The sequence below is a fragment of the Leptodactylus fuscus genome, unplaced genomic scaffold, assembly GCF_031893055.1.
Source record: "Leptodactylus fuscus isolate aLepFus1 unplaced genomic scaffold, aLepFus1.hap2 HAP2_SCAFFOLD_890, whole genome shotgun sequence".
Taxonomy (NCBI): Eukaryota; Metazoa; Chordata; class Amphibia; order Anura; family Leptodactylidae; genus Leptodactylus; species Leptodactylus fuscus.
In genome coordinates, this window is record NW_027440938.1 from 1 (window position 1) to 51,409 (window position 51,409).

The 51,409-nt window shown below is 49.4% G+C and overlaps 1 protein-coding gene across 1 annotated transcript; it reads left to right on the forward strand.

Moving 5' to 3' along the window:
• Nucleotides 1-5,144: 5,144 nt before the first annotated feature.
• On the forward strand, nucleotides 5,145-44,209 carry PRDM15 (PR/SET domain 15; the record flags this gene model as incomplete). The annotated part of the gene is made up of 18 exons (XM_075262085.1): nucleotides 5,145-5,187; nucleotides 5,407-5,500; nucleotides 5,855-6,008; nucleotides 17,811-18,063; nucleotides 18,494-18,619; nucleotides 18,808-18,906; nucleotides 27,025-27,252; nucleotides 27,343-27,520; nucleotides 27,604-27,779; nucleotides 27,879-27,973; nucleotides 34,392-34,479; nucleotides 34,562-34,729; nucleotides 34,850-34,947; nucleotides 39,525-39,656; nucleotides 40,742-40,876; nucleotides 42,600-42,763; nucleotides 43,907-43,986; nucleotides 44,090-44,209. Coding segments are annotated over exons 1-18 (2,425 nt in total), but the record flags the coding sequence as incomplete, so codon positions are not given.
• Between the last annotated feature and the right edge of the window lie 7,200 nt (nucleotides 44,210-51,409).

A 51,409-nucleotide genomic window follows, 5' to 3' on the forward strand; every position in this document is an offset into this window, starting at 1 on the left:
TTACACACTGGTGTATATGGGAGGGGGGCAGTACAGACTGAGTATATGGGAGGGGGCAGTACACACTGGTGTATATGGGAGGGGGCAGTACAGACTGTGTATATGGGAGGGGGCCGTACACACTGGTGTATATGGGAGGGGTCAGTACAGACTGAGTATATGGGAGGGGTCAGTACACACTGGTGTATATGGGAGGGGGCAGTACACACTGGTGTATATGGGAGGGGGGCAGTACAGACTGAGTATATGGGAGGGGGCCGTACACACTGGTGTATATGGGAGGGGGCCGTACACACTGGTGTATATGGGAGGGGGCCGTACACACTGAGTATATGGGAGGGGGCAGTACACACTGGTGTATATGGGAGGGGGCAGTACAGACTGGTGTATATGGGAGGGGGCCGTACACACTGGTGTATATGGGAGGGGTCAGTACAGACTGAGTATATGGGAGGGGTCAGTACACACTGGTGTATATGGGAGGGGGCAGTACACACTGGTGTATATGGGAGGGGGCAGTACAGACTGAGTATATGGGAGGGGGCCGTACACACTGGTGTATATGGGAGGGGGCCGTACACACTGGTGTATATGGGAGGGGGCCGTACACACTGAGTATATGGGAGGGGGCAGTCCACACTGGTGTATATGGGAGGGGGCCGTACACACTGGTGTATATGGGAGGGGGCAGTACAGACTGAGTATATGGGAGGGGGCAGTACACACTGGTGTATATGGGAGGGGGCAGTACAGACTGAGTATATGGGAGGGGGCAGTACACACTGGTGTATATGGGAGGGGGGCAGTACAGACTGGTGTATATGGGAGGGGGCAGTACACACTGGTGTATATGGGAGGGGGCAGTACAGACTGGTGTATATGGGAGGGGGCAGTACAGACTGGTGTATATGGGAGGGGGCAGTACACACTGGTGTATATGGGAGGGGGCAGTACAGACTGAGTATATGGGAGGGGGCAGTACACACTGGTGTATATGGGAGGGGGCAGTACAGACTGGTGTATATGGGAGGGGGCCGTACACACTGGTGTATATGGGAGGGGTCAGTACAGACTGAGTATATGGGAGGGGTCAGTACACACTGAGTATATGGGAGGGGGGCCGTACACACTGGTGTATATGGGAGGCGGCCGTACACACTGGTGTATATGGGAGGGGGCAGTACAGACTGAGTATATGGGAGGGGGCCGTACACACTGGTGTATATGGGAGGGGACAGTGATACGTCCATAATATTACATGTGTCAATATGGCCGCCTGCAGGTCTCAGGGCAATATTTTGGGGTGGGACTCTCTATATGGACTGCAGCAGGTCTCGGGGCAGTATTATAGGTGGGACTCTCTATATGGACTGCAGCAGGTCTCGGGGGCAGTATTATAGGTGGGACTCTCTATATGGACTGCAGCAGCTCTCGGGGCAGTATTATAGGTGGGACTCTCTATATGGACTGCAGCAGGTCTCGGGGCAATATTTTTGGGTGGGACTCTCTATATGGACTGCAGCAGGTCTCGGGGCAGTATTATAGGTGGGACTCTCTATATGGACTGCAGCAGGTCTCGGGGGCAGTATTTAGGTGGGACTCTCTATATGGACTGCAGCAGGTCTCGGGGCAAATATTTAGGTGGGACTCTCTATATGGACTGCAGCAGGTCTCGGGGCAGTATTTTGGGTGGGACTCTCTATATGGACTGCAGCAGGTCTCGGGGCAGTATTTTGGGTGGGACTTGCTGCCTCCTTACTACGACGCTTCGTACACACAGTGATTGCTGCGAGACTTCGAGCTGTCACCTTGGCAGATTTGTGTTTCGATCCCAAGTTCCTGATTCCCAATATCTAAGAGATCCTTCTGGTCGCCCCTTTACAGCTTTGTCTTCCCATTGACTTGTCGCACTTGTCGGGTGAATGAACGCGCTGGCGTTACGTCTGTGTGCACTGCATGGCCTGTACCTGTTACTTAGGGCTTGTTGAAACACCGGAATTTTGGAGATGATTTGGAGGCATGTTGCTGCATTTTTGCTCAATTATTTTTCCTAACGAGTTTTTGGTGATTTTTTTTTTTTTCTTCCTCTATTGAATCTATTGGGGAAAGCGCCTCTTCTGCTGCTGCGGTCTCTTCTGCTGCTGCGGTCTCTTCTGCTGCTGCGCCTCTTCTGCTGCAGCGCCTCTTCTGCTGCTGCGGTCTCTTCTGCTGCTGCGGTCTCTTCTGCTGCAGCGCCTCTTCTGCTGCTGCGGTCTCTTCTGCTGCTGCGGTCTCTTCTGCTGCTGCGCCTCTTCTGCTGCTGCGGTCTCTTCTGCTGCTGCGGTCTCTTCTGCTGCTGCGGTCTCTTCTGCTGCTGCGGTCTCTTCTGCTGCTGCGGTCTCTTCTGCTGCTGCGGTCTCTTCTGCTGCTGCGCCTCTTCTGCTGCAGCGCCTCTTCTGCTGTTGCGGTCTCTTCTGCTGTTGCGGTCTCTTCTGCTGTTGCGGTCTCTTCTGCTGCTGCGCCTCTTCTGCTGCTGCGCCTCTTCTGCTGTTGCGCCTCTTCTGCTACTGCGCCTCTTCTGCTGTTGCACCTCTTCTGCTGCATCGCCTCTTCTGCTGCATCGCCTCTTCTGCTGCTGCGCCTCTTCTGCTGCTGCGTCTCTTCTGCTGCTGCGTCTCTTCTGCTGCTGCGTCTCTTCTGCTGCTGCGTCTCTTCTGCTGCTGCGGTCTCTTCTGCGGCTGCGTCTCTTCTGCTGCAGCGCCTCTTCTGCTGCTGCATCTCTTCTGCTGTTGCGGTCTCTTCTGCTGCAGCGCCTCTTCTGCTGCAGCGCCTCTTCTGCTGCAGCGCCTCTTCTGCTGCAGCGCCTCTTCTGCTGCAGCGCCTCTTCTGCTGCAGCGCCTCTTCTGCTGCTGCGGTCTCTTCTGCTGTTGCGCCTCTTCTGCTGCCCTGCGCCTCTTCTGCTGCTGCGCCTCTTCTGCTGCTGCGGTCTCTTCTGCTGCTGCGGTTCTTCTGCTGCTGCGGTTCTTCTGCTGCTGCGGCCTCTTCTGCTGCTGCGGCCTCTTCTGCTGCTGCGGCCTCTTCTGCTGCTGCGGCCTCTTCTGCTGCTGCGGCCTCTTCTGCTGCTGCGGCCTCTTCTGCTGCTGCGGCCTCTTCTGCTGCTGCGGCCTCTTCTGCTGCTGCGGCCTCTTCTGCTGCTGCGGCCTCTTCTGCTGCTGCGGCCTCTTCTGCTGCTGCGGCCTCTTCTGCTGCTGCGGCCTCTTCTGCTGCTGCGGCCTCTTCTGCTGCTGCGGCCTCTTCTGCTGCTGCGGCCTCTTCTGCTGCTGCGGCCTCTTCTGCTGTTGCGGCCTCTTCTGCTGCTGCGGCCTCTTCTGCTGCTGCGGCCTCTTCTGCTGCTGCGGCCTCTTCTGCTGCTGCGGCCTCTTCTGCTGCTGCGGCCTCTTCTGCTGCTGCGGCCTCTTCTGCTGCTGCGGCCTCTTCTGCTGCTGCGGCCTCTTCTGCTGCTGCGGCCTCTTCTGCTGCTGCGGCCTCTTCTGCTGCTGCGGTCTCTTCTGCAACGTGTGGATGAAATTACCCAGAATCTCTCACTTTGCTGCGTTTCCACAACGTGGGGCCGTCGCCTTATACTCTGTATTTCGTGTGGATTCTGCCGGGATGGGATTGGAGCGGGACGCTGAAATACACATAAGCTGAGGCCACACGTTGCAGAAACGCGGCTTTCTTGTTGCAGATTTTGCTGCAGTCTTTGGAGCCAGGAGAGACTTGAAGAGGAAAATATAAAGGAAGTTCTCAGACGTTTCCCTCGTGTTGAATCCTCTCCTGGAAAAAAAAGGACAGCAACATCGGCAACAGAAATCGCTGCGTTTCGGCAACGTGGGGCCTCCGCCATAGACGTCTGTATCGTGACATTCTTGGCTAATTTTGATGAATCCGCCTGGGCCTCACATGGCAGACTTTGGATAGGAGTTTGAGGCGTTGTCTGCCTGGGGTTACCCTTCCACGTCCCGGTCCCATGTCACCTACGTGGTTTGCTTGTTGAGTCGCCTCAGGTACAATGGGGTTAATCGGCGGTGGCCACGTGGCCTGAGTTGTGTGGTGAATAAGCCACAGACTCCGCAGGCAGATGGAGCGGGGCTTATTACCTCAGCATCCTGATAGCCGAAGCCTCTGTCACTGACCCCATTACAGCAACGAGGCCGAATCCTCTAGAAACTGCTCAGCCCCCAATAAATGCCCCATCATCTCCCTCACGTGTACCCCGGCGCTCTGGCCGTAGAACATGACACACACCAGCGCGGTCCCTGGTGACAATGGAGAAGGAAAGGAGGACGTTCCTCCAGAGCTGTATCTCAGGACGGGCTCCGTGTTCTCTGTAGTGAGCAGAAGCCCTGGTGTGAATAAGGCCATACTGGCATACACTGAACTATGACAATATGGCGGCTGCAGTGAGAGCCAGCCGCTCCTATTACATGTGGCAGCGTGACACAGCAGGATCCAGGGCAGCCATAGTTCAGGCACCAGAATCGGGATCATGGCATCAGCTGTAGCCATTGTGTCCTGTGACCGGGTTATACAGCCAGAAGTTATCCTGATGAAGAAGAAATGGCGGATATGACATGGACGCTCCACGGGAGCCATTGTGGCCCTGGCTTATAGAACGGGGCCCGAAATGGAGGAACCACAAGGGGTTTGTTTGTGAGAGAATGAAGCATTTTATCTCCATCTTTGTGGACGTGATGACCCCCGAGGCCTTATGTGGACCCTCCATTTGTATTAGTGTCGGCCCCCTGCCGGGCTCAGACCATGGGGGTCCAGACATTGATGTGTGAGGTGATTTGGGCGCCTTTCAATGTTTCCATGACTCCAGGGCACCTGATAGGGATTAGCATGGTGTCAGTCTCAGGGTCAGGCTTCGGGCCTGTAACTTCAGGTGATTATATCTCGGCCTAGCAGTAAGATTTCACCTCATGTATATTACGTGTCCTGTATAGGAGGCTCCGCTACGTCAGGTTTTCTAGTATATTCCCCTCATTACTTGTATACGGCCTGTCTATCTGTATATACCGCTAATATGTCCGACAGTGGTTACGGTCAGACTGTGACTTCTTGCCTCCATATTGTTCTCTGTGCCGTTTGCTCACTAACATGTTGTCGTCTTTCTCCAGGTGTGCACAATGGCACAAGAAGGGATGGAGGAGTCGGTCTTTATATGTAAGTGCCACCATCTACTCTTTTACTTCCTCGCATACACCCGCATGGCAGCTTACACCCGTAATAGCACCGCACCGGTCCCCAGGCTGTGTCTGGTATTGCAGCTTTGGCCTATTGAAGTGCAGGCAGATGAGTTGCAATCCCACACACGACCTGTGGACAGGGGTGGCACTGCTCCAGACAGAAATCCCATTAATGGTGCTTGCTCCTTGTTTGCAGGGTGTGAGGACTGTGGCCAGTATCATGACTCCGAGTGTCCGGAGCTGGGTCCTGTGGTGACTGTCCAGGACTCCTTTGTACTGAGCAGAGCGAGGTGAGCGGGACCGTACGAGTGTGTTCACACATACAATGGTGATTTGCTGCAAGTACCTGATGTTACATTATACAGAAGAGTACAGTCTGTGCAGATGTTCTATCGCCCCCTACAGACTGCACCAAAGATGCCCCACTGCCCTACAGAGTCACCCACAGAGATCTCCCCACTCACTTTGATGGTAGATTCACCTGAGGATCAGGCAGGGCGAGGACGATTCTTTCCCCCCATCTAGCACCTGGTATCGCTGAGTGGGAGGCAGATTTTTGGCAATGTAAAAAATTCTAGTGTGAACTTGCCCCTTTTACCCCACTGCAACAATTGTGACCTTTCTTACGGCTCCTTTATCTTCAGGTCGTCGCTTCCCACCAATCTGGAGATCAAACACCTAGGAGATGGCATAGAGGGGGTGTTTGCAGTCACTCCACTTGTCAAGCGCACTCAGTTTGGCCCCTTTGAATGTAAGAGAGCCGACAAACTCGACAAAGATCCCGTCTTTCCACTCAAGGTACCCCTTCTCACTGTGTAGTTATTGTATGTTGTCTGAGAGAAGCTGCAGCTGCATCCCCCTCCTACCCCTTCTCGCTGTCTAGTTACTGTATGTTGTCTGAGAGAAGCTGCAGCTGCATCCCCCTCCTACCCCTTCTCGCTGTCTAGTTACTGTATGTTGTCTCAGAGAGAAGCTGCAGCTGCATCCCCCTCCTACCCCTTCTCGCTGTCTAGTTACTGTATGTTGTCTGAGAGAAGTTGCAGCTGCATCCCCCTCCTACCCCTTCTCGCTGTCTAGTTACTGTATGTTGTCTGAGAGAAGCTGCAGCTGCATCCCCCTCCTACCCCTTCTCGCTGTCTAGTTACTGTATGTTGTCTCAGAGAGAAGCTGCAGCTGCATCCCCCTCCTACCCCTTCTCGCTGTCTAGTTACTGTATGTTGCCTGAGAGAAGCTGCAGCTGCATCTCCCTCCTACCCCTTCTCGCTGTCTAGTTACTGTATGTTGTCTGAGAGAAGCTGCAGCTGCATCCCCCTCCTACCCCTTCTCGCTGTGTAGTTACTGTATGTTGCCTGAGAGAAGCTGCAGCTGCATCCCCCTCCTACCCCTTCTCGCTGTGTAGTTACTGTATGTTGCCTGAGAGAAGCTGCAGCTGCATCCACCTCCTACCCCTTCTCGCTGTCTAGTTACTGTATGTTGTCTCAGAGAGAAGCTGCAGCTGCATCCCCCTCCTACCCCTTCTCGCTGTCTAGTTACTGTATGTTGTCTGAGAGAAGCTGCAGCTGCATCCACCTCCTACCCCTTGTCGCTGTCTAGTTACTGTATGTTGTCTCAGAGAGAAGCTGCAGCTGCATCCCCCTCCTACCCCTTCTCGCTGTCTAGTTACTGTATGTTGTCTCAGAGAGAAGCTGCAGCTGCATCCCCCTCCTACCCCTTCTCGCTGTCTAGTTACTGTATGTTGTCTCAGAGAGAAGCTGCAGCTGCATCCCCCTCCTACCCCTTCTCGCTGTCTAGTTACTGTATGTTGTCTGAGAGAAGCTGCAGCTGCATCCCCCTCCTACCCCTTCTCGCTGTCTAGTTACTGTATGTTGTCTGAGAGAAGCTGCAGCTGCATCCCCCTCCTACCCCTTCTCGCTGTCTAGTTACTGTATGTTGTCTCAGAGAGAAGCTGCAGCTGCATCCCCCTCCTACCCCTTCTCGCTGTCTAGTTACTGTATGTTGTCTGAGAGAAGCTGCAGCTGCATCCCCCTCCTACCCCTTCTTGCTGTCTAGTTACTGTATGTTGTCTGAGAGAAGCTGCAGCTGCATCCCCCTCCTACCCCTTCTCGCTGTCTAGTTACTGTATGTTGTCTGAGAGAAGTTGCAGCTGCATCCCCCTCCTACCCCTTCTCGCTGTCTAGTTACTGTATGTTGTCTGAGAGAAGCTGCAGCTGCATCCCCCTCCTACCCCTTCTCGCTGTCTAGTTACTGTATGTTGTCTGAGAGAAGTTGCAGCTGCATCCCCCTCCTACCCCTTCTCGCTGTGTAGTTACTGTATGTTGTCTCAGAGAGAAGCTGCAGCTGCATCCCCCTCCTACCCCTTCTCGCTGTCTAGTTACTGTATGTTGCCTGAGAGAAGCTGCAGCTGCATCTCCCTCCTACCCCTTCTCGCTGTCTAGTTACTGTATGTTGTCTGAGAGAAGCTGCAGCTGCATCCCCCTCCTACCCCTTCTCGCTGTGTAGTTACTGTATGTTGCCTGAGAGAAGCTGCAGCTGCATCCCCCTCCTACCCCTTCTCGCTGTGTAGTTACTGTATGTTGTCTCAGAGAGAAGCTGCAGCTGCATCCCCCTCCTACCCCTTCTCGCTGTCTAGTTACTGTATGTTACCTGAGAGAAGCTGCAGCTGCATCCCCCTCCTACCTGCTGTCTAGTTACTGTATGTTGTCTGAGAGAAGCTGCAGCTGCATCCCCCTCCTACCCCTTCTCGCTGTCTAGTTACTGTATGTTGTCTCAGAGAGAAGCTGCAGCTGCATCCCCCTCCTACCTGCTGTCTAGTTACTGTATGTTGTCTGAGAGAAGCTGCAGCTGCATCCCCCTCCTACCCCTTCTCACTGTCTAGTTACTGTATGTTGTCTGAGAGAAGCTGCAGCTGCATCCCCCTCCTACCCCTTCTCACTGTGTAGTTACTGTATGTTGTCTGAGAGAAGCTGTAGCTTCATCCCCCTCCTACCCCTTCTCGCTGTCTAGTTACTGTATGTTGTCTCAGAGAGAAGCTGCAGCTGCATCCCCCTCCTACCCCTTCTCGCTGTCTAGTTACTGTATGTTGTCTGAGAGAAGCTGCAGCTGCATCCCCCTCCTACCCCTTCTCGCTGTGTAGTTACTGTATGTTGTCTGAGAGAAGCTGCAGCTGCATCCCCCTCCTACCCCTTCTCGCTGTCTAGTTACTGTATGTTGTCTGAGAGAAGCTGCAGCTGCATCCCCCTCCTACCCCTTCTCGCTGTGTAGTTACTGTATGTTGTCTGAGAGAAGCTGCAGCTGCATCCCCCTCCTACCCCTTCTCGCTGTGTAGTTACTGTATGTTGTCTGAGAGAAGTTGCAGCTGCATCCCCCTCCTACCCCTTCTCGCTGTGTAGTTACTGTATGTTGTCTGAGAGAAGCTGCAGCTGCATCCCCCTCCTACCCCTTCTCGCTGTCTAGTTACTGTATGTTGTCTGAGAGAGAAGCTGCAGCTGCATCCCCCTCCTACCCCTTCTCGCTGTGTAGTTACTGTATGTTGTCTGAGAGAAGCTGCAGCTGCATCCCCCTCCTACCCCTTCTCGCTGTCTAGTTACTGTATGTTGTCTGAGAGAAGCTGCAGCTGCATCCCCCTCCTACCCCTTCTCGCTGTGTAGTTACTGTATGTTACCTGAGAGAAGCTGCAGCTGCATCCCCCTCCTACCCCTTCTCGCTGTGTAGTTACTGTATGTTACCTGAGAGAAGCTGCAGCTGCATCCCCCTCCTACCCCTTCTCGCTGTCTAGTTACTGTATGTTACCTGCGAGAAGCTGCAGCTGCATCCCCCTCCTACCCCTTCTCGCTGTCTAGTTACTGTATGTTGTCTGAGAGAAGCTGCAGCTGCATCCCCCTCCTACCCCTTCTCGCTGTCTAGTTACTGTATGTTGTCTCAGAGAGAAGCTGCAGCTGCATCCCCCTCCTACCTGCTGTCTAGTTACTGTATGTTGTCTGAGAGAAGCTGCAGCTGCATCCCCCTCCTACCTGCTGTCTAGTTACTGTATGTTACCTGAGAGAAGCTGCAGCTGCATCCCCCTCCTACCCCTTCTCGCTGTGTAGTTACTGTATGTTACCTGAGAGAAGCTGCAGCTGCATCCCCCTCCTACCCCTTCTCGCTGTGTAGTTACTTTATGTTACCTGAGAGAAGCTGCAGCTGCATCCCCCTCCTACCTGCTGTCTAGTTACTGTATGTTGTCTGCGAGAAGCTGCAGCTGCATCCCCCTCCTACCCCTTCTCGCTGTCTAGTTACTGTATGTTGTCTGAGAGAAGCTGCAGCTGCATCCCCCTCCTACCCCTTCTCGCTGTCTAGTTACTGTATGTTGTCTCAGAGAGAAGCTGCAGCTGCATCCCCCTCCTACCTGCTGTCTAGTTACTGTATGTTACCTGAGAGAAGCTGCAGCTGCATCCCCCTCCTACCTGCTGTCTAGTTACTGTATGTTACCTGAGAGAAGCTGCAGCTGCATCCCCCTCCTACCTGCTGTCTAGTTACTGTATGTTACCTGAGAGAAGCTGCAGCTGCATCCCCCTCCTACCTGCTGTCTAGTTACTGTATATTACCTGAGAGAAGCTGCAGCTGCATCCCCCTCCTACCTGCTGTCTAGTTACTGTATATTACCTGAGAGAAGCTGCAGCTGCATCCCCCTCCTACCTGCTGTCTAGTTACTGTATGTTACCTGAGAGAAGCTGCAGCTGCATCCCCCTCCTACCTTCTGTCTAGTTACTGTATGTTACCTGAGAGAAGCTGCAGCTGCATCCCCCTCCTACCTGCTGTCTAGTTACTGTATGTTGTCTCAGAGAGAAGCTGCAGCTGCATCCCCCTCCTACCCCTTCTCGCTGTCTAGTTACTGTATGTTGTCTGAGAGAAGTTGCAGCTGCATCCCCCTCCTACCCCTTCTCGCTGTGTAGTTACTGTATGTTGTCTGAGAGAAGCTGCAGCTGCATCCCCCTCCTACCCCTTCTCGCTGTCTAGTTACTGTATGTTGTCTGAGAGAGAAGCTGCAGCTGCATCCCCCTCCTACCCCTTCTCGCTGTCTAGTTACTGTATGTTGTCTGAGAGAAGCTGCAGCTGCATCCCCCTCCTACCCCTTCTCGCTGTCTAGTTACTGTATGTTGTCTCAGAGAGAAGCTGCAGCTGCATCCCCCTCCTACCCCTTCTCGCTGTGTAGTTACTGTATGTTGCCTGAGAGAAGCTGCATCCCCCTCCTACCCCTTCTCGCTGTCTAGTTACTGTATGTTGTCTGAGAGAAGCTGCAGCTGCATCCCCCTCCTACCCCTTCTCGCTGTGTAGTTACTGTATGTTGTCTGAGAGAAGCTGCAGCTGCATCCCCCTCCTACCCCTTCTCGCTGTCTAGTTACTGTATGTTGTCTGAGAGAAGTTGCAGCTGCATCCCCCTCCTACCCCTTCTCGCTGTGTAGTTACTGTATGTTGTCTGAGAGAAGCTGCAGCTGCATCCCCCTCCTACCCCTTCTCGCTGTCTAGTTACTGTGTGTTGTCTGAGAGAAGCTGCAGCTGCATCCCCCTCCTACCCCTTCTCGCTGTCTAGTTACTGTATGTTGTCTGAGAGAAGTTGCAGCTGCATCCCCCTCCTACCCCTTCTCGCTGTGTAGTTACTGTATGTTGTCTGAGAGAAGCTGCAGCTGCATCCCCCTCCTACCCCTTCTCGCTGTCTAGTTACTGTATGTTACCTGAGAGAAGCTGCAGCTGCATCCCCCTCCTACCTGCTGTCTAGTTACTGTATGTTGTCTCAGAGAGAAGCTGCAGCTGCATCCCCTCCTACCTGCTGTCTAGTTACTGTATGTTGTCTGAGAGAAGCTGCAGCTGCATCCCCCTCCTACCCCTTCTCGCTGTCTAGTTACTGTATGTTGTCTGAGAGAAGCTGCAGCTGCATCCCCCTCCTACCCCTTCTCGCTGTGTAGTTACTGTATGTTGTCTGAGAGAAGCTGCAGCTGCATCCCCCTCCTACCCCTTCTCGCTGTGTAGTTACTGTATGTTGTCTGAGAGAGAAGCTGCAGCTGAATCCCCCTCCTACCCCTTCTCGCTGTCTAGTTACTGTATGTTGTCTGAGAGAAGCTGCAGCTGCATCCCCCTCCTACCCCTTCTCGCTGTGTAGTTACTGTATGTTGTCTGAGAGAAGCTGCAGCTGCATCCCCCTCCTACCCCTTCTCGCTGTCTAGTTACTGTATGTTGTCTGAGAGAAGCTGCAGCTGCATCCCCCTCCTACCCCTTCTCGCTGTCTAGTTACTGTATGTTACCTGAGAGAAGCTGCAGCTGCATCCCCCTCCTACCTGCTGTCTAGTTACTGTATGTTGTCTCAGAGAGAAGCTGCAGCTGCATCCCCTCCTACCTGCTGTCTAGTTACTGTATGTTGTCTGAGAGAAGCTGCAGCTGCATCCCCCTCCTACCCCTTCTCGCTGTCTAGTTACTGTATGTTGTCTGAGAGAAGCTGCAGCTGCATCCCCCTCCTACCCCTTCTCGCTGTGTAGTTACTGTATGTTGTCTGAGAGAAGCTGCAGCTGCATCCCCCTCCTACCCCTTCTCGCTGTGTAGTTACTGTATGTTGTCTGAGAGAGAAGCTGCAGCTGAATCCCCCTCCTACCCCTTCTCGCTGTCTAGTTACTGTATGTTGTCTGAGAGAAGCTGCAGCTGCATCCCCCTCCTACCCCTTCTCGCTGTGTAGTTACTGTATGTTGTCTGAGAGAAGCTGCAGCTGCATCCCCCTCCTACCCCTTCTCGCTGTCTAGTTACTGTATGTTGTCTGAGAGAGAAGCTGCAGCTGAATCCCCCTCCTACCCCTTCTCGCTGTGTAGTTACTGTATGTTGTCTGAGAGAAGCTGCAGCTGCATCCCCCTCCTACCCCTTCTCGCTGTCTAGTTACTGTATGTTGTCTGAGAGAAGCTGCAGCTGCATCCCCCTCCTACCCCTTCTCGCTGTGTAGTTACTGTATGTTGTCTGAGAGAAGTTGCAGCTGCATCCCCCTCCTACCCCTTCTCGCTGTCTAGTTACTGTATGTTGTCTGAGAGAAGCTGCAGCTGCATCCCCCTCCTACCCCTTCTCGCTGTGTAGTTACTGTATGTTACCTGAGAGAAGCTGCAGCTGCATCCCCCTCCTACCCCTTCTCGCTGTCTAGTTACTGTATGTTACCTGAGAGAAGCTGCAGCTGCATCCCCCTCCTACCCCTTCTCGCTGTCTAGTTACTGTATGTTGTCTCAGAGAGAAGCTGCAGCTGCATCCCCCTCCTACCTGCTGTCTAGTTACTGTATGTTGTCTGAGAGAAGCTGCAGCTGCATCCCCCTCCTACCTGCTGTCTAGTTACTGTATGTTACCTGAGAGAAGCTGCAGCTGCATCCCCCTCCTACCCCTTCTCGCTGTGTAGTTACTGTATGTTACCTGAGAGAAGCTGCAGCTGCATCCCCCTCCTACCCCTTCTCGCTGTGTAGTTACTGTATGTTACCTGAGAGAAGCTGCAGCTGCATCCCCCTCCTACCTGCTGTCTAGTTACTGTATGTTGTCTGAGAGAAGCTGAAGCCGCATCCCCCTCCTACCCCTTCTCGCTGTCTAGTTACTGTATGTTGTCTCAGAGAGAAGCTGCAGCTGCATCCCCCTCCTACCCCTTCTCGCTGTCTAGTTACTGTATGTTGTCTGAGAGAAGTTGCAGCTGCATCCCCCTCCTACCCCTTCTCGCTGTGTAGTTACTGTATGTTGTCTCAGAGAGAAGCTGCAGCTGCATCCCCCTCCTACCTGCTGTCTAGTTACTGTATGTTGTCTGAGAGAAGCTGCAGCTGCATCCCCCTCCTACCTGCTGTCTAGTTACTGTATGTTACCTGAGAGAAGCTGCAGCTGCATCCCCCTCCTACCTGCTGTCTAGTTACTGTATATTACCTGAGAGAAGCTGCAGCTGCATCCCCCTCCTACCTGCTGTCTAGTTACTGTATGTTACCTGAGAGAAGCTGCAGCTGCATCCCCCTCCTACCTGCTGTCTAGTTACTGTATGTTACCTGAGAGAAGCTGCAGCTGCATCCCCCTCCTACCTGCTGTCTAGTTACTGTATGTTACCTGAGAGAAGCTGCAGCTGCATCCCCCTCCTACCTGCTGTCTAGTTACTGTATATTACCTGAGAGAAGCTGCAGCTGCATCCCCCTCCTACCTGCTGTCTAGTTACTGTATGTTACCTGAGAGAAGCTGCAGCTGCATCCCCCTCCTACCTGCTGTCTAGTTACTGTATGTTACCTGAGAGAAGCTGCAGCTGCATCCTCCTCCTACCTGCTGTCTAGTTACTGTATGTTACCTGAGAGAAGCTGCAGCTGCATCCCCCTCCTACCTGCTGTCTAGTTACTGTATGTTACCTGAGAGAAGCTGCAGCTGCATCCCCCTCCTACCCTTTCTCGCTTTCTAGTTACTGTATGTTGTCTCAGAGAGAAGCTGCAGCTGCATCCCCCTCCTACCTGCTGTCTAGTTACTGTATGTTACCTGAGAGAAGCTGCAGCTGCATCCCCCTCCTACCTGCTGTCTAGTTACTGTATGTTACCTGAGAGAAGCTGCAGCTGCATCCCCCTCCTACCTGCTGTCTAGTTACTGTATGTTACCTGAGAGAAGCTGCAGCTGCATCCTCCTCCTACCTGCTGTCTAGTTACTGTATGTTACCTGAGAGAAGCTGCAGCTGCATCCCCCTCCTACCTGCTGTCTAGTTACTGTATGTTACCTGAGAGAAGCTGCAGCTGCATCCCCCTCCTACCTGCTGTCTAGTTACTGTATGTTACCTGAGAGAAGCTGCAGCTGCATCCCCCTCCTACCTGCTGTCTAGTTACTGTATGTTACCTGAGAGAAGCTGCAGCTGCATCCCCCTCCTACCTGCTGTCTAGTTACTGTATGTTACCTGAGAGAAGCTGCAGCTGCATCCCCCTCCTACCTGCTGTCTAGTTACTGTATGTTACCTGAGAGAAGCTGCAGCTGCATCCCCCTCCTACCTGCTGTCTAGTTACTGTATGTTACCTGAGAGAAGCTGCAGCTGCATCCCCCTCCTACCTGCTGTCTAGTTACTGTATGTTACCTGAGAGAAGCTGCAGCTGCATCCCCCTCCTACCTGCTGTCTAGTTACTGTATGTTACCTGAGAGAAGCTGCAGCTGCATCCCCCTCCTACCTGCTGTCTAGTTACTGTATGTTACCTGAGAGAAGCTGCAGCTGCATCCCCCTCCTACCTGCTGTCTAGTTACTGTATGTTACCTGAGAGAAGCTGCAGCTGCATCCCCCTCCTACCTGCTGTCTAGTTACTGTATGTTACCTGAGAGAAGCTGCAGCTGCATCCCCCTCCTACCTGCTGTCTAGTTACTGTATGTTACCTGAGAGAAGCTGCAGCTGCATCCCCCTCCTACCTGCTGTCTAGTTACTGTATGTTACCTGAGAGAAGCTGCAGCTGCATCCTCCTCCTACCTGCTGTCTAGTTACTGTATGTTACCTGAGAGAAGCTGCAGCTGCATCCCCCTCCTACCTGCTGTCTAGTTACTGTATGTTACCTGAGAGAAGCTGCAGCTGCATCCCCCTCCTACCTGCTGTCTAGTTACTGTATGTTACCTGAGAGAAGCTGCAGCTGCATCCCCCTCCTACCTGCTGTCTAGTTACTGTATGTTACCTGAGAGAAGCTGCAGCTGCATCCCCCTCCTACCTGCTGTCTAGTTACTGTATGTTACCTGAGAGAAGCTGCAGCTGCATCCCCCTCCTACCTGCTGTCTAGTTACTGTATGTTACCTGAGAGAAGCTGCAGCTGCATCCCCCTCCTACCTGCTGTCTAGTTACTGTATGTTACCTGAGAGAAGCTGCAGCTGCATCCCCCTCCTACCTGCTGTCTAGTTACTGTATGTTACCTGAGAGAAGCTGCAGCTGCATCCCCCTCCTACCTGCTGTCTAGTTACTGTATGTTACCTGAGAGAAGCTGCAGCTGCATCCCCCTCCTACCTGCTGTCTAGTTACTGTATGTTACCTGAGAGAAGCTGCAGCTGCATCCCCCTCCTACCTGCTGTCTAGTTACTGTATGTTACCTGAGAGAAGCTGCAGCTGCATCCCCCTCCTACCTGCTGTCTAGTTACTGTATGTTACCTGAGAGAAGCTGCAGCTGCATCCCCCTCCTACCTGCTGTCTAGTTACTGTATGTTACCTGAGAGAAGCTGCAGCTGCATCCTCCTCCTACCTGCTGTCTAGTTACTGTATGTTACCTGAGAGAAGCTGCAGCTGCATCCCCCTCCTACCTGCTGTCTAGTTACTGTATGTTACCTGAGAGAAGCTGCAGCTGCATCCCCCTCCTACCTGCTGTCTAGTTACTGTATATTACCTGAGAGAAGCTGCAGCTGCATCCCCCTCCTACCTGCTGTCTAGTTACTGTATATTACCTGAGAGAAGCTGCAGCTGCATCCCCCTCCTACCTGCTGTCTAGTTACTGTATGTTACCTGAGAGAAGCTGCAGCTGCATCCTCCTCCTACCTGCTGTCTAGTTACTGTATGTTACCTGAGAGAAGCTGCAGCTGCATCCCCCTCCTACCTGCTGTCTAGTTACTGTATGTTACCTGAGAGAAGCTGCAGCTGCATCCCCCTCCTACCCTTTCTCGCTTTCTAGTTACTGTATGTTGTCTCAGAGAGAAGCTGCAGCTGCATCCCCCTCCTACCTGCTGTCTAGTTACTGTATGTTACCTGAGAGAAGCTGCAGCTGCATCCCCCTCCTACCTGCTGTCTAGTTACTGTATGTTACCTGAGAGAAGCTGCAGCTGCATCCCCCTCCTACCTGCTGTCTAGTTACTGTATGTTACCTGAGAGAAGCTGCAGCTGCATCCCCCTCCTACCTGCTGTCTAGTTACTGTATGTTACCTGAGAGAAGCTGCAGCTGCATCCTCCTCCTACCTGCTGTCTAGTTACTGTATGTTACCTGAGAGAAGCTGCAGCTGCATCCCCCTCCTACCTGCTGTCTAGTTACTGTATGTTACCTGAGAGAAGCTGCAGCTGCATCCTCCTCCTACCTGCTGTCTAGTTACTGTATGTTACCTGAGAGAAGCTGCAGCTGCATCCCCCTCCTACCTGCTGTCTAGTTACTGTATGTTACCTGAGAGAAGCTGCAGCTGCATCCCCCTCCTACCTGCTGTCTAGTTACTGTATGTTACCTGAGAGAAGCTGCAGCTGCATCCCCCTCCTACCTGCTGTCTAGTTACTGTATGTTACCTGAGAGAAGCTGCAGCTGCATCCCCCTCCTACCTGCTGTCTAGTTACTGTATGTTACCTGAGAGAAGCTGCAGCTGCATCCCCCTCCTACCTGCTGTCTAGTTACTGTATGTTACCTGAGAGAAGCTGCAGCTGCATCCCCCTCCTACCTGCTGTCTAGTTACTGTATGTTACCTGAGAGAAGCTGCAGCTGCATCCCCCTCCTACCTGCTGTCTAGTTACTGTATGTTACCTGAGAGAAGCTGCAGCTGCATCCCCCTCCTACCTGCTGTCTAGTTACTGTATGTTACCTGAGAGAAGCTGCAGCTGCATCCCCCTCCTACCTGCTGTCTAGTTACTGTATGTTACCTGAGAGAAGCTGCAGCTGCATCCCCCTCCTACCTGCTGTCTAGTTACTGTATGTTACCTGAGAGAAGCTGCAGCTGCATCCCCCTCCTACCTGCTGTCTAGTTACTGTATGTTACCTGAGAGAAGCTGCAGCTGCATCCCCCTCCTACCTGCTGTCTAGTTACTGTATGTTACCTGAGAGAAGCTGCAGCTGCATCCTCCTCCTACCTGCTGTCTAGTTACTGTATGTTACCTGAGAGAAGCTGCAGCTGCATCCCCCTCCTACCTGCTGTCTAGTTACTGTATGTTACCTGAGAGAAGCTGCAGCTGCATCCCCCTCCTACCTGCTGTCTAGTTACTGTATTTTACCTGAGAGAAGCTGCAGCTGCATCCCCCTCCTACCTGCTGTCTAGTTACTGTATGTTACCTGAGAGAAGCTGCAGCTGCATCCCCCTCCTACCTGCTGTCTAGTTACTGTATGTTACCTGAGAGAAGCTGCAGCTGCATCCCCCTCCTACCTGCTGTCTAGTTACTGTATGTTACCTGAGAGAAGCTGCAGCTGCATCCTCCTCCTACCTGCTGTCTAGTTACTGTATGTTACCTGAGAGAAGCTGCAGCTGCATCCCCCTCCTACCTGCTGTCTAGTTACTGTATGTTACCTGAGAGAAGCTGCAGCTGCATCCCCCTCCTACCTGCTGTCTAGTTACTGTATGTTACCTGAGAGAAGCTGCAGCTGCATCCCCCTCCTACCTGCTGTCTAGTTACTGTATGTTACCTGAGAGAAGCTGCAGCTGCATCCTCCTCCTACCTGCTGTCTAGTTACTGTATGTTACCTGAGAGAAGCTGCAGCTGCATCCCCCTCCTACCTTCTGTCTAGTTACTGTATGTTACCTGAGAGAAGCTGCAGCTGCATCCCCCTCCTACCTTCTGTCTAGTTACTGTATTGCTGCAGATGGACTTTTTGGGGTCTGAATATTTCCTAAAGCGGCAGGCTGGTAGAGGGGGTGCAGTCTCCAGGCGTCAGGTAGTGTCTTGTCTCGTTGTAGGTGTTCCAGAAGGACGGGCTGATCGTATTGTTTGACACCTCCAGTGAGGATGACTGTAACTGGATGATGCTGGTGAGACCGGCTACGGATTTCACCCATCAGAACCTGACGGCCTTCCAGCATGGTGACGACATCTACTTCACTACCTCGCGGGATATCGCGGCTGGCTCGGAGCTCCGCGTCTGGTACGCAGCCTTCTACGCAAGGAAGATGGAGAAGCCTTTGCTGAAGCCTCCTCTGCCCTCTCACAATGGTAAAGGAATCCGGAGGGCTCTGTGTGGGGTCCAGGGCGAGCCGTGCCCATCTGAACCGTCTTAAAGGGGGTTTACAGGATTAATAATTGCTAAGTCATCAATTGAAGATAAGTGGAGATCCGACACCCTGGACCCTGCTGATCAGCTCTTTGAGGAGGCTGCAGTATCCATGTGAGTGCTGCAGCTCTGACGCTTCTTGTATAGCCGCTCTGCTTGGATTTGGGGCTCACTTGAATGAGACTGAGCTGCAGACAGGCCCTGTGACCGATCAGAGTGCTGCTCCTGATCCAAACAGCTGATCGTCGTGGGTCCCTGCAGTCAGACACCCGCTCATCTTCAATTGATGACCTATCCTGAGGACCTGCTTGGCTCTGCTACATCTGGTGACGTTCCTTCAGCTTTGCCTGCTCTTCCTTTATTCCTCCGCAGAGGTCGGATTTTTGGCCTCTGAACCTGAGAAGGAAGTCGGCCCAACCTCCTCGAAATCCAACCAGCTGGCCTCCATGACCTCCAAGAAGATGAAAATCATCCGTCCCCCGGCAGCGTTCACGTCAGGTAACCGACCCTCTAAACTGTCAGCAAGGTCTGCAGCTGCTGCAGAAGCTCTTGAATCTATAATGTATGTCAATCAGTCCCAATGTGGGAGGTCTTGTGCAGGTAGAGATAAGCGGTGCCTGTGCGGGGCCGCTGATCCCGTCCTGCTCTCGCACTGACCCTGATGCTTTTATTCTTCTCTATCCCAGTAAGTTGTCAGGAGAGCAGTGACATCATCCACGTGGAGACCTGTGAGTGGGCGTGTAAGGTGTGCGGCACAACCTTCCTGGAGCCCGGCCTGCTGACAGGTATCACACGTCATCTACAGATCCAATACTCTGTACTGATTAAAGGGGTGGGCCGGGCTTATTAAAGGGGTGGTCCGGGGAGTTTATTTCACTTACCACTTCCGGGTTTCTATTTGATGCTGTACCTGGGGGTCCTGGGCTGGTTGTGGCCTGAGGTCACATGACCAGCACCCCTCCCCCAGGCCTCACCACTAGCCTCCTGTGCTATAGGGGCTGTCGTTACTACAGTGACCGAATCCCCCATAGCAGAGGAAGAAGAGCGACGGGTGCAGGAGCCGGTCATGTGACCTGGGATCAGAACCACCAAGTACAGAATCCGAAGACCCTGATGCCCGGTGCTTTGGTTGGGCTACTAGTGGAAGATCAGCGGAGGTCCGGGCTCTTCTGCTTCACAGGCCGTGTTGTCACATTCATTAGTCACATGGCATTAAGTGAATGGGGCAGAGCTGCAATACCAAGCACAGCCACTATGCAATGTATGGCGCTGTGCTTAGTATTCCGGGAAGAGTCTGCAGTGCTAGTCTGATCTCTGAGGTCTCAACAAACAGCTGATCTGGGGGGGTCACCGATCCCGAAGGATAGCCTGGAACTCCTTAATGCAGCTTTACAGCGGGCTGAGCTCTGGCTTCCTAATACACTTCATGGGAATGTACCCACTGCTGCCCCTATAGAATCTTATAGAATCTACCCACTGCTGCCCCTATAGAATCTACCCACTGCTGCCCCTATACAATCTTATAGAATCTACCCACTGCTGCCCCTATAGAATCTTATAGAATCTACCCACTGCTGCCCCTATACAATCTTATAGAATCTACCCACTGCTGCCCCTATAGAATCTACCCACTGCTGCCCCTATACAATCTTATAGAATCTACCCACTGCTGCCCCTATAGAATCTACCCACTGCTGCCCCTATACAATCTTATAGAATCTACCCACTGCTGCCCCTATAGAATCTTATATAATCTACCCACTGCTGTCCCTATACAATCTGATAGAATCTACCCACTGCTGCCCCTATACAATCTTATAGAATCTACCCACTGCTGCCCCTATACAATCTACCCACTGCTGCCCCTATACAATCTTATAGAATCTACCCACTGCTGCCCCTATACAATCTTATAGAATCTACCCACTGCTGCCTCTATAGAATCTACCCACTGCTGCCCCTATACAATGTTATAGAATCTACCCACTGCTGCCCCTATAGAATCTACCCACTGCTGCCCCTATACAATCTTATAGAATCTACCCACTGCTGCCCCTATAGAATCTACCCACTGCTGCCCCTATACAATCTTATAGAATCTACCCACTGCTGCCCCTATACAATCTTATAGAATCTACCCACTGCTGCCTCTATAGAATCTACCCACTGCTGCCCCTATACAATGTTATAGAATCTACCCACTGCTGCCCCTATAGAATCTACCCACTGCTGCCCCTATACAATCTTATAGAATCTACCCACTGCTGCCCCTATAGAATCTTATAGAATCTACCCACTGCTGCCCCTATAGAATCTTATAGAATCTACCCACTGCTGCCCCTATACAATCTTATAGAATCTACCCACTGCTGCCCCTATACGATCTTATAGAATCTACCCACTGCTGCCCCTATACAATCTTATAGAATGTACCCACTGCTACCCCTATACAATCTTATAGAATCTACCCACTGCTGCCCCTATAGAATCTACCCACTGCTGCCCCTATACAATCTTATAGAATCTACCCACTGCTGCCCCTATACAATCTTGTAGAATCTACCCACTGCTGTCCCTATACAATCTTATAGAATCTACCCACTGCTGTCCCTATACAATCTTATAGAATCTACCCACTGCTGCCCCTATACAATCTTATAGAATCTACCCACTGCTACCCCTATACAATCTTATAGAATCTACCCACTGCTGCCCCTATAGAATCTACCCACTGCTGCCCCTATACAATCTTATAGAATCTACCCACTGCTGCCCCTATACAATCTTGTAGAATCTACCCACTGCTGCCCCTATAGAATCTACCCACTGCTGCCCCTATACAATCTTATAGAATCTACCCACTGATGCCCCTATACAATCTTATAGAATCTACCCACTGCTGCCCCTATAGAATCTACCCACTGCTGCCCCTATACAATCTTATAGAATCTACCCACTGCTGCCCCTATAGAATCTTATATAATCTACCCACTGCTGTCCCTATACAATCTGATAGAATCTACCCACTGCTGCCCCTATACAATCTTATAGAATCTACCCACTGCTGCCCCTATACAATCTACCCACTGCTGCCCCTATACAATCTTATAGAATCTACCCACTGCTGCCTCTATAGAATCTACCCACTGCTGCCCCTATACAATCTTATAGAATCTACCCACTGCTGCCCCTATAGAATCTACCCACTGCTGCCCCTATACAATCTTATAGAATCTACCCACTGCTGCCCCTATAGAATCTACCCACTGCTGCCCCTATACAATCTTATAGACTCTACCCACTGCTGCCCCTATACAATCTTATAGAATCTACCCACTGCTGCCTCTATAGAATCTACCCACTGCTGCCCCTATACAATGTTATAGAATCTACCCACTGCTGCCCCTATAGAATCTACCCACTGCTGCCCCTATACAATCTTATAGAATCTACCCACTGCTGCCCCTATAGAATCTTATAGAATCTACCCACTGTTGCCCCTATACAATCTTATAGAATCTACCCACTGCTGCCCCTATACAATCTTATAGAATCTACCCACTGCTGCCCCTATAGAATCTTATAGAATCTACCCACTGTTGCCCCTATACAATCTCATAGAATCTACCCACTGCTGCCCCTATACAATCTTATAGAATCTACCCACTGCTGCCCCTATACAATCTTATAGAATCTACCCACTGCTGCCCCTATAGAATCTTATAGAATCTACCCACTGTTGCCCCTATACAATCTTATAGAATCTACCCACTGCTGCCCCTATACAATCTTATAGAATCTACCCACTGCTGCCCCTATACAATCTTATAGAATGTACCCACTGCTACCCCTATACAATCTTATAGAATCTACCCACTGCTGCCCCTATAGAATCTACCCACTGCTGCCCCTATACAATCTTATAGAATCTACCCACTGCTGCCCCTATACAATCTTGTAGAATCTACCCACTGCTGCCCCTATAGAATCTTATAGAATCTACCCACTGCTGCCCCTATACAATCTTATAGAATCTACCCACTGCTACCCCTATACAATCTTATAGAATCTACCCACTGCTGCCCCTATAGAATCTACCCACTGCTGCCCCTATACAATCTTATAGAATCTACCCACTGCTGCCCCTATACAATCTTGTAGAATCTACCCACTGCTGCCCCTATAGAATCTACCCACTGCTGCCCCTATACAATCTTATAGAATGTACCCACTGCTGCCCTATACAATCTTATAGAATCTACCCACTGCTGCCCCTATACAATCTGATAGAATCTACCCACTGCTGCCCCTATACAATCTTATAGAATCTACCCACTGCTGCCCCTATACAATCTTATAGAATCTACCCACTGCTGCCCTATACAATCTTATAGAATCTACCCACTGCTGCCCCTATACAATCTCATAGAATCTACCCACTGCTGCCCCTATACAATCTCATAGAATCTACCCACTGCTGCCCCTATACAATCTTATAGAATCTACCCACTGCTGCCCCTATAGAATCTTATAGAATCTACCCACTGCTGCCCTATACAATCTTATAGAATCTACCCACTGCTGCCCCTATAGAATCTTATAGAATCTACCCACTGCTGCCCCTATACAATCTGATAGAATCTACCCACTGCTACCCCTATACAATCTTACAGAATCTACCCACTGCTGCCCCTATAGAATCTTATAGAATCTACCCACTGCTGCCCCTATACAATCTTATAGAATCTACCCACTGCTGCCCCTATACAATCTTATAGAATCTACCCACTGCTGCCCCTATACAATCTTATAGAATCTACCCACTGCTGCCCCTATACAATCTGATAGAATCTACCCACTGCTACCCCTATACAATCTTACAGATTCTACCCACTGCTGCCCCTATAGAATCTTATAGATTCTACCCACTGCTGCCCCTATAGAATCTTATAGAATCTACCCACTGCTGCCCCTATACAATCTTATAGAATCTACCCACTGCTGCCCCTATACAATCTTATAGAATCTACCCACTGCTGCCCCTATAGAATCTTATAGAATCTACCCACTGCTGCCCCTATACAATCTTATAGAATCTACCCACTGCTGCCCCTATACAATCTTATAGAATGTACCCACTGCTGCCCTATACAATCTTATAGAATCTACCCACTGCTGCCCCTATACAATCTCATAGAATCTACCCACTGCTGCCCCTATACAATCTTATAGAATCTACCCACTGCTGCCCCTATACAATCTTATAGAATCTACCCACTGCTGCCCCTATACAATCTTATAGAATCTACCCACTGCTGCCCCTATACAATCTTATAGAATCTACCCACTGCTGTCCCTATACAATCTTATAGAATCTACCCACTGCTGCCCCTATACAATCTTTTAGAATCTACCCACTGCTGCCCCTATAGAATCTTATAGAATCTACCCACTGCTGCCCCTATACAATCTGATAGAATGTACCCACTGCTGCCCCTATACAATCTTATAGAATCTACCCACTGCTGCCCCTATACAATCTCATAGAATCTACCCACTGCTGCCCCTATACAATCTTATAGAATTTACCCACTGCTGCCCCTATAGAATCTTATAGAATCTACCCACTGCTGCCCCTATACAATCTTATAGAATCTACCCACTGCTGCCCCTATACAATCTTATAGATTTTACCCACTGCTGCCCCTATAGAATCTTATAGAATCTACCCACTGCTGCCCCTATACAATCTTATAGAATCTACCCACTGCTGCCCCTATACAATCTTATAGAATCTACCCACTGCTGCCCCTATAGAATCTTATAGAATCTACCCACTGCTGCCCCTATACAATCTTATAGAATCTACCCACTGCTGCCCCTATACAATCTTATAGAATCTACCCACTGCTGCCCCTATACAATCTTATAGAATCTACCCACTGCTGCCCCTATACAATCTTATAGAATCTACCCACTGCTGCCCCTATACAATCTTATAGAATCTACCCACTGCTGCCCCTATACAATCTTATAGAATGTACCCACTGCTGCCCCTATACAATCTTATAGAATCTACCCACTGCTGCCCCTATACAATCTTATAGAATCTACCCACTGCTGCCCCTATACAATCTCATAGAATCTACCCACTGCTGCCCCTATACAATCTTATAGAATCTACCCACTGCTGCCCCTATACAATCTTATAGAATCTACCCACTGCTGCCCCTATACAATCTTATAGAATGTACCCACTGCTGCCCCTATACAATCTCATAGAATCTACCCACTGCTGCCCCTATACAATCTTATAGAATGTACCCACTGCTGCCCCTATACAATCTTATAGAATCTACCCACTGCTGCCCCTATACAATCTTATAGAATCTACCCACTGCTGCCCCTATACAATCTTATAGAATGTACCCACTGCTGCCCCTATACAATCTGATTGAATCTACCCACTGCTGTCCTTATACAATCTTATAAAATCTACCCACTGCTGCCCCTATACAATCTTATAGAATCTACCCACTGCTGCCCCTATACAATCTCATAGAATCTACCCACTGCTGCCCCTATAGAATCTTATAGAATCTACCCACTGCTGCCCCTATACAATCTTATAGAATGTACCCACTGCTGCCCCTATAGAATCTACCCACTGCTGCCCTATACAATCTTATAGAATCTACCCACTGCTGCCCCTTTACAATCTTATAGAATGTACCCACTGCTGCCCCTATACAATCTTATAGAATCTACCCACTGCTGCCCCTATACAATCTGATAGAATCTACCCACTGCTGCCCCTATACAATCTGATAGAATCTACCCACTGCTGCCCCTATACAATCTGATAGAATCTACCCACTGCTGCCCCTATACAATCTTATAGAATCTACCCACTGCTGCCCCTATACAATCTTATAGAATCTACCCACTGCTGCCCCTATACAATCTTATAGAATCTACCCACTGCTGCCCCTATACAATCTTATAGAATCTACCCACTGCTGCCCCTATACAATCTGATAGAATCTACCCACTGCTGCCCCTTTACAATCTTATAGAATGTACCCACTGCTGCCCCTATACAATCTCATAGAATCTACCCACTGCTGCCCCTATACAATCTCATAGAATCTACCCACTGCTGCCCCTATACAATCTTATAGAATCTACCCACTGCTGCCCCTATAGAATCTACCCACTGCTGCCCTATACAATCTTATAGAATCTACCCACTGCTGCCCCTTTACAATCTTATAGAATGTACCCACTGCTGCCCCTATACAATCTTATAGAATCTACCCACTGCTGCCCCTATACAATCTGATAGAATCTACCCACTGCTGCCCCTATACAATCTGATAGAATCTACCCACTGCTGCCCCTATACAATCTGATAGAATCTACCCACTGCTGCCCCTATACAATCTTATAGAATCTACCCACTGCTGCCCCTATACAATCTTATAGAATCTACCCACTGCTGCCCCTATACAATCTTATAGAATCTACCCACTGCTGCCCCTATACAATCTTATAGAATCTACCCACTGCTGCCCCTATACAATCTGATAGAATCTACCCACTGCTGCCCCTATACAATCTTACAGAATCTACCCACTGCTGCCCCTATAGAATCTTATAGAATGTACCCACTGCTGCCCCTATACAATCTTATAGAATCTACCCACTGCTGCCCCTATACAATCTTATAGAATCTACCCACTGCTGCCCCTATACAATCTTACAGAATCTACCCACTGCTGCCCCTATAGAATCTTATAGAATCTACCCACTGCTGCCCCTATAGAATCTTATAGAATCTACCCACTGCTGCCCCTATACAATCTTATAGAATCTACCCACTGCTGCCCCTATACAATCTTATAGAATCTACCCACTGCTACCCCTATACAATCTTATAGAATCTACCCACTGCTGCCCCTATACAATCTTATAGAATCTACCCACTGCTGCCCCTATACAATCTTATAGAATCTACCCACTGCTGCCCCTATACAATCTTATAGAATCTACCCACTGCTGCCCCTATACAATCTTATAGAATCTACCCACTGCTGCCCCTATACAATCTGATAGAATCTACCCACTGCTGCCCCTATACAATCTTATAGAATGTACCCACTGCTGCCCCTATACAATCTTATAGAATCTACCCACTGCTGCCCCTATACAATCTTATAGAATCTACCCACTGCTGCCCCTATACAATCTGATAGAATCTACCCACTGCTGCCCCTATACAATCTTATAGAATGTACCCACTGCTGCCCCTATACAATCTTATAGAATCTACCCACTGCTGCCCCTATACAATCTTATAGAATCTACCCACTGCTGCCCCTATACAATCTGATAGAATCTACCCACTGCTGCCCCTATACAATCTGATAGAATCTACCCACTGCTGCCCCTATACAATCTTATAGAATCTACCCACTGCTGCCCCTATACAATCTTATAGAATCTACCCACTGCTGCCCCTATACAATCTTATAGAATGTACCCACTGCTGCCCCTATACAATCTTATAGAATCTACCCACTGCTGCCCCTATACAATCTGATAGAATCTACCCACTGCTGCCCCTAGAGGGCGCTCACTGCCTGCTGTGTCAGTTACACAATGTATGAGCAGTGAGCGCCACTCTTCAGCTATAGAGAATGCTATCTTGTGTTGGTGCAGGGACTTGGAGCTCTGACCCTATAAAGATAAGATGTTGGACCTAAAATGAATCCTGAAGCCTTCACTCTGAGGATCTGTGGGGGGGTCCTAGAGGAGATCAGCCCCCCATACATATAGCCGCCCTATAATACCCCTATAGTCTCGGGTGCCTCCTTTACCCCTTCTGTCACTTCCTTTTGCAGAGCATTTATTGAGTCACCTGGAACAGACCAAAGGACTCCCCGCTCCGGGGGCCTGTGACCCCACATATGTAGAGGGGGGCTCAGTGAGTGCCCCTCCTGATCAGCCTGTGGTCTGCAACCCCCCTGCTGGCAGGACGGAGCTAAAGAAGAAGCCGAAGAGGAGCCGCAAGTCCAAAGCTGTGAAGCGCGACATCCCCTTAGTGATTGTGGAGGACGACAGCCCGCCAGGTGAGGGCGCCACTGCTACGCCGCTCCTGGCCTGATGGCTAATGGCTAGTGACTTATTGACCCCCAATCCCATAACCTGTCTCTTCCCAGCGCACCACCCCATCCTGTACAGTCCCGTGTTCCCCTCCGATCGTGTGGCTGAAATAATCACGGAGATCCCTCCGGACGATGTCGCTCTGCCGCACGACTCTGACGACAAGTTCATGGAACTGATGTTGGGAAAACTGCCGGCCGCCAACAACAACAACAACTTAGCACCGGTGTCCAAGTGAGTGCGGCTTCAGTCTATTGCTCCCTGTTATCAGCCGTCTCAGGCTGAGCTCACTGAGCCATTGTCTGCGTCCTCTGCAGATTCGCTTTTCACCAGGGTAACACTAACATGAAGCGATTGCTGTCGGGGTCTCGGCACACGATGAGAAGAAAGTTTGCGCGCCAGCTGGGCGATCACAAGCGCATCTTCCAGTGTAATATCTGTAGCAAGGTTTTCCGTAACAGCAGTAACCTGAGCCGCCATGTGCGATCGCACGGTAAGATGACAGGGAATGTCCCCATTACTATAACTGGATATATATATATGTATGTTCTCCTGCTGAACTCTGGGGGGCGCTCTTGATTTTCTCTTATAGGGGACAAGCTCTTTAAATGTGAAGAATGCGCTAAACTTTTCAGCCGTAAAGAGAGCCTGAAGCAGCACGTGTCGTACAAGCACAGCCGGAACGAGGTGAGGAGTGCGAGGGCCGCCTCTGGTCGGCGCGCGAGGGCCGCCTCTGGTCGGCGCGCGAGGGCCGCCTCTGGTCGGCGCGCGAGGGCAGCTTCTGGGTGGATTTTGGGGTTTTGAGCCAATGTCTGGCGTTTGTGTCACTCGGAGAAGGTCTCTTCTATCTTCTGCGCCACCTTGCGTCACTCCTGACTTTGGCTCATTAAACACAACAAAATCTGCAACAAAAAAATGCTGCGACCGCAATGTGGAGCTGCAGCTGGAAATCCTTTTGTTCTTCCAATTTTTTTTCCCCCATATTTTATTTTTGTCTTTATTCAGATTTCTTTCTTTATTTCTTCCAGTTTTTTCTTTGCTAAATTTGTTCTAGAACTTTCTGATCTTTCCGTTTCTCTTGCTCTTTTACATTCTACTTTTTTACTCTTTCCTCTCGCTGTCACATCCTCTTCCTCTTTACATGTATAACCCTTCTCCTCCATACTGTCCCTGTGGAGAGGAGGTATATGGGGCGGTGCAGTATATGGGGCGGGGCAGTACAATATATGGGGCGGTGCAGTATATGGGGCGGTGCAGCATATGGGGCAGTACAGTATATGGGGCGGTGCAGCATATGGGGCAGTACAGTATATGGAGCAGTGCAGTATATGGGGCGGTGCAGCATATGGGGCAGTACAGTATATGGAGCAGTGCAGTATATGGGGCGGTGCAGTCTATGTAGCAGTACAGTATATGGGGCGGTGCAGCATATGGGGCAGTACAGTACTTACTAAACTCTCCCCCTCACTAAACTCTCCCCTCTACAATCTATTCTGAATGCAGCGGCTCATCTATCAGGCTAGACGCTACAGCGAGGCCTCCGGTCTGTGCCGGTCACTACAGTGATGCCTCCGATCTGTGCCGGTCACTACAGCGAGGCCTCCGGTCCGCGCCGGTCGCTACAGCGAGGCCTCCGGTCTGTGCCGGTCACTACAGCGAGGCCTCCGGTCTGTGCCGGTCACTACAGCGAGGCCTCCGGTCCGCGCCGGTCGCTACAGCGAGGCCTCCGGTCTGTGCCGGTCACTACAGCGAGGCCTCCGGTCCGTGCCGGTCACTACAGCGAGGCCTCCGGTCCGCGCCGGTCGCTACAGCGAGGCCTCCGGTCTGTGCCGGTCGCTACAGCGAGGCCTCCGGTCTGTGCCGGTCACTACAGCGAGGCCTCCGGTCTGTGCCGGTCACTACAGCGAGGCCTCCGGTCTGTGCCGGCCACTACAGCGAGGCCTCCGGTCTGTGCCGGTCACTACAGCGAGGCCTCCGGTCTGTGCCGTCACTACAGCGAAGCCTCCGGTCTGTGCCGGTCACTACAGCGAGGCCTCCGGTCTGTGCCGGTCACTACAGCGAGGCCTCCGGTCTGTGCCGGTCACTACAGCGAGGCCTCCGGCCTGTGCCGGTCACTACAGCGAGGCCTCCGGCCTGTGCCGGTCACTACAGCGAGGCCTCCGGCCTGTGCCGGTCACTACAGCGAGGCCTCCGGTCTGTGCCGGTCACTACAGCGAGGCCTCCGGTCTGTGCCGGTCACTACAGCGAGGCCTCCGGTCTGTGCCGGTCACTACAGCGAGGCCTCCGGTCTGTGCCGGTCACTACAGCGAGGCCTCGGGTCTGTGCCGGTCACTACAGCGAGGCCTCGGGTCTGTGCCGGTCACTACAGCGAGGCCTCCGGCCTGTGCCGGTCACTACAGCGAGGCCTCCGGTCTGTGCCGGTCACTACAGCGAGGCCTCCGGTCTGTGCCGGTCACTACAGCGAGGCCTCCGGTCTGTGCCGGTCACTACAGCGAGGCCTCCGGTCTGTGCCGGTCACTACAGCGAGGCCTCCGGTCTGTGCCGGTCACTACAGCGAGGCCTCCGGTCTGTGCCGGTCACTACAGCGAGGCCTCCGGTCTGTGCCGGTCACTACAGCGAGGCCTCCGGTCTGTGCCGGTCACTACAGCGAGGCCTCCGGTCTGTGCCGGTCACTACAGCGAGGCCTCCGGTCTGTGCCGGTCACTACAGCGAGGCCTCCGGTCTGTGCCGGTCACTACAGCGAGGCCTCGGGTCTGTGCCGGTCACTACAGCGAGGCCTCCGGTCTGTGCCGGTCACTACAGCGAGGCCTCCGGTCTGTGCCGGTCACTACAGCGAGGCCTCCGGTCTGTGCCGGTCACTACAGCGAGGCCTCCGGTCTGTGCCGGTCACTACAGCGAGGCCTCCGGTCTGTGCCGGTCACTACAGCGAGGCCTCCGGTCTGTGCCGGTCACTACAGCGAGGCCTCCGGTCTGTGCCGGTCACTACAGCGAGGCCTCCGGTCTGTGCCGGTCACTACAGCGAGGCCTCCGGTCTGTGCCGGTCACTACAGCGAGGCCTCCGGTCTGTGCCGGTCACTACAGCGAGGCCTCCGGTCTGTGCCGGTCACTACAGCGAGGCCTCCGGTCTGTGCCGGTCACTACAGCGAGGCCTCCGGTCTGTGCCGGTCACTACAGCGAGGCCTCCGGTCTGTGCCGGTCACTACAGCGAGGCCCCCGGTCTGTTCCGGTCACTACAGCGAGGCCTCCGGTCTGTGCCGGTCACTACAGCGAGGCCTCCGGTCTGTGCCGGTCACTACATTGGCTGCCTATTCATTATAGAATAAAATATAAAGTTCTCCCCCTCCCCCACAAGGCTCTCCATAATGCCGCACCTCCATACATTTCCTCCCTCATCTCTGTCTACCGCCCAACCCCCGCTCTCCGCTCACTCAATGACCTAACACTTCCATCCTCTATTATCAGAACCTCCCCGCTCGTATACAAGACTTCTCCCGAGCTGCACCACTTCTCTGGAATGCTCTACCCCGGACAATCAGAGGAACTCCCAATTTCTACAGTTTCAAACACAAACTAAAGACGCATCTTATCAGAGCGGCCGATCACAATGTCTAACGTAAACCCTTCCCCCTCCTCTGTCCCCGCCCCCACATTACCCCACATGATATGATGTCATCTCAGGATAACTTTATAGGTCCGAGCTCCATCCACATGTTACAGGACACGACTGGTGACGGCTCATAAAGTCTTATGTTTGTGTAATGACAGTCACCTCTATTACAGAAGTGTCTGACCCCTGTATAAGTAATGCCGCCCCTGCTACCTCTTGTGTCACCCCCCGCTACCTCATAGATTGTAAGCTCTTGTGAGCAGGGCCCTCAGTCCCATTGTGTGAAATGATTCTCTTTGTTATGTATGTCTGTATTTTAACCCTACAAATTGTACAGCGCTGCGGAATATGTTGGCGCTATAGAAATAAAATGTATTATTATTATTATATGGGGCGGTACAGTATATGGGGCGGTAGTACAGTATATGGGGCGTTGCAGTATATGGGGCAGTACAGTATATGGGGCGGTAGTGCAGTATATGGGGCGTTGCAGTATATGGGGCAGTACAGTATATGGGGCGGTAGTACAGTATATGGGGCGGTGCAGTATATGGGGCGTTGCAGTATATGGGGCGGTGAAATATATGAAGCAGTACAGTATATGGGGTGGTGCAGCATATGGAGCAGTACAGTATATGGGGCGGTACAGTATATGGGGCGGTAGTACAGTATATGGGGCGTTGCAGTATATGGGGCAGTACAGTATATGGGGCGGTAGTGCAGTATATGGGGCGTTGCAGTATATGAAGCAGTACAGTATATGGGGCGGTGCAGTATATGGGGCGTTGCAGTATATGGGGCGGTGAAATATATGAAGCAGTACAGTATATGGGGTGGTGCAGCATATGGAGCAGTACAGTATATGGGGCGTTACAGTATATGAGGCGTTGCTGTATATGGGGCGGTGCAGTCTATGTAGCAGTACAGTATATGGGGCGGTGCTGTATATGGGGCGGTGCTGTATATGGGGCGGTGCAGTATATGGGGCGGTGCAGTATATGGGGCGGTGCAGTATATGAAGCAGTACAGTATATGGGGCGGTAGTACAGTATATGGGGCGGTAGTACAGTATATGGGGGCGGTGCAGTATATGGGGGCGGTGTAGCATAGGGGGCGGTGTAGCATAGGGGGCGGTGTAGCATATGGGGCGGTGTAGCATATGGGGCGGTGCAGCATATGGGGCGGTGCAGCATATGGGGCGGTGCAGCATATGGGGCAGTACAGTATATGGGGCAGTACAGTATATGGGGCGGTGCAGTATATGAAGCAGTACAGTATATGGGGCGGTGCAGTATATGGGGCGGTGCAGTATACGGGGGCGGTACAGTATATGGGGCAGTACAGTATATGGGGCGGTGCAGTATATGGGGCGGTGCAGTATATGGGGCGGTGCAGTCTATGTAGCAGTACAGTATATGGGGTGGTGCAGTATATGAAGCAGTACAGTATATGGGGCGGTGCAGTATATGGGGCGGTGCAGTATACGGGGGCGGTACAGTATATGGGGCAGTACAGTATATGGGGCGGTGCAGCATATGGGGCAGTACAGTATATGGGGCGGTGCAGTATATGGGGCGGTGCAGTATATGAAGCAGTACAGTATATGGGGCGGTGCAGTATATGGGGCGGTGCAGTATATGGGGCGGTGCAGCATATGGGGCAGTACAGTATATGGGGCGGTAGTACAGTATATGGGGCGTTGCAGTATATGGGGGCGGTACAGTATATGGGGCGGTGCAGTATATGTAGCAGTACAGTATATGGGGCGGTGCAGTATATGGGGCGGTGCAGTATATGGGGCGGTGCAGTATATGGGGCGGTGCAGTATATGGGGCGGTAGTACAGTATATGGGGCGGTGCAGTATACGGGGCGGTAGTACAGTATATGGGGCGGTGCAGTATATGGGGGCGGTGCAGTATATGGGGCGGTAGTACAGTATATGGGGCGGTAGTAAAGTATATGGGGGCGGTGCAGTATATGGGGCGGTAGTACAGTATATGGGGCGGTGCAGTATATGGGGCGGTAGTACAGTATATGGGGCGGTGCAGTATATGGGGCGGTAGTACAGTATATGGGGCGGTGCAGTATATGGGGCGATAGTACAGTATATGGGGCGGTAGTACAGTATATGGGGGCGGTGCAGTATATGGGGCGGTAGTACAGTATATGGGGCGGTAGTACAGTATATGGGGCGGTGCAGTATATGGGGCGGTAGTACAGTATATGGGGGCGGTGCAGTATATGGGGGCGGTGCAGTATATGGGGGCGGTGCAGTATATGGGGGCGGTGCAGTATATGGGGGCGGTGCAGTATATGGGGCGGTGCTACAGTATATGGGGCGGTGCTACAGTATATGGGGCGGTAGTACAGTATATGGGGCGGTAGTACAGTATATGGGGCGGTAGTACAGTATATGGGGGCGGTGCAGTATATGGGGCGGTGCTACAGTATATGGGGCGGTGCTACAGTATATGGGGCGGTGCTACAGTATATGGGGCGGTAGTACAGTATATGGGGCGGTAGTACAGTATATGGGGCGGTAGTACAGTATATGGGGCGGTGCAGTATATGGGGCGGTGCAGTATATGGGGCGGTGCAGTATATGGGGCGGTGCAGTATATGTGACGGTGCAGTATATGGGGCGGTGCAGTATATGGGGCGGTAGTACAGTATATGGGGCGGTAGTACATTATATGGGCCGGTGCAGTATATGGGGCGGTGCAGTATATGTGACGGTGCAGTATATGGGGCGGTGCAGTATATGGGGCGGTGCAGTATATGGGGCGGTGCAGTATATGGGGCGGTAGTACAGTATATGGGGCGGTAGTACAGTATATGGGCCGGTGCAGTATATGGGGCGGTAGTACAGTATATGGGGCGGTAGTACAGTATATGGGCCGGTGCAGTATATGGGCGCGGTGCAGTATATGGGGCGGTGCAGTATATGTGACGGTGCAGTATATGTGACGGTGCAGTATATGTGACGGTGCAGTATATGGGGCGGTGCAGTATATGGGGCGGTGCAGTATATGGGGCGGTAGTACAGTATATGGGGCGGTAGTACAGTATATGGGCCGGTGCAGTATATGGGCGCGGTGCAGTATATGGGGCGGTGCAGTATATGTGACGGTGCAGTATATGTGACGGTGCAGTATATGTGACGGTGCAGTATATGGGGCGGTGCAGTATATGGGGCGGTGCAGTATATGGGGCGGTGCAGTATATGGGGCGGTAGTACAGTATATGGGGCGGTAGTACAGTATATGGGCCGGTGCAGTATATGGGCGCGGTGCAGTATATGGGGCGGTGCAGTATATGTGACGGTGCAGTATATGGGGCGGTGCAGTATATGGGGCGGTGCAGTATATGGGGCGGTAGTACAGTATATGGGGCGTTACAGTGTGTCAGTGCCCCTGCTACATACGGGTGTCCGGTAGATACAGGAGCGGACGTTCCATACTCACTTATAAATGTCCGCCCCCTCTTTGGATCTTTAGGTCGATGCGGATTACCGATACCGTTGCGCCACTTGTGAGAAGGCGTTCAGGGTTGAGGCTTTCCTGGAGTTCCACAACTGCAGAACAGGTGAGCGTTGTGTGTTGTGAGGTCATGTGACTGGCTATGTGGCAGGGCGTTAGATTTACATGGCCGCCTCCTTCTCTGGCAGATGACAAGTCTTTCCAGTGTGAGATGTGCTACAGATTCTTCTCCACTAACAGCAACCTGTCCAAGCACAAGAAGAAGCACGGCGAGAAAAAGTTTGCCTGCGAGATCTGTAATAAGCTGTTCTATAGGAAGGACGTCATGCTGGAGCATCACCGCCGACATCTGGAGGGTACGAGCCGCCACCTATAGGGGGCTTATTAACCACTTCTGCACCCCCATAATGGCTTTTATGTGAAATCTGTAGCAAATCACTCTTAAATTCTCATAGTCTCACTGGCGCCACCTACAGGCGTGAGGAGGGTGAAGCGGGAGTCGTCCATACAGCAGGCAGCGGATAATTCCATCAAGTACAAGAAGGAGCCATCGGCCTGTCCGGTCTGCGGGAAAGTAAGATCTTGTGTGTGTTGTGAAGAGTCACGTAGAGTGAATGTGCAGCCGATTGTCTCACCACTAGAGGGAGGCCTGGAGCTTCCTGCATACTGGTGCGAGTACAATGTATATAGCTGTATGTAGTCAGCGCCCCCTAGTGGTACAGTGTATAGCTGTATGTAGTCAGCGCCCCCTAGTGGTACAGTATACAGCTGTATGTAGTCAGCGCCCCCTAGTGGTACAGTGTATAGCTGTATGTAGTCAGCGCCCCCTAGTGGTACAGTATATAGCTGTATGTAGTCAGCGCCCCCTAGTGGTACAGTGTATAGCTGTATGTAGTCAGCGCCCCCTAGTGGTACAGTATATAGCTGTATGTAGTCAGCGCCCCCTAGTGGTACAGTATATAGCTGTATGTAGTCAGCGCCCCCTAGTGGTACAATGTATAGCTGTATGTAGTCAGTGCCCCCTAGTGGTACAGTGTATAGCTGTATGTAGTCAGTGCCCCCTAGTGGTACAGTGTATAGCTGTATGTAGTCAGTGCCCCCTAGTGGTACAGTATATAGCTGTATGTAGTCAGCGCCCCCTAGTGGTACAGTGTATAGCTGTATGTAGTCAGTGCCCCCTAGTGGTACAGTGTATAGCTGTATGTAGTCAGCGCCCCCTAGTGGTACAGTGTATAGCTGTATGTAGTCAGCGCCCCCTAGTGGTACAGTATATAGCTGTATGTAGTCAGCGCCCCCTAGTGGTACAGTGTATAGCTGTATGTAGTCAGCGCCCCCTAGTGGTACAGTATATAGCTGTATGTAGTCAGCGCCCCCTAGTGGTACAGTATATAGCTGTATGTAGTCAGCGCCCCCTAGTGGTACAGTGTATAGCTGTATGTAGTCAGCGCCCCCTAGTGGTACAGTATATAGCTGTATGTAGTCAGCGCCCCCTAGTGGTACAGTATATAGCTGTATGTAGTCAGTGCCCCCTAGTGGTACAGTGTATAGCTGTATGTAGTCAGCGCCCCCTAGTGGTACAGTGTATAGCTGTATGTAGTCAGCGCCCCCTAGTGGTACAGTGTATAGCTGTATGTAGTCAGCGCCCCCTAGTGGTACAGTGTATAGCTGTATGTAGTCAGCGCCCCCTAGTGGTACAGTGTATAGCTGTATGTAGTCAGCGCCCCCTAGTGGTACAGTGTATAGCTGTATGTAGTCAGCGCCCCCTAGTGGTACAATGTATAGCTGTATGTAGTCAGCGCCCCCTAGTGGTACAGTGTATAGCCGTGTACAGTCAGCGCCCCCTAGTGGTACAGTGTATAGCCGTGTACAGTCAGCGCCCCCTAGTGGTACAGTATACAGCTGTATGTAGTCAGTGCCCCCTAGTGGTACAATGTATAGCTGTATGTAGTCAGTGCCCCCTAGTGGTACGGTATATAGCTATATGTAGTCAGTGCCCCCTAGTGGTACAGTGTATAGCCGTGTACAGTCAGCGCCCCCTAGTGGTACAGTGTATAGCTGTATGTAGTCAGCGCCCCCTAGTGGTACAGTATATAGCTGTATGTAGTCAGTGCCCCCTAGTGGTACAGTGTATAGCTGTATGTAGTCAGTGCCCCCTAGTGGTAAAATGTATAGCTATATGTAGTCAGTGCCCCCTAGTGGTACAATGTATAGCTGTATGTAGTCAGTGCCCCCTAGTGGTACAATGTATAGCTATATGTAGTCAGTGCCCCCTAGTGGTACAATGTATAGCTGTATGTAGTCAGTGCCCCCTAGTGGTACAGTATATAGCTGTATGTAGTCAGCGCCCCCTAGTGGTACAATGTATAGCCGTGTACAGTCAGCGCCCCCTAGTGGTACAGTGTATAGCTATATGTAGTCAGCGCCCCCTAGTGGTACAATGTATAGCTATATGTAGTCAGTGCCCCCTAGTGGTACAGTGTATAGCTGTATGTAGTCAGCGCCCCCTAGTGGTACAGTGTATAGCCGTGTACAGTCAGCGCCCCCTAGTGGTACAGTGTATAGCTATATGTAGTCAGCGCCCCCTAGTGGTACAATGTATAGCTATATGTAGTCAGTGCCCCCTAGTGGTACAGTGTATAGCTGTATGTAGTCAGTGCCCCCTAGTGGTACAGTGTATAGCTGTATGTAGTCAGCGCCCCCTAGTGGTACGGTATATAGCTGTATGTAGTCAGTGCCCCCTAGTGGTACAGTATATAGCTGTATGCAGTCAGCGCCCCCTAGTGGTACAGTATATAGCTGTATGTAGTCAGTGCCCCCTAGTGGTACAGTATATAGCTGTATGTAGTCAGTGCCCCCTAGTGGTACAGTATATAGCTGTATGCAGTCAGCGCCCCCTAGTGGTACAGTATATAGCTATATGTAGTCAGTGCCCCCTAGTGGTACAATGTATAGCTATATGTAGTCAGTGCCCCCTAGTGGTACAGTGTATAGCTGTATGTAGTCAGCGCCCCCTAGTGGTACAGTATATAGCTGTATGTAGTCAGTGCCCCCTAGTGGTACAGTGTATAGCTGTATGTAGTCAGCGCCCCCTAGTGGTACGGTATATAGCTGTATGTAGTCAGTGCCCCCTAGTGGTACAGTATATAGCTGTATGCAGTCAGCGCCCCCTAGTGGTACAGTATATAGCTGTATGTAGTCAGTGCCCCCTAGTGGTACAGTATATAGCTGTATGTAGTCAGTGCCCCCTAGTGGTACAATGTATAGCTGTATGTAGTCAGCGCCCCCTAGTGGTACAGTATATAGCTGTATGCAGTCAGCGCCCCCTAGTGGTACAGTATATAGCTGTATGTAGTCAGCGCCCCCTAGTGGTACAGTGTATAGCTGTATGTAGTCAGCGCCCCCTAGTGGTACAATGTATAGCTGTATGTAGTCAGCGCCCCCTAGTGGTACAGTATATAGCTGTATGTAGTCAGCGCCCCCTAGTGGTACAGTGTATAGCTGTATGTAGTCAGCGCCCCCTAGTGGTACAATGTATAGCTATATGTAGTCAGTGCCCCCTAGTGGTACAGTATATAGCTGTATGTAGTCAGTGCCCCCTAGTGGTACAGTATATAGCTGTATGTAGTCAGTGCCCCCTAGTGGTACAGTATATAGCCGTATGTAGTCAGCGCCCCCTAGTGGTACAGTATATAGCTGTATGCAGTCAGCGCCCCCTAGTGGTACAATGTATAGCTATATGTAGTCAGCGCCCCCTAGTGGTACAGTATATAGCTGTATGTAGTCAGTGCCCCCTAGTGGTACAGTATATAGCTGTATGTAGTCAGTGCCCCCTAGTGGTACAGTATATAGCTGTATGTAGTCAGTGCCCCCTAGTGGTACAATGTATAACTGTATGTAGTCAGTGCCCCCTAGTGGTACAATGTATAGCTGTATGTAGTCAGCGCCCCCTAGTGGTACAATGTATAACTGTATGTAGTCAGTGCCCCCTAGTGGTACAATGTATAGCTATATGTAGTCAGTGCCCCCTAGTGGTACAGTATATAACTGTATGTAGTCAGTGCCCCCTAGTGGTACAGTATATAGCTGTATGTAGTCAGCGCCCCCTAGTGGTACAGTGTATAGCTGTATGTAGTCAGCGCCCCCTAGTGGTACAGTGTATAGCTGTATGTAGTCAGCGCCCCCTAGTGGTACAGTGTATAGCTGTATGTAGTCAGCGCCCCCTAGTGGTACAATGTATAGCTGTATGTAGTCAGCGCCCCCTAGTGGTACAGTGTATAGCTGTATGTAGTCAACGCCCCCTAGTGGTACAGTGTATAGCTGTATGTAGTCAGCGCCCCCTAGTGGTACAATGTATAGCTGTATGTAGTCAGTGCCCCCTAGTGGTACAATGTATAGCTATATGTAGTCAGTGCCCCCTAGTGGTACAGTGTATAGCCGTGTACAGTCAGCGCCCCCTAGTGGTACAGTGTATAGCTATATGTAGTCAGCGCCCCCTAGTGGTACAGTGTATAGCTGTATGTAGTCAGTGCCCCCTAGTGGTACAGTGTATAGCTGTATGTAGTCAGCGCCCCCTAGTGGTACAGTATATAGCTGTATGTAGTCAGCGCCCCCTAGTGGTACAGTATATAGCTGTATGTAGTCAGCGCCCCCTAGTGGTTCAATGTATAGCTGTATGTAGTCAGTGCCCCCTAGTGGTACAATGTATAGCTATATGTAGTCAGCGCCCCCTAGTGGTACAGTGTATAGCCGTGTACAGTCAGCGCCCACTAGTGGTACAGTGTATAGCTGTATGTAGTCAGCGCCCCCTAGTGGTACAATGTATAGCTATATGTAGTCAGTGCCCCCTAGTGGTACAGTGTATAGCTATATGTAGTCAGTGCCCCCTAGTGGTACAATGTATAGCTGTATGTAGTCAGCGCCCCCTAGTGGTACAATGTATAGCTGTATGTAGTCAGTGCCCCCTAGTGGTACAATGTATAGCTATATGTAGTCAGTGCCCCCTAGTGGTACAATGTATAGCTATATGTAGTCAGCGCCCCCTAGTGGTACAGTGTATAGCCGTGTACAGTCAGCGCCCCCTAGTGGTGGCGGCAGCATGTAGATGACGTGATTGGCTGCCATGTTGACATGTCTGATATCTTTCACTCCCAGATGTTCTCGTGTCGGAGTAACATGAACAAGCATCTCCTCACACACGGAGATAAGAAATACACATGTGAGATCTGCGGCCGCAAGTTCTTCAGGGTGGACGTCCTGCGGGATCACATACACATACACTTCAAGGTACCTGTCCTGTCTGACGGTCGGTCTGCCCTGTCTGACGGTCGGTCTGCCCTGTCTGACGGTCGGTCTGTCTGCCCTGTCTGACGGTCGGTCTGTCTGCCCTGTCTGACGGTCGGTCTGTCTGCCCTGTCGGACGGACGGTCGGTCTGTCTGCCCTGTCGGACGGACGGTCGGTCTGTCTGCCCTGTCGGACGGACGGTCGGTCTGTCTGCCCTGTCGGTCTGTCTGCCCTGTCGGACGGACGGTCGGTCTGTCTGCCCTGTCGGACGGACGGTCGGTCTGTCTGCCCTGTCGGACGGACGGTCGGTCTGTCTGCCCTGTCGGACGGACGGTCGGTCTGTCTGCCCTGTCGGACGGACGGTCGGTCTGTCTGCCCTGTCTGACGGTCGGTCTGTCTGCCCTGTCGGACGGACGGTCGGTCTGTCTGCCCTGTCGGACGGACGGTCGGTCTGTCTGCCCTGTCGGACGGACGGTCGGTCTGTCTGCCCTGTCGGACGGACGGTCGGTCTGTCTGCCCTGTCGGACGGACGGTCGGTCTGTCTGCCCTGTCGGACGGACGGTCGGTCTGTCTGCCCTGTCGGACGGACGGTCGGTCTGTCTGCCCTGTCGGACGGACGGTCGGTCTGTCTGCCCTGTCGGACGGACGGTCGGTCTGTCTGCCCTGTCGGACGGACGGTCGGTCTGTCTGCCCTGTCGGACGGACGGTCGGTCTGTCTGCCCTGTCGGACGGACGGTCGGTCTGTCTGCCCTGTCGGACGGACGGTCGGTCTGTCTGCCCTGTCGGACGGACGGTCGGTCTGTCTGCCCTGTCGGACGGACGGTCGGTCTGTCTGCCCTGTCGGACGGACGGTCGGTCTGTCTGCCCTGTCGGACGGACGGTCGGTCTGTCTGCCCTGTCGGACGGACGGTCGGTCTGTCTGCCCTGTCGGACGGACGGTCGGTCTGTCTGCCCTGTCGGACGGACGGTCGGTCTGTCTGCCCTGTCGGACGGACGGTCGGTCTGTCTGCCCTGTCGGACGGACGGTCGGTCTGTCTGCCCTGTCGGATGTCACACAGCCGTCCTAATGTCAGCCATTCATCTATAGGATATCGCTCTGATGAACGACCAACAGAGAGAGGAGTTTATAGGGAAGATTGGGATCTCCTCCGAGGACAACGACGACAACTCTGATGGGAGCGCCGACTCCGAGCCACACAAATACAGCTGTAAGAGGTGTCAGGTAGGAGGAGATCTGGTCATGTGGTGTATACTGTTCCTGGGTATACGTGTACGAGGTCACTATAGATATAAGTGTATGAGAGCAGTATAGAAGTATAGGTATATATTTATGAGGGCAGTATAGGTATATATGTATGAGGGCAGTATAGGTATATATGTATGAGGGCAGTATAGGTATATATGTATGAGGGCAGTATAGGTATATATGTATGAGGGCAGTATAGGTATATATGTATGAGGGCAGTATAGGTATATATGTATGAGGGCAGTATAGGTATAGATGTATGAGGGCAATATAGGTAAAGATGTATGAGGGCAGTATAGGTGTACGTGTATGAGGGCAGTATAGGTGTACGTGTATGAGGGCAGTATAGGTGTACGTGTATGAGGGCAGTATAGGTGTACGTGTATGAGGGCAGTATAGGTGTACGTGTATGAGGGCAGTATAGGTATAGATGTATGAGGGCAGTATAGGTGTACGTGTATGAGGGCAGTATAGGTGTACGTGTATGAGGGCAGTATAGGTGTACGTGTGTGAGGGCAGTATAGGTGTACGTGTATGAGGGCAGTATAGGTGTACGTGTATGAGGGCAGTATAGGTGTACGTGTATGAGGGCAGTATAGGTGTATGTGTATGAGGGCAGTATAGGTGTACGTGTATGAGGGCAGTATAGGTATAGATGTATGAGGGCAGTATAGGTGTACATGTATGAGGGCAGTATAGGTGTACATGTATGAGGGCAGTATAGGTATACGTGTATGAGGGCAGTATAGGTGTATGTGTATGAGGGCAGTATAGGTGTATGTGTATGAGGGCAGTATAGGTGTATGTGTATGAGGGCAGTATAGGTGTACGTGTATGAGGGCAGTATAGGTGTACGTGTATGAGGGCAGTATAGGTATAGATGTATGAGGGCAGTATAGGTGTACGTGTATGAGGGCAGTATAGGTATATATGTATGAGGGCAGTATAGGTGTACGTGTATGAGGGCAGTATAGGTATAGATGTATGAGGGCAGTATAGGTATAGATGTATGAGGGCAGTATAGGTATGTATGTATGAGGGCAGTATGGGTGTACGTGTATGAGGGCAGTATAGGTGTACGTGTATGAGGGCAGTATAGGTATAGATGTATGAGGGCAGTATAGGTATAGATGTATGAGGGCAGTATAGGTATGTATGTATGAGGGCAGTATGGGTGTACGTGTATGAGGGCAGTATAGGTGTACGTGTATGAGGGCAGTATAGGTGTACGTGTATGAGGGCAGTATAGGTATAGATGTATGAGGGCAGTATAGGTATAGATGTATGAGGGCAGTATAGGTATTGATGTATGAGGGCAGTATAGGTATGTATGTATGAGGGCAGTATGGGTGTACGTGTATGAGGGCAGTATGGGTGTACGTGTATGAGGGCAGTATAGGTGTACGTGTACGAGGGCAGTATAGGTGTACGTGTACGAGGGCAGTATAGGTGTACGTGTACGAGGGCAGTATAGGTGTACGTGTACGAGGGCAGTATAGGTGTACGTGTACGAGGGCAGTATAGGTGTACGTGTACGAGGGCAGTATAGGTGTACGTGTATGAGGGCAGTATAGGTGTACGTGTATGAGGGCAGTATAGGTGTACGTGTACGAGGGCAGTATAGGTGTACGTGTACGAGGGCAGTATAGGTGTACGTGTACGAGGGCAGTATAGGTATAGATGTACTGTACGTTTCCAGATCTCCTTTGCCCGGGGTAAGGAATACCTGAAGCACATTATGGACGTCCACGCTGAGAACGGATATGACTGCAGTATATGTCATCGCAGATTTGCACTTAAAGCCACTTATCATGCGCACATGGTGATCCACCGGGAGAATCTACCAGATCCCGAGGTGCAGAAGTGAGTGTGACCTGCTGCTATCTGTCTCCTCCATGTTCCTTCTGTCTCTGATCCCTCCTTACCCGAGATTAGACATCCCATAAACTATCTCTACCAGCGGCTTCTCCAGTACAGGCACCCCACATACTGGACTGTAGGGTGTCAGGAAAGGGTTAATACCCTGCTGCCCCCTCTGGGGCTCTTGTAAGACAAGCAGTTCTAGATGTATCAGGCGGCCCCTTATCCTCAGGAGACGCCAACACTTAGCATTCTATAGCTATCTATCTATCTATCTATCTATCTATCTATCTATCTATCTATCTCCTATCTATCTATCTATCTATCTATCTATCTATCTATCTATCTATCTATCTATCTATCTATCTATTATCTATCTATCTATCTATCTCCTATCTATCTATCTATCTATCTCCTATCTATCTATCTATCTCCTATCTATCTCCTATCTCCTATCTCCTATCTCCTTCCGTCCGCGCAGAATCTTGTGCAGTATTAGTATCAGGCACTCGCTGTGTCCGGGACATTCTGCACTGATATAAATGGACATCGGGGGGCGTCTTTTACACTCCGTGTCTTTCCTTAACTGCTCTGCTCTACACTTAAGGACAGACACAGACAGTAATAGACGCCCCTGATCTCCATTTATATCAGTGCAGACTGTCCCGGACACCGCGAGTGCCTGATACTAAGGGCTAGTTCACACGTGAACTGCCCGCGCGGGTTTTGACACAGAGAGAGACGCGGCGAGCCGCGTCTCTCTCTTGTCAAATCCCGCCCGCCGCGACCATCGCTGTCGCGGCTTAACCCTCTGCTGTCGGCTCAAATGAATGAGCCGACATAGGAGGGAGCTACGGGGGGCGGAAGCCGCGCGACTGAGACAGCGCGGCTTCCGCCTGAAGAAAGGACATGTCCTTTCTTTTCTCCGCTAGCAGCAGCTCGCCGCTAGCGGAGAACAGAAGCCCGGCGGTCTCCATAGACCACCATTATAAGGGGAGGTTTTGGACGCGAAATCCGCTGTCAAAAACCTCCCCTTATACTCACGTGTGAACTAGCCCTTATACTGCACAAGATTCTGCGCGGACACTCGCTGTCGGACAGCGGCGGTTGTGTGAACGCTCCCTATCTCTATCTGTTTCTCCGCAGGTATATTCACCCGTGTGAGGTTTGCGGGAGGATTTTTAACAGTATAGGAAACCTAGAGAGACACAAGCTCATCCATTCCGGTAATGTATATGATGTATATCCTGGTATATGATGTAATGCGTCTCCTGATGATGTCATCGGTGGGTATTTCAGGGTTTGGGGTAACACAGACTTCTCTTACAGGGGTGAAGAGTCACGGCTGTGAGCAGTGCGGGAAGTCTTTTGCCAGGAAGGACATGTTAAAGGAACACATGAGAGTCCACGACGATATCCGGGAATATCTGTGTGCGGAGTGCGGGAAAGGTAGGAGAGAGTGCACTGGTGTATACAGTACCCTGCCATATATAGTGTATGTGGTGTATACAGTACCCTGCCATATATAGTGTATATGGATGTATGTGGTGTATACAGTACCCTGCCATATATAGTGTATGTGGATGTATGTGGTGTATACAGTACCCTGCCATATATAGTGTATGTGGTGTATACAGTACCCTGCCATATATAGTGTATGTGGTGTATACAGTACCCTGCCATATATAGTGTATATGGATGTATGTGGTGTATACAGTACCCTGCCATATATAGTGTATGTGGATGTATGTGGTGTATACAGTACCCTGCCATATATAGTGTATATGGATGTATGTGGTGTATACAGTACCCTGCCATATATAGTGTATATGGATGTATGTGGTGTATACAGTACCCTGCCATATATAGTGTATATGGATGTATGTGATGTATACAGTACCCTGCCATATATAGTGTATATGAATATATGTGGTGTATACAGTACCCTGCCATATATAGTGTATATGGATATATGTGGTGTATACAGTACCCTGCCATATATAGTGTATGTGGATGTATGTGGTGTATACAGTACCCTGCCATATATAGTGTATGTGGTGTATACAGTACCCTGCCATATATAGTGTATATGGATGTATGTGGTGTATACAGTACCCTGCCATATATAGTGTATATGGATGTATGTGATGTATACAGTACCCTGCCATATATAGTGTATATGGATGTATGTGGTGTATACAGTACCCTGCCATATATAGTGTATATGGATGTATGTGGTGTATACAGTACCCTGCCATATATAGTGTATATGGATGTATGTGGTGTATACAGTACCCTGCCATATATAGTGTATATGGATATATGTGGTGTATACAGTACCCTGCCATATATAGTGTATGTGGATGTATGTGGTGTATACAGTACCCTGCCATATATAGTGTATGTGGTGTATACAGTACCCTGCCATATATAGTGTATATGGATGTATGTGGTGTATACAGTACCCTGCCATATATAGTGTATATGGATGTATGTGATGTATACAGTACCCTGCCATATATAGTGTATGTGGTGTATACAGTACCCTGCCATATATAGTGTATATGGATGTATGTGGTGTATACAGTACCCTGCCATATATAGTGTATATGGATGTATGTGGTGTATACAGTACCCTGCCATATATAGTGTATATGGATGTATGTGGTGTATACAGTACCCTGCCATATATAGTGTATATGGATGTATGTGGTGTATACAGTACCCTGCCATATATAGTGTATATGGATGTATGTGGTGTATACAGTACCCTGCCATATATAGTGTATATGGATGTATGTGGTGTATACAGTACCCTGCCATATATAGTGTATATGGATGTATGTGGTGTATACAGTACCCTGCCATATATAGTGTATATGGATGTATGTGATGTATACAGTACCCTGCCATATATAGTGTATATGGATGTATGTGGTGTATACAGTACCCTGCCATATATAGTGTATATGGATGTATGTGGTGTATACAGTACCCTGCCATATATAGTGTATATGGATGTATGTGGTGTATACAGTACCCTGCCATATATAGTGTATATGGATATATGTGGTGTATACAGTACCCTGCCATATATAGTGTATATGGATATATGTGGTGTGTACAGTACCCTGCCATATATAGTGTATATGGATGTATGTGGTGTATACAGTACCCTGCCATATATAGTGTATATGGATGTATGTGGTGTATACAGTACCCTGCCATATATAGTGTATATGGATGTATGTGGTGTATACAGTACCCTGCCATATATAGTGTATATGGATGTATGTGGTGTATACAGTACCCTGCCATATATAGTGTATATGGATGTATGTGGTGTATACAGTACCCTGCCATATATAGTGTATATGGATATATGTGGTGTATACAGTACCCTGCCATATATAGTGTATATGGATATATGTGGTGTATACAGTACCCTGCCATATATAGTGTATATGGATATATGTGGTGTATACAGTACCCTGCCATATATAGTGTATATGGATATATGTGATGTATACAGTACCCTGCCATATATAGTGTATGTGGTGTATACAGTACCCTGCCATATATAGTGTATATGGATGTATGTGGTGTATACAGTACCCTGCCATATATAGTGTATATGGATATATGTGATGTATACAGTACCCTGCCATATATAGTGTATATGGATGTATGTGGTGTATACAGTACCCTGCCATATATAGTGTATATGGATATATGTGGTGTATACAGTACCCTGCCATATATAGTGTATATGGATGTATGTGGTGTATACAGTACCCTGCCATATATAGTGTATATGGATATATGTGGTGTATACAGTACCCTGCCATATATAGTGTATATGGATGTATGTGGTGTATACAGTACCCTGCCATATATAGTGTATATGGATGTATGTGATGTATACAGTACCCTGCCATATATAGTGTATATGGATATATGTGGTGTATACAGTACCCTGCCATATATAGTGTATATGGATATATGTGATGTATACAGTACCCTGCCATATATAGTGTATGTGGTGTATACAGTACCCTGCCATATATAGTGTATATGAATATATGTGATGTATACAGTACCCTGCCATATATAGTGTATATGGATGTATGTGGTGTATACAGTACCCTGCCATATATAGTGTATATGGATGTATGTGGTGTATACAGTACCCTGCCATATATAGTGTATATGGATATATGTGGTGTATACAGTACCCTGCCATATATAGTGTATATGGATATATGTGGTGTATACAGTACCCTGCCATATATAGTGTATATGGATATATGTGGTGTATACAGTACCCTGCCATATATAGTGTATATGGATGTATGTGGTGTATGCAGTACCCTGCCATATATAGTGTATATGGATATATGTGGTGTATACAGTACCCTGCCATATATAGTGTATATGGATATATGTGGTGTATACAGTACCCTGCCATATATAGTGTATATGGATATATGTGGTGTATACAGTACCCTGCCATATATAGTGTATATGGATGTATGTGGTGTATACAGTACCCTGCCATATATAGTGTATATGGATGTATGTGGTGTATACAGTACCCTGCCATATATAGTGTATATGGATGTATGTGGTGTATACAGTACCCTGCCATATATAGTGTATATGGATGTATGTGGTGTATACAGTACCCTGCCATATATAGTGTATATGGATGTATGTGGTGTATACAGTACCCTGCCATATATAGTGTATATGGATATATGTGGTGTATACAGTACCCTGCCATAAACAGTGTATATGGATGTATGTGGTGTATACAGTACCCTGCCATATATAGTGTATATGGATGTTTGTGGTGTATACAGTACCCTGCCATATATAGTGTATATGGATGTATGTGGTGTATACAGTACCCTGCCATATATAGTGTATATGGATATATGTGGTGTATACAGTACCCTGCCATATATAGTGTATATGGATGTATGTGGTGTATACAGTACCCTGCCATATATAGTGTATATGGATATATGTGGTGTATACAGTACCCTGCCATATATAGTGTATATGGATATATGTGGTGTATACAGTACCCTGCCATATATAGTGTATATGGATGTATGTGGTGTATACAGTACCCTGCCATATATAGTGTATATGGATGTATGTGGTGTATACAGTACCCTGCCATATATAGTGTATATGGATGTATGTGGTGTATACAGTACCCTGCCATATATAGTGTATATGGATGTATGTGGTGTATACAGTACCCTGCCATATATAGTGTATATGGATGTATGTGGTGTATACAGTACCCTGCCATATATAGTGTATATGGATGTATGTGGTGTATACAGTACCCTGCCATATATAGTGTATATGGATATATGTGGTGTATACAGTACCCTGCCATATATAGTGTATATGGATGTATGTGATGTATACAGTACCCTGCCATATACAGTGTATATGTGGTGTATACAGTACCCTGCCATATACAGTGTATATGTGGTGTATACAGTACCCTGCCATATATAGTGTATATGGATGTATGTGGTGTATACAGTACCCTGCCATATATAGTGTATATGGATGTATGTGGTGTATACAGTACCCTGCCATATATAGTGTATATGGATATATGTGGTGTATACAGTACCCTGCCATATATAGTGTATATGGATGTATGTGGTGTATACAGTACCCTGCCATATATAGTGTATATGGATGTATGTGATGTATACAGTACCCTGCCATATATAGTGTATGTGGTGTATACAGTACCCTGCCATATATAGTGTATATGGATGTATGTGGTGTATACAGTACCCTGCCATATATAGTGTATATGGATGTATGTGGTGTATACAGTACCCTGCCATATATAGTGTATATGGATGTATGTGATGTATACAGTACCCTGCCATATATAGTGTATATGGATGTATGTGGTGTATACAGTACCCTGCCATATATAGTGTATATGGATGTATGTGGTGTATACAGTACCCTGCCATATAAAGTGTATATGGATGTATGTGATGTATACAGTACCCTGCCATATATAGTGTATATGGATATATGTGGTGTATACAGTACCCTGCCATATATAGTGTATGTGGTGTATACAGTACCCTGCCATATATAGTGTATATGGATGTATGTGATGTATACAGTACCCTGCCATATATAGTGTATATGGATATATGTGGTGTATACAGTACCCTGCCATATATAGTGTATATGGATGTATGTGATGTATACAGTACCCTGCCATATATAGTGTATATGGATGTATGTGGTGTATACAGTACCCTGCCATATATAGTGTATGTGGTGTATACAGTACCCTGCCATATATAGTGTATATGGATGTATGTGGTGTATACAGTACCCTGCCATATATAGTGTATGTGGTGTATACAGTACCCTGCCATATATAGTGTATATGGATGTATGTGGTGTATACAGTACCCTGCCATATATAGTGTATATGAATATATGTGGTGTATACAGTACCCCTACCATATATAGTGTATATGGATGTATGTGGTGTATACAGTACCCTGCCATATATAGTGTATATGGATGTATGTGGTGTATACAGTACCCTGCCATATATAGTGTATGTGGTGTATACAGTACCCTGCCATATATAGTGTATATGGATATATGTGGTGTATACAGTACCCTGCTATATATAGTGTATATGGATATATGTGGTGTATACAGTACCCTGCCATATATAGTGTATATGGATGTATGTGGTGTATACAGTACCCTGCCATATATAGTGTATATGGATGTATGTGGTGTATACAGTACCCTGCCATATATAGTGTATATGGATGTATGTGGTGTATACAGTACCCTGCCATATATAGTGTATATGGATGTATGTGGTGTATACAGTACCCTGCCATATATAGTGTATATGGATATATGTGGTGTATACTGTACCCTGCCATATATAGTGTATATGAATATATGTGGTGTATACAGTACCCTGCCATATATAGTATATATGGATATATGTGGTGTATACAGTACCCTGCCATATATAGTGTATATGGATATATGTGGTGTATACAGTACCCTGCCATATATAGAGTATATGGATATATGTGGTGTATACAGTACCCTGCCATATATAGTGTATATGGATGTATGTGGTGTATACAGTACCCTGCCATATATAGTGTATATGGATGTATGTGGTGTATACAGTACCCTGCCATATATAGTGTATATGGATGTATGTGGTGTATACAGTACCCTGCCATATATAGTGTATATGGATATATGTGGTGTATACTGTACCCTGCCATATATAGTGTATATGGATATATGTGGTGTATACAGTACCCTGCCATATATAGTGTATATGGATATATGTGATGTATAACAGTACCCTGCCATATATAGTGTATATGGATGTATGTGGTGTATACAGTACCCTGCCATATATAGTGTATATGGATGTATGTGATGTATACAGTACCCTGCCATATATAGTGTATATGGATGTATACAGTACCCTGCCATACATAGTGTATATGGATGTATGTGGTGTATACAGTACCCTGCCATATATAGTGTATATGGATGTATGTGATGTATACAGTACCCTGCCCTATATAGTGTATATGGATGTAATACAGTACCCTGCCATATATAGTGTATATGGATATATGTGGTGTATACAGTACCCTGCCATATATAGTGTATATGGATGTATGTGGTGTATACAGTACCCTGCCATATATAGTGTATATGGATGTATGTGGTGTATACAGTACCCTGCCATATATAGTGTATATGGATGTATGTGGTGTATACAGTACCCTGCCATATATAGTGTATATGGATGTATGTGGTGTATACAGTACCCTGCCATATATAGTGTATATGGATGTATGTGGTGTATACAGTACCCTGCCATATATAGTGTATATGGATATATGTGGTGTATACAGTACCCTGCCATAAACAGTGTATATGGATGTATGTGGTGTATACAGTACCCTGCCATATATAGTGTATATGGATGTTTGTGGTGTATACAGTACCCTGCCATATATAGTGTATATGGATGTATGTGGTGTATACAGTACCCTGCCATATATAGTGTATATGGATATATGTGGTGTATACAGTACCCTGCCATATATAGTGTATATGGATGTATGTGGTGTATACAGTACCCTGCCATATATAGTGTATATGGATGTATGTGGTGTATACAGTACCCCTGCCATATTATAGTGTATGTGGTGTATACAGTACCCTGCCATATATAGTGTATATGGATATATGTGGTGTATACAGTACCCTGCTATATAATAGTGTATATGGATATATGTGGTGTATACAGTACCCTGCCATATTATAGTGTATATGGATGTATGTGGTGTATACAGTACCCTGCCATATATAGTGTATATGGATGTATGTGGTGTATACAGTACCCTGCCATATATAGTGTATATGGATGTATGTGGTGTATACAGTACCCTGCCATATATAGTGTATATGGATGTATGTGGTGTATACAGTACCCTGCCATATATAGTGTATATGGATATATGTGGTGTATACTGTACCCTGCCATAATATAGTGTATATGAATATATGTGGTGTATACAGTAA